This window comes from Amblyomma maculatum, chromosome 4, assembly GCF_055883805.1.
Source record: "Amblyomma maculatum isolate TAMU_Amacu chromosome 4, ASM5588380v1, whole genome shotgun sequence".
Classification (NCBI taxonomy): domain Eukaryota; kingdom Metazoa; phylum Arthropoda; class Arachnida; order Ixodida; family Ixodidae; genus Amblyomma; species Amblyomma maculatum.
Window position 1 is genome coordinate 124,243,212 of NC_139347.1, and position 72,089 is coordinate 124,315,300.

The 72,089-nt window shown below is 45.8% G+C and overlaps 1 long non-coding RNA gene across 1 annotated transcript; it reads right to left on the bottom strand.

The window, feature by feature from the left end:
• Window positions 1-20,842: 20,842 nt before the first annotated feature.
• LOC146192292 (uncharacterized) lies at window positions 20,843-59,707 on the bottom strand. Its single transcript, XR_014706391.1, has 3 exons — window positions 59,562-59,707; window positions 43,360-43,438; window positions 20,843-21,067 (listed from the first exon to the last, which is right to left on the bottom strand). It is a non-coding gene; the product is annotated as an uncharacterized LOC146192292 (long non-coding RNA).
• Window positions 59,708-72,089: the final 12,382 nt, after the last annotated feature.

The window sequence follows — 72,089 nt, forward strand, 5'->3', positions numbered from 1 at the left end:
CTAGATTATACCTCATCTGAATTATCACATTACCATTCGCCTGCAGATTTAAAGAATTCCTGAGGCGTCGCATTCATAAATGTTTTTATTTAGTAATTTTAGACGGTTTCGACAATTCACAAAAACGGCGTCGTCATGACCCAAACTAGGTATTCGCCAACACGAGTACAGAGAGCCTGTACACTGACGAACCACCCGATCGCGTCATAGCAAACATCTTTGATTATTCCTATCAGACTTAAACCTTCGCTAACTCCTTCTTTCAAGAACGGTCTGTGAGTGGAACCGGCTTCCAGTCAGCATTGTAGAATGCCCTTCTACGGAAGCATTCATGAAAGCTATGCAGCAGCGACTGTCGATTGCGAAGTGTTCTTACAATGGCTTTATATATTTTTGCGCGCACCCTTGCAGCATGTATTCTTGCTCATGAGTGCATCTCTTTGGTTGGCAGAGAAGTTTGTTATGCCTTGATTTGTTTTACGTATGTCACATTCATTTTTTCTTATCTCCCGCTCCTACTTACAGCTTCGCCTAGAGGCTAACAGTGCTGTGTAAATAAATAAAATAAATATCGGTTGCAGTCTCCAGTATCAATATTATCACTATGATTTGATAGTTCGCTGGAAGCAATGTTCTTACTTTCTTTATGATGCACTTCGGGAAAGTTATAACTTTAACGGTTAACGTTCGAAGTCTTGTTCTCCAGAAAATTATCTGTCGGCGTGGTGAACGAAATGCCACAACAAGACTCTGGCAGGTCATAGTTGCTGGATAGTTTAGCACGCTTACTAGTTTATATACTAGTTTTGCACATGCAGTAAATACTTTGTGCCAAAGATGTGCTTATAATGTATGCGATCTTCTTCAAAGTAAGTGCCTTATTACGATTATGATCAATGAAAAATTAATTTTTCAGATAAATATATATTCTTTACTTCCGTTTCGGTGATCGGATCCAAAACTATAGATTTTGGAATGCCAGGTCTTTTCATCCGCAGCACGTTATTTGATGCATGATAGATTGCAGAGGTCTTTTGTAATTTAGGAGCTCAGAATCATCATCCAGTAATCACTGAACAATAGATAATTTCGACATACACTAACGTTACTTTTCATTTTAATTTAAAAAGTGTTCCATTTAGCAAGTTCGATATGCAAAAAAAAGTTAGGAGGTTTCAGCTCCGCCTTAAACGTCTACCCCATATATACCGTCTATGAACTGCCATTTCATTCCGTGAATCACGGGAAGTTTTACCGGTTTATTTCATTAACAACAATATTGCTGAAACATCAGTACACATACCAACCACACGTAGAAGTCACATGCACAACGCGTTTTGTAGGTAACGCGCACTTTCAGCCAACATTCTTGGCCTGTGCGCTGCGTCCTTCCTATACATACGACCTGGTTTCGACTCTTAGATGGCAACAAATTTATCTTATATATTTACATCTATTTTCTGAAGTAACCTCAACAGAGGAACCACGCCAATTTCAGTTTCATCTCGACAGTACTCCAATTATTTATCTTTACTTAAATATTGGGTGCTTGAAATTCCTGCGCGATCATGTGGTTGTGATAAGACGACCCTGTCAAATATTCAGGATTTTCCCGACGGCTGCTTGCACTACTGCGGCGGTGTTTCGTCAGAACGAGCTTTATACGCTACAGCGTAAATCACTCTAGACCTCACCTTGTCTAGGCCGAGTACTTTATCTAATTTATCGTGGGAGAGGACGAAGGTCTCACAGCCAAGGGATTATAGATTTGCCTATATTCTGGCAGGAAAAAAACCGCACCCTGCATTGTACTAATTATAGTTAAGCCTCGATACGATCTGTCGGGCACAAAGCCAACGTTTAGGCACAAATAGTAGCTAAAAAATTATTGCTGACCTACAGTCCAACTTATCCCAATTGTAAGATCACATAAGGTTACAAATTTATGGCGAAAGCTAATTCTCACATACCTTTAAGGATTTCCTGCCACAGCTTGAGTGATTTGTTCCAAGCAGATATTTTGTCGCACGTGCTCATTACGTAAACTACCTTTAGGAATCACACCGTCTGATGCAACAAGAATGAGACATCATTTGCTAAAGTTCCTACGGGTCTGGCTTACCACAATTCTGTCAAGATACTTGTGTTGCGTTTACGGCCGAGACAGAAACAGAGATTAGAGTGTTCGCATGTCGTATACTGCTCTTTCAAGGGCAGAAGGTGGGTTCTAAGAGCTGTCGTGATGAGAGTGAATTGTATCGAAGATCATACAGGCAGCGCTGCAGCATGCATGCTTCTGCTCGCGGCATTCATAATCATCATCATCATCGTCATCATCATCATCAGCCTGACCATACCCACTGCAGGGCGAAGGCTTCTTCCATATTTCTCCAATTAACCCGGTTCTGTGCTAGCTGCATCCACTTTACCCCTGCGAACTTCTTAACGTCATCCGCCCACCTAACTTTCTGCGCCCCTTGCTACGCTTTCCTTCTACAGGAATCCAGTTTGTTTCTCTAAGCGACCATCGGTTATCCTCTCTTCGCACTGCATGTCCTGCTCATGTCCATTTCTTCTTACTTTCCGCTAGAATGTCGGTAACTTGAGTTATTTCTCTGACCCACTCTGCACGCTTCTTATCTCTTAATGTTGCCCCTACCATTTTTCGTTCCATACCCTTCTGAGTTGTCCTCAACTTAAGTAAAACCCTCTTGATTAGCCTCCACGTTTCAGCCCCATAGGTGAGTACAGGTAAGATGCAACGGCCGTATACTTTCCACTTCAGTGATCCCGGTAAGCTGCTAGTCATAATATGCGAGTGCTTGCCAAATGCGCTCCATCCTATCTTCTTCTTGTTATTTCATTTTCATGGTCTGGATCTGCGGTTACTACCTGTCCCAAGTAGACATATTTGCCTACTACTTCCTGTACTTCGCTACCCATTGTAAACTGCTGTTCCTTCCCGAGGGGGTTCAACGTTACCTTAGTCGTTAGCATATTGATTTTCAAGCTTACCTTCCTACTTTTCCTGTCTAGATCATCAATAATTATTTGCATTTCATCCTCCAAGTTGCTTAGCAAGGCAATGTCATCAGCAATTCGAAGATTACTCAAGTATTCTTCATCTACCCTTATTCCTAACTGCTCCCATTCCAAGTCTCTGAATACTTCCTCTAAGCAAGCTGTGAATAGTACTGGGGAGATTGTGTCTCCTTGACTAACTCCTTTCTTTATGGAAATTTTGTTACTTTCTTTGTGCAGAACTATGGTTGCTGTGCAGCCGCTATATTGCCGCGAAACCTTCCAAACTGTATTTGTTGTTTTTTAACAGCCGCCGGCATACAGGCTTATCACTCTGATTCTGGACCGCGTATCAGTTCCGTAATCTTTGTTTGTTAATGATCGATGTCGCGAGTCACACCTTTATCAGTTTCGTTGTAGCGCGAGATGCACGGAGATTTGTCTGGAAGGTTCCGGCCACTCGAGTGTCTTTCCACAATGTTCCAGCCCGTGCTGGTAGCTGTTTGCGACGTTATCTAGATTGTTCTGTGCAGCCTTTAAATGGAGCGTTGACGAGTGTGATCAGCATTCTTTGTTCGACGATCGACGAGCGCGTTTGTTTCTATCGCCGCCGCCGAGTTGCTTAGTTCTTTTGCGGGCGCAAGTCAGCCCAAATAAAGAGTTTCTTTAGTGCAATCATCGACCCCTTCATTTGTGTCGTCGACCTCGTCACCACTACGTGACAATATACCGGGTGCCCCAGCTAACTTGAACCAAGGGTTACAAAATAATATATTTGAGGTAGGTCAGTGAAATTAGTTGCTTACAACTACCGGCCTGCTTGCGCGCTACAGGCAATTTTTTGTTTTGCAATTACTTAAATAGCTAATTATGTTAATTTTTCTAATTTAATACATATCGACTTTAGACCAAACATGTGAATTGGAAAGTTGTAGAGCGCCTTCAGAAACCCCCATTCCATTAATTGCGATAAAGAAAGTGTCAAGTGTATCTTTTTTTCTGGGCTCAAAAGAAAGCCCGCGAAATACAAATAATACCACGTGACTAGCGCATTTGAGCGCCGCGATTGTGGTGCTCTCAGTCGTGGTTTGAGCGAACGAAATCAGCTGCGGCCGTGACCCGCTTGTCCCGTTGCAGCGGCAGGCAGAAAGGTTGGCGATGGTTGGAGCGAGCTCGAGCTCGCCCGTCGCCACCGCGATCTTGGCCAGGCCTACGCACCGCAGCAGCCTACATCACGACAGGCGCATGACAATAAAGAACCGGCAAATGAAGGTGCAGAGCTAATTTTAGTCGAGTCATGATGTCATCTCGCCCCTTTACCCAAGCCTGTATGCGCAGATTCAGTGGCTGATACCTTATCGCTCATCCGTTTGCGTGACCTTCGCTGATGGGAGAGAAGCAGGCCTTGTTAGAATCTCCGTAGTGTCGGCTCGTCGCTCTCGCCGCTACTTGCACCGTCACGTGGGCCGGCTGTCTGACGCGGGCGAAGAAGCCATTGCAGGCATATCGGCCTGCCACTTAACGGGGCCGAGACACGGCCGCCGCTTATTTCGTTCGCTCAAACCACGACTGAGAGCACCGCAATAGCGGCGCACAAATGCGCTAGTCACGTGGTATTATTTGTATTTCGCGGGCTTTCTTTTGAGCCCAGAAAAAGAGATACACGTGAGACTTTCTTTATCGCAATTAATGAAATGGAGGTTTCTGAAGGTGCTCTACAAGTTTCCAATTGACATGTTTGGTCTAAAGCCGATATTTAATAAATTAGAAAAATTAACATAATTAGCTAATTAAGTAATTGCAAAACAAAAAATTGCCTGTAGTGCGAAAACAGGCTGGCAATTGTATGCAATTGGTTTCACTGACCTATCTCAAATATAATATTTTGTATCCCTTGGTTCAAGTTAGCTGGGAAACGCGGTATATCTTCCAGCACTTTCACGTACGGCTCGTCTACACCGTGATTTCGCAATGCCTGCATCACCACCGAGGTTTCAACTCAGACAAATGCTTTTTCGTAATCAATGAATGCTACATATAAGGGCTGGTTATATTCCGAGCATTTTTCTATCACCAGGTTGATGGCATGGATATGATCGATAGTAGAGTACCGTTTCCGAAAACCTGCTTGATCCTTTGCTTGATTGCAGTTTAAGGGTGGCCTGATTCTATTAGCGATTACCTTAGTAAATACCTTATACGTAACAGGCAGTATGCTGATTGGTCTGTAATTTTTAAGGTTCTTAGAGTCCCCTTTCTTATGAATGAGAATAATGTTTGCATTCTTCCATGGTTCCGGTACCGTCGATGACACCAGGCACTGCGTATACAGGGTGGCAGTTTTTCTAGCCCGATATCCCCCCCCCCCCTCCCGTCCTTCAACAATTCTGTAGTTATCTGATTCTGTTCAGCTGAGTTCCCCCTTTTCATAGTTTCTAATGCTTCCTTGACCTCGTGCTTTGTCAGTGGTGGAACGTCTGACTGTTTTCCCTACCGCCAATCTCATTACGTTCCTGAATACTTTGGCTACTGTAGAGATCTGAATAGAACACCTCGGCTACTTTGACCATCTTGTCCATATTCGTGATTACGTGGCCCGCCTTGTACCTTATCGCATACATCTGGTTTTTGCCTATGCCCAATTCTGTACCGCTTTAAGGCTTTCAACGTTGTCTACAGCATGCTCAATTTTCTCCATGTTATACTTCCTAATATCGGCCACATTGCGCTTATTGAGTAGCTTTGATATCTCAACCTATTCTATCTGGTCTCTTGGATTGGAAGCTTTCATACTCTGGCGTTTGTTAATTAAATCTTTCGTCTTCTTAGACAGCTTACCGTTCTCCTCTCTAACTATTCAACCGCTTACTTCTTCAGCGCACTCGGTAATGATATCTCTGAAATTATTGTTTATTTCTTCTAGGGTAATGTCGTCATCCTCAGTAAGAGCTGAACATATATTCTGTAGCATGATCCTGAACTCTTCTGCCCTCCCTCTCAACGCTAATTCGTTGATGGGTTTCTTTTTTCCTAATCTGTTGCGTTCCGTATTCCGATTTAGGTTAATACGGGACCTCACCATCCTGTGGTCATTGCATCGCTCTTTCCCTATTACCTCTACATCTTGCATAATGGTGGGGATTGAACACATTATAAAGTCAATTTCATTTTTAGTCTCCACGTTAGGACTTTTCCATATCCATTTCTGGTTCTTCGTTTGCTGAAGAAGGTATTCATGATTCTGAAGTTATTGCGCTCTGCAAACTGAACTAGTAACGCCCCCTGCTATTCCAAGAACCGTTGCCATAGTTACCTACTGCCTGGTATCCTGCTTGCTTTTTCTCTACCTTGGCATTGAAGTCGCAAATTAGTACAGTATACTGCGTTTTTACTTTTCGCATTGCTGATTCTATACCTTCGTAGAAGCTTCCAACTGCCTGGTCATCATAACTACATGTAGGTGTACATGCCTGTACAACCTTCACTTTATACCGCTTATTGAGCCTAATTACGATGCCTGCCACCCCTTCATTAATATTATAGAATTCATCTAGATTACCCGCTATATATTTACTGACAAGGAAACCTACTCCTAGTTCTCGCCTCCTCGGTAAACCTCGATAACTCAGTACATGCCCATCCTTCAGTACAGTATAGCCTCATTCGGCCTCCTAACCTCACTAAGCCCTATGACATCCCATTTCATACCCTCTAGTTCCTCTAACAGCACTGCTAAACTAGCTTCTAGCTAGGTTTCTAGTGTTAAACGTTGCCAAGGTATGTTTCCAATAGCGGTCTGTCCAGCGGAGCCAGGAATATTTAGCAACCCCTGTTGCGTCACTGGTCTGATCGCCGCCTTGGTCAGTTGTTCCGCAGCCGCTGGTGACTGAGGGCCGGGAATTTATAGAACTAATCATGAGAGGTTGCGGCAAATTACTGCACCACGGTGGCTAACTCCTGTTCTGGTGAGGGAGTGCGTTGCCAAATGTATTCACCGGCATCAGGTCGCACCCCAACCTGTTTAAGCAATTCCATCGACACGCGGATGTTTTTTTTTTAATCCTGTGGAGAATTGCGTGGCACAGGATTAAAAAGGCATTAGGCATTAGAATTAGCCATTAATAATTATTGGAGCACGACAGCAGCTAGGTGACCTGCTACGCTTGTTGGAATAATTTTGCTCACGACATTTTATGGGCTTTCAAATGCTCCTGTGTATGTGAGCTCCACTACATATCACAGGAGAGTGGCAGCATGCATCTCCTAATCGACGAAGAGTGCACGGCGAAAGTGAGAAAATCTGCTGCACTTCTCCTCGTGACGGTGAGTAGCTGTAAAAGTTCCTGTGCGCGTCATGTCAAAAACAGAAAGTCCACCTGATACCACTCCTTGTTTTGGAGGGCTATGCTAGCATCTCGATAGTGCGCACAGCATGCAGTAAACTGTTCTTTCTACTAACGAACTGCTTTAAGTACAGACAAAACAAACTTCCAAAGCGTGCGTAATAGCGACGAGTGATTTTGTCAAGATTACGGAGATAAATGACGGCAAGATCAGACCGCTGAGCACAGCCTTGGCACCGAGGATAGTCAGCACCGTTAGTTTGCTTGAAATAAGTTTTCTGCTAGGTTTTCTTGGACAAACATTCGGCGGCGATATTTCCCGGAAAGGCACGGTAAGTATAGTAGAACCCTCCTTAAAATGCTATCACTGACATTTTATTCACTATTGTGCAGTAAATCAATAAAACTGCTTAAGATTAATAGTTGTCTTGATGGCCAAAGTGTTATTTACATTCAAACATTTAAAATGAGAGCTTGACCTATTGGACTTCGTAATTCGTGCCAGGATAACAAACTGTGACAATACTTATTGAGTCAGGTTGCAATGATTGAAGCATTTTTTGCAACGGTGACGCATGCATACATTTCTTAATTTCTTTATCTGAGAAATTTACCCACTTATCTGATTTGAAAGAGGATTCTTTTAAATTTGCTTTTGTTGCTTTCGCACAGTTTAATGTTGCAAAGCGATCAGGTTATGGAGAACGAGGTGATGGGCGTGTGCCGATAATTTTTGACCACATGAGATTGCTTATTTGTATGGTGCTTTAACTTCATATATCTCCCCAAATATATACATATTGGTGTTATTCATCGAATCTGTCCTTCTGTGTATGCCGAACTTACGTTGTTAATTTGTTCATGCTATCAAAACTAAACTCTGATTCAGGTATTCAATATATTTCAGAAAAAAAAATACATTGGTGAGATTGATGATAGAGGCATAGGGGTCGGCCATATGCAGAGCATTATTGTATCACCTGGTTGCTAGTATGGTTACGATCGACAATAGTGTATAATTTCCAAAAGCTGGCTTTATCCTTTGGTTGATTGAAGTCTAAGGTTACCCTGAGTCTACTAGAAACCTTAGTAATGACCTTGTACGTAACGAATAGTAAGCTGACTGGTCTATATATTTTTTCGAAATCCGGTTTGCGTCCGGTTTTTTATGATTTAAGATAATATTTGCGTTCTTCCATGATGCCAGTGCCGTCGATGTTACAATGTATGGCGTGTACAGGCTGGCAAGTTTTACAGATAAAGCCTTTAATGCCTCATACTGTCGTTAGTAGCCGTGTTGGCAAATGTGTCCGCGTTTCTGGTGCATGCCTTATATGGGCATGTACCAATCATTACTTAATTGATACCTAATCGATGACATTCGAATGATATCGAAACACGATTTAAGCAATTCCATAATATTTACGTGGAAATTAATGACTAATTGAGTAATAGTTAAGCAGTTGCCCATAGCGATACATGTATAAAGAATGGCAGTTCAAACTAGCACCAACGATTCCCTTACTAGTTAAGGCGACCTTAACTAATACTAACCAAACATTACATAGTACTCACAAAACATTATTCTCAATAATTATTAAGTACTACTAAATAATTATTTACCAGCAGAATGTGAAATAGCAGTCACCCTCTTTTTATTTGTTTATTTATTTATTTATTTTTTATTTATTTGTACCCTCAGGACTTACAAGAAGCGTTATAGAGGGGAGGGGCTTTTGCACATCGTTATATATATGAAATATAAACAAAGTGAAGAACATTATTGCATCGGCAAAATAGAGACAAATGAATAATATGGCAACTGAACAAAATAGATAAACAAAAACAGATAGGTTACACTACGCGAAAGAAAAGGAAGTAAGGAACAAAACCTAACAAAAAAAAACAGTTTTTCATATAGGAATAAACTCAGTTTCTGAAATATTTTTAGTGCTTTGCGAAAATTATCGGTGTCGGTGATAGCAATTAAAGACGAAGGCAGGTGGTTCCACTCGTGACAGGTCCTTGGCAGAAATGAATCTGAGTAGCTGACTGTGCGCTGCGAAGGTACATGATCTTTGAAACGATGATCCACACGTGGGGAGATATAAGACGCTGGTATAATGAACCGTGACTTATGATAGTAGCTCTTGTGAAAAAGGGAAAGATGAGATAGTTTTCTACGGGAACGAAGAAGGGGAAGGTTAAGTGCAATCTTCATAAAATAACGCTATCAGTACGATTATAATTGTTAATAATGAAACGGACAGAACGATTTTGCACGCTTTCAAGGATTTTTATTAGAATGGCATATCCTGGATTCCATATTGAACATGCATATTCGAGGATAGGCCTGACATTTGTAATATAGACTTGTTTTTTTAGAGGCGCTGGGGTAGGGAAAAGTTACGTTTGAGATAGCCAAGAACGCGGTTAGCATTCGATGTAATGTATTCAAAGTGTTGATTCCATGTGAGATGATTGGTAATATGTGAGCCGAGATATTTGTATGAAACAGCCTGGTCTAGTGGAGTATTATTAAGTACGTAAATGGAACAAGTTGTCTGATTTCGAGAGATTCTCATTGTTTTACATTTTGAAGTGTTTAGTTCCATTAGTCAAATTGCGCACCAGTTTACAAAGTTATTCAGATCATGCTGGAGTGTTATTGTATCGTTACTGCTTTCGATCTCGTGGTATATGACACAGTCGTCAGCAAATAAACACATGGAGCTTGAGATTTAATTAGGAAGGACATTGATGTAAATTTAAAAGATCAACGGTGCTAAAATGGATCCATGAGGTACCCCTGAACCGGCTGGTACCTCAGAAGGGTCACTGTCATTAGTGGTAACATACTGCGTGCGGTTGGAAAGAAACTCTCGAATCCAGTTTAAAACCAAAGGATTGATGTTTAGTCTGCCGAGTTTTAATAAGAGTAGATGGTAGTTAATTCTGTCAGATGCTTTCGAAAAATGAAGACATATACAGTCGGTAATAAAGCCAGTGTCCAGAAATGTATTAAGATCATTACAGAATGTTAATAATTGCGTTTCGCAAGAAAAGAACTTTCGGAACCCATGCTGACTGCAATAAAAAATATTATTTGATTCCACAAAGTTAGCGAGATGTGAGAAAGTGACGTCTTCAAAGATTTTACATGGAACTGATGTCAATGAAATAGGTCTATAGTTGTAGGGGTTATGTTTGTCACCGAACTTGTGAAGAAGACCCACCTTGCCTGTTTTCCAGTCCTTCAGTAAAGAGCTATTGTTAAGGGAGTTTGTGAAACCTATTTTTAGGATAATGGAACTATATTCTGCAGTGTCCTGCAAGAATTTGGACGTAATGCCATCGATGCCGCACGAAAATGTTTTTAGATTCTTAATAATCGAGTGAAGACCAGATGAATCAAATACGAACGGGTCCATTGGAAATAAATTAGGGGAATTGAATGGGGGAAAGCTGCTTGACGATGCGGAGCTAAATGAATGGGTGAAAGAAGGGCTAGTTACAGAACCACAATGACTGCTTGGTATTACATCACCTGATTCGTTAGTGAGAGTAATAGATTATAAGTATTGATTACTCGAAGCATCACTCACCGCCACGTTTACCACGAATTCGGAGCAGAATACGGCACCCAGGCTTCCACCTTTCACCACTTTAGTCGCCAAAGTGCTCATAATTTTTCCTAGCATGGCATCCTCTCGTCCTTAAACAAATTTGTAGTCACCTCACCCTACTCAGCTGATTATCCCTTTTTAAAGCTTCTAAAGCTTTTTCATCCTAGTTCTTCGCTAATGGTTGAATTTCTCTTTTTTTTTTTCACCATTGCCAATTTTATTGCTCTCCTGTGGTGTACAATTCCTCGACTATTACATATCTTGTCCCTATTATTGATGATATTGCGCACATTTTACCTTAGCGCATATATCTGATTTTTTATATGCCTAATTTCCCCCTCATCGCTTTAAGACTGCCACCATTCTTCAGAGAATGCTCGATTTTCTCCATTTAACACTTCCTTATGTCGGAAACTTTGCACCTACTGATCAGCTTTGACATATATGCCAGTTCGACACTGTCAGTTTGGTTGCGCGACCTTTTGATCTTACTTTTATTAATCAAATATTTCGTATGCTTAAATTACCGTTGCCCGCTCTAGTATCCTATAGCCTATTTTTGCTGCGAACTAAGTGATTATACCTCTGGTGTCGTTGATTGCATCTACACTAAAGTTGACTTCACTTGAAGCCTGACCATCTGTTCTGTACCAATACCGAATTCGTCTACCTTCCCTTTCATCGCTAATTGTTTGATGGATTTCTCCCTACTGACCTATTTTGTTCCCTCTTTAGACTAATTCGAGACATTATCATACGTTGCTCACTGCATCGCATCTTTCCGATTAGGTCTACACCCTGCATAATTTGAGGGATAGAACGCAGTGAGAAGTAAATTGCATTTTTCGCCTCCGTTAGGTCTCTACCATGTCCACTTCCGGTTCTTTTATTTACCGACGAAGGTATTTTTAGTTCGTAACTTGGCTTGCAAAACTGAACAATTCCGTTCTGCTATTCCTTGAACCAATGCCATACTCTCCCACAGCCTGGACTACAGCAGACCTTTGGCCTACCTTGGCACTGAAGCTGCCCATCAGTGGTGCATACTGTGCTTTTACTTTCCCCATTACTGATTCTACACCTTCGCAGAAGCTTTCGGCTGCCTGGTCCTCATGGCTACAAGTAGGCGCACAGGCCTCCACAACTTTCAGTTTATATCATTTATTAGGCATGATTTGGGTGCCTACCACACAATCGTTATAGCTATAAAATTCATCTATGTGGCCAGCTATAGGCTTATTGGCTAGGAACCCTTCTCCCAGTTCTTGTTCCTGCGGTAAACCTCGATAACGCAATACGTACCCGCTCTTCAGCACACTATATGCCTCATTTGGTCATATAACCCCAATAGGTCCTATGGCATCCCATTTTATGATAATTCCTCAAACACGACCTGTAAACTAGATTTACAAGCTTATATAGTAGAACTAAGCTTTGCCGGGGTAAGTTTCCAATAGCGGCCCTTCCATTTATATCCCCCGCTGCATTACAGGCCTGATTGCTGCCATGGTCAATTGCTCCGCAGTCGATGAGGACACAGAACCGGTGGGTATAGTATTCGTAGGAGGTTGCGGAGAATTACTATACCAGCGTGATCAAACCAAATTCTGGCAGAGAGCGCGTTTCCGGCGGTGCTAATTGTCATGAGGCCGCCCCCCAAACCTGTTTGCCTAATTCCAACGACACACGCGTGTTTTTATAATTTGGGGCAGGATTCCGAGGCACCGGCATTCGAACCATGGTCATCTTTCAAGCGGGACGGATCTTCTACCAATGCGCCATAGCGAAGAAAACGCACTTATTGCTTCAGATACTTTGCTGCAAAATTGAGTAACAAAGCTGCGCACTCGCTTTCATGAGTTACTCGTGCTCGCCATTTCAGGTGAGATGCATTTTTTCTTCAACAAGAAGCGTTACATGTCCACATAATGGTTCTGCATGGGGTAATTAAGCAAGTCTTTAAGATCTACAGCTTTCTTTTTACGTTTCTCTTTTGATGTCCGCGCACACAGCGAGTTGATCGGGGTGAAAATCTCTATGTCTGAGGTGTTCAAGATGCAGGCCCAAATCGAGTACCGATGACGATGTCATAGCACAATGTGGCGGTTGGAAGTCGAACCATGTGTCTATAACGTCATTGTCAGAAATAATGGCATAGTTTCTGAATCCCAAATCTAAGATGGCGGCTCTCGACATGACATAATTTCCCAGATGATGGCTTCTAAAAACAGCTGTCCCCGTACACCTCTCAAGGCCACATTACATATTCCAAAATGGGGTGATAAACCTGTCTCATTATGATATAGATATATTAGATATAGATATATATAGATATAGATATTAGGATATAGATGTATTTATTGATAAGAAAGGAAGAGAGATTGATCAGAATGATTAAAATCTGGCCTGATACTCTACACTGGTAAAGGGCAAGAGTACAAGAATGAGAATTTTGATGGTAATGATATCGGAGCAGACATGTGAATATATATAAACAGTCACGGCAACTTCCGTTTCAAGCGCGAGTCAAGTCCCATGTCGCACAAACAATGGCACAGATCCCGCCCTCGCTGCACACCATTTTACTTGGCCTGCCAAGCTGCCAGCAGCAACTCCTCTGAAAAAGGCCTCTTGTTCAAACGCTTCAAGGTAGAGACCTGCACTTTTCGTTCAGGCGCGTACACTGGCCTCACCAATAATGCACGGTCCACACTCTTTGTGAAGCTAGAAATTCAATATTCCGGGGAGTCTGCCTGTCGAAATAAATGCAAGGATCTGCACATGAAAGCCATGTTTAAACGGCGTTTATATAGCAAGCATGCATAATGGCGCGGAATTTTATGTGGAGCACAAAGTGACTGCACTGCGTTCATTCGCGTCTTAGAGGGATGTTTCGGGCATCTGGCTGGGCCTAGTAATCTGCCGTAGCATTCCTTATACAGCTCACAAGAAGACACGTGGTATCTGCTCTTGAAAAACGCACAGATTTTTGGAGGACTCTTCTTGCTTCAACATCAGCCTGTTTATTTCCAAGGGCCCCAAAGTGCTCAGGGATCCATTTAAACACTCCTGTGGTCTTGCAGTAGGGCAGATGTAAGGAACTCCAAAAAGACTAGTAGGCAGTGTGGAGTAAGAAATGTTTCAGAATTAACGATGAAACCTTTGAGTGCCTGAATATGTATTCAAGGACCATTTTTGAAGTGGTACCCCACATATGTACCGAATATATTTCCGAAGAGCTACAAGTTCCGCAGCGGCTAACGTAGAATTATGCCCCAAAAGGAAATGAAGAGTCATTTTCTCATCGGGAGTCACTACAGCTGCTGCGGATGCCTGTGCTGACACAGATCCGTCGGTGGATACTTTAATATAATTAGGATATTCTGACCAGATGTGCGCCAGGGTAATTTCATTCAGCCCATTAACTGGCACGATTGATTTTTTATTATCCCGGCAACATGGAGGCGCACAGAGGGTTTATCCATCACCCTAAGTGATTGGGCGGCGTAATATTGGAGGGCATAGATTGTTGGTACTGCCAGAGAGGGGCACTTGTAAAGCTGCTGTGCGGCCGCTCATCCAGATCTTCATCAATGGGTAACAGCGGTGTCGTGTAGCCGCTAGTAAACGCACACGAAGTGATTCATGTGACAAGTATATTGATATCCAGGGAGCCTCTTGAATTGTGCCTTTTTTAGAGGTGCGCATCTGGGCAATCCAAGGCTATCTGCAGTGAATTCGCGTGCACGCTCTCTAAAGTCTTCAAGCAGGAAATGCTAATTTTACAGACTACTGGGAGTCTATATCGGATGTAGCCTACGAACAGACTCGTAAAGCTGTAGTAAGGAGTGCTGAGTTGGAGCCCATTTAATGCCTTCTATAAAGCTATGAACGTGGCAGGAATTTATACGGCTTCTCCTCACCTGATTGATATGTTTCGACCAAGATAGTCTCTGAGCAATAATTACTCCCAGAAATCTGTGATGGGAGATATCCGGTATCATAAGTACACGAAGAGTAGTCGGGTAGCGGCTGGCACAATTTCCCGTAAATGACATCTGTGCACACTTTGCGGCTAAGAGCAAACTGGCACAGGTGCATCGTTGTTGATGACTGTTCATTGCAATCTCGCACCTATATGTGGACAGTTCGAACCAGAAGCCCAGATGCCGATGTCGTCAGCATATGCTCTGATATAGATCTTAGCTGACAGTTCACGCACCAGACCAATTAGCACAACGTTAAATAAAGTTGGCCCTAAAGTTGGGGTAATTAGTATGGTCTCCCGTTATGAGACCACTACATATAATATATTCGTTCGGCTATATATGCTCTCACCTCAGTGCAAACTTTCCCGGGACAGTTGTAGACCAAATTTAGTTTGAAAATATAACCCTCTCAATGGTTGGATATAAATAAAACTGCATTTAAATAAAAAGCATACTTTGAATACTTGCAATTACTGGTTCAAAAGTTAACATATCGAAATAATGACCGAATCATGTGCCCTCGAAGCTCCCCAAACAAACTCGATTTCGATTTGGGACGTTTCTTAGGAGGGCGTACTTCAGTAGCGGGTAGTTTTAGTCAAATGGAACGGCACCATACGATTTGTAATGATGAGCTCTAGCGGAAATAATGCATCGTGTACGTCAATCATGTGATCACAATTTCTGCACTAGGCGGCTCTAGGCGTATTCGTAGGTATATAAGACCATTTCCTCGGGAGCTCTGCAAAATAAACTTTTCACTTCGTACTCTGCATTTGTGGAACTCATTTTATTTCCATTCGTATAAATCCCTAATAAATCAATGAGCTAGCCCTGATTGCTTCAGCATCCTCGAGACGGTGGCAGCAATGTTTTTCATTTGTCGGAAAGATGTGTGAAGACGCCCAGAGCAGCCCACGCCAGGAGAGCATCGCGGACTTGAAGAGAAGAAATATTTTCTCTACTATAAAAAAAAAAACTTGCGGCACGCGAAAGCACCACTGTTAAGGGTATGACGTTATAGCATTTCACACGTGGACGATGGTTTCCTATTTTTATTTTTATAAACTGATGATTATCATTAAAACATTGGCTTTCCATTCTGAGTAGTTTGACACCTTTGAATGCATTCATCATTGTGAGGACTCTTAGGAGCAGTATTTTATTTGTTTCCGGTTACCATGAGGGTCTTCTCTATGGCACGCGAACCGGTCTGCGTGGCGAAGAAGCGGGAAAGAATAAACGTAAACGCTCTACCGGCGTACAGCGAGGAGGCCAATTCTGCCTGCAGCTAGCAGTGTGCGCGTTCTGCTCTATGGTTGCCTCTACCCGCGCCCTTCTTCGTCTACCCGCGTACGTGAGACTCGAACCTTATAAATACCAATAACTCTGGCTAAGACGAAACACTGCATTACTTTTTCTGCGACCATGCCGACCTACGGATTTTTTGAACTTTGGAGCTGTTCCACGGGAATGGAACCGCCTGCACCGAGTATGTGGAGTGAGTGAGTGAAAACTTTATTGGATATTTCAAGGGTTTCGCTGTTGTGAAGTCTCCGTCGTCTTCTCTGGCGCTGGCGACTTGAGGCTTCTCGTCAGCAAGGGTGGGCCCCTATTCTAAGGCTCCACTGAGTCGTGCTGCATCAGTCGCGTGCTGCACTAAGGCCCTTTGGGTCGCGAGCTCGCCGCTGGTGAGCCGACTCTCCCATTGCTCCGCACTCGGGTCTTCGTGTTGGTGGAATGCTTTGTTGCGTTCGCATTCCCACGTGATATGATAAAGTGTAGGTGTGGCATCGCACCAAGGGCAGGTGGCTCTGGGTGAAGTTGCTTTTCAATGCCAACAGCGCTTCAGAGGAAACACAAAGCTCTGCATTCAAGACGAGCTGCACGCCCAAGCCCTACTTCTTGCTGCGAAACCTGGTTACGCCCAAGACGCCCGATCAAGTATTAATTCTTGAGGTATACAGTATTCTTTCCAACCACTACATTCCGAAGATTTCAGCGGCGAACATTTCGACATCGCAAACCAGATGAATCCGTCAACCACGATGCAGTAATTCACTCTAAAAACTGTTGGCGAACTGTAAATATGGCACCTTTCTTACAACGACGATGCGGCATCACTGTAAAAGCTGTTGGTAAACTGTAAGTATGGCACCTTTCCTACTGACGCGCTGCGAGGCAGGCTCGTTCGCGGCATTAATGAAGCGTCAATGCAGCGGCGCTTACTTAAAGACCCGAACGTGACGTTCGAGTCATGAGTCAAAATTTTTGTTGCGATAGAGACATCAAGAACAGCCTCAAGCATGTCCATGCAAACGCAGGACATGGCCGAAGTTCAGCAAGGACACGCTGCGATGAGAACGCCGTTGAGACAGACGAACAGTTTTTATCTGTGTGGAGAGCCGCACTACGCAACATCATGCCAGTATGCCAAATCACAAATTATCTATAAAGTTTGACATCATAAGTTCTAATCAGTTCGGTTTCCTGTCTGGTTCTTCAACTAATTAGCCTTACTTTCCTTAACAGACAAAAGTAAAGAAGGTATTTAATATAGCAATTAGCTGGCGCATAATTCATTGACCTGTCGAAGGCATTTCATTTAATTAATCACAGCATATTTTTCGATAAATTAAATGCTTTGGGGTAACTGGTCCCGCACTGCCTTTTATTCGCCGCTACCTACTTAACCGAATCAAAGAGATTTGCATCTCTGATATTTACTCTACACCGAATACTACTAATGTTCGCATTTCGCATTGTTTCATCCTTGGACCTCTTATTTTCCTAACATAAATTAATTATCTGCCATCGTACCTTAAATCTTGTGAAAGTATATTATAGGGTGAGGATACTACGATACTACCATCTGACACGTACGTGCCTAGATTTTTCACACATAAACTGGATACTGATGCAGCAAACTTAGCGAACTGGTGTCGAAACAACATGCTTACTATTATTGCCTCTAAATCTAGCTTTGTCATCTTCTGGTCTCCTCACAAGACTATTCCTGCATCTCTACATATTCCCCTCAAATCACACATACTCTTTGTGAATAACATGCGATGTTTCTTTGCATAATTCCTGACTGCCACTCAAAATTTAACATTACATATAAGCTGCCTTACCGAAAATCAGCATATGGCATAAGGGTGTTTATTAAGGTGCGAAATTACTTTAATTTTCACGCGTTCATTTCGCTCTGCTATGCTTTTATCCATAGTCTCATTAACTATTGTATTTCGTATTGGGGAAAAACATACAGAACACACATAGCATTGCTAAAAAACATACAAAATCAAATTATACGCATTAATACGTGTAATAGCCATTTGTGCAGTGCTGCACCCCTACTTCAGGCTCATAACATTCTAGGGGCCTTATCCATGCACCGTTATTCTCTTGACGTTTTGATATTTAGGTTCATGAATCATCACTTTCCATTTCATTAATTAACAATACCCAGTTCCCGCAACAAAAATTCACTCGCTTTTCATGCCAAAAGAATGTTTACTACCAAAAACCGAGAACTAATTACGGCAAATTCATAGTTAATTAATCTGCCTAATTTATGTGCAGTTCATTACCGTTCAGTACAAAGCAATCATCTAACATTCATACATTCAAGCGTAGTTTTCGTACTTTCTTTATTGTCATAAATATTTTTTTTCTTTTCATTTATAAGAACATGCATTTCACAGACTGAATTTTTTTTTCTTTGCCTTTGCATTTATGTAACATGTTCTTAAATTATGTTGCGTTTATATTTGTGTCATCCTGTATTTCTCCATATTATATATTCACATTAGAACGGCTCCAGTTTTCACCTGCAGTTGCTTCTATGCAATCATATGTGCATGCTTTCAAAAGGATGTCCCCTGTACAGACTCTGGCGTTAGGTCCTCCTCCTGTATTTATCAAATGTATGTATCCAATCACTGCTCTTTTAATAAATTTTGATTATGATGCTAATTCTGAAGGCAGGCAGCAAGATAGGGTATTTAGCAAAAGTATACCGCCCGACGAAAAGTACAGATATGAAGCAGAAGACGTTCATGGTAGCAGGAAGCACATGAGACACTGCTTTAAGAAACTGTCACGGTCATCTTTTATTATTTAAAATAAATATTAGATCAATTACACACAATTCATGTTCTTAATTAGCATCATAAATATTGGCTTTTCATTGTGAGCATTGTGACTAACCACCTTTTTTGTATTTTATCTCTCTGCTTATTTCACCTATTTGATCAATTACTAAGTTTTCTGTTAGTTTCAACAAGCACTGAATTTCGAACCTGAGCATTTTGACTTTTTGAAGCTCATTTTTCTGAATTATCTTTCTTTTAGTTATTTGACTTAACAGAGCAATTACACATAGGCAGTGTCCAAGCTAACTTTAGCCAAGGGCTAAAAAATAAAGCATTCGAGATAATCCAGATAAACCACTTTTATGCGTCTACCAGCCGTCTAGAGGACCAATCAAATTTCGAAGAGTGTCCGGAAGTACCTGCTGCAATCCACAGTCACACAAGACTGCAAGAGGAGAACTGTATTGTCGTATGATGTGTCTCGTGGCAATATTTGTGGTGGAACTTGGTTTCTGTCATTAGAGTCCGAGCCGGTTTCCCTTTTAAAGGTACTTCTAATGGATTTTAATTACGTTGATGCAATCGGGGCGCCCGGTTATATTCCACTACGCCATGAGCTGTTGTTTGTTTGTAACACAGCTCTCGAGCATTGTTGTAGCGGCTGGTAATTGACAGGTCCCATCACCTCAATTCCTGCAATCCAAGTTATCGGCCAAGCATCAAACGCCAGATGCACGCTCGTCCTTTTATTTCCTGCACAACGCACACGACAGTTGTCGGCAATGTTGTATCACATACCACATAATGATTTCACATTTTACGTGTGCCGTCATAGGCGGGTAATGAAAATTGAAACACTAATGTTAGCTTCGAAGACATTAGACGGAAGTAAATGCACTACACCTCTTTATCATTCATATGCATTATTACTGCTATTTGCATGGTGGATGGGGGTTTGTTGTCGGAAATTGCTTCGCAAGAAGTTGAAAGTTTCCCTTTAAACTTTTTGGGCAAGCTCTTCGCGAATCGAGTGACCAAAACCCGCAAATAATTTCTTAGTCGTTTTTCCCCGAGAAACCTGAGACTTTAACCAAAGAAGAACGATGCGAGCAAGACGAGATACATACAAAAAACGGCAGACACAAGCGCTGTGCAACTGTGAAAATTTAAGATATACAGTGTGCAGTGCATACTCACAGAATCATCAGTAGAGTTCCCATAAGCCTTATTAGGATTATTAATCATTCTCTAAATTCATTTCTATCACTCCACGGCACTATTTAGTGCCTTGGGACTTGAATACTTCCTCTTTTGAGGAGGCTTTTAGACTTCAGAAAAGACCCACGCTAAACATGTTGCGCAATTAAAAAAAAAAATATTTATTGCAGTGCAGGAGTTGCTTTTGGAATATCGCGAACACAATGACCAAAATCCTACTCATATGGTAAAATCTCTGACCTCAGGCAATCAATTTATGTTGACGAACACGAGTGAAAGGATGCACATCTAGTTTCTTTCATATTGTAACGGGTATTGCAACCACTTCATTGTCTACGTCAACTAGCCACTGATTGTCTTCGCTTCGTCGTCGACTATAGTTTGTATCAAAATGGCACTTTTAGCGAAGTTATAAGCGCAATATGCCACAATGAGCCCCCCTTGCTTAAAATCTTAGTAAGAGTGCGACGTCGTGTTAGGAGGCATTTTTTGAGGATCACTTCACCGAAAATACAGAACAAAACTGCCAGCAATAATATATTCTAATAAGAAATTCAGACAACACAGCTGTGGAAGTGTGCTGCTTTTATTAAGCTATACAAGCTGTTTTGAGGTTGCTAATACAGGCTCTGAACAGGTTGCCTCGGACGATTATGTCCTTGAAGTCTTGCTCCACTGGTAGGTCGGCATATTCCCAATCCTGGTGCCCCAACAGTTGAAGGGACGCACCTACATCCTACGCCGCATTTGTGTCTCCTTTTGTTAAGATCGCACTGCGTGAAGAGAAAGGTTATATTGCATCGTATAAGTAAAACAGTGACGAAAAATCTACAATTGATTCTGCAGTTGTGTCAATGCTGGAAAACTCGATACTGTGTTGGAATCAACAGTGACTTGACGCGTTGAAGGCTCCCCAGGACACGGAAGGAAATCTATTGTTTACAATATGTACTCGTTATTTTATGCGGCTCTCTGTTAGATATTTCTTATCTTTTGACTTTATAATCTTGACGATTCTCACCCTTCACACCGAACATTTTCCTAAATTTGTATGCAGATAATATCGGCACCATATCCTTACAATGAGAGATAGACGGAATGAAGGCATATTGAAATGATCATTTTAATTGTCTCTTGTATTGCATATCGATAAACGCGTGATCTGGGTTCGTCACTTTGAGGGAAAGATCCACATCGCCCATGCAAAGATCAAGGTGTTATTTCGCGTAAAGAAAGTGTAAAAAGGCGTGACACCTGCTGGACAGGTGCGCCTAACCGCGCGACTCACCGTTTACCGGATATAAGCACGGGTGCTGCTCTGGTCATTGCAGAACTATCTAAGAACCAGTTCAGTGCAGGTTTTGATCATTCAGCTGTAAATCGCTGACGCCAGACCAAATATAGCCACCCCTCAGATGTTGTGCACCATATATATTTTGTCATATTAAAAACAATGGAATACGGTGTTTTTAACGTGTGTGAATCTAATGTAGGTCTCCAACCGAAATTGAAACAGATACGGCGCTTTAATTTTCCAAAAACTAGCCAAAAATTATGAAAGTAATCACTAAGTGGGAATGTGATGTTACACGGGCTATCGCGTCTAATTTCAAGGCAGAGCTTCGGTTTATTTACATCTAGCCGGCAAACCGTGTGCAACATTGTAGAAATGCGCACAATCATGCTTAACGCAGCTTTCGATCGTATTGCTAAGTTCAAGCCAATTTTCTTCTTGTCCCACACGTAACTCATAGGTTACCATAATGGGGGAACATTTGATTGCACTGATTGAACATGCGGATGAAGAACGCGCGGCTTATAACCTATCTTCAACATGTATTGTAATTATAACTGCTAGATCTTTATCCCCGTGTAGCCCTTTACGATTATGCGCTGCAATAGTTACATCCTCTGAACGTATATATTGCTTAGTCTTCTTAAAGCGAAGTCGGAGGGTCCAAAAGGCTCACGATCTGTCAGTATAGCCAATACTTACATAGTCGTAGGTTACATTAATCGTTGTTGATTTCATGAGAACCGGTGCGCCATGCAACATTCCCAGATGTTCGCTGAACGCGGGATCTGCCCGAGCTGTGGCGACGCCTTCAGGTTATAAACAAATGTTATCAAGAGAAATGCCTCTTATAATCATTAGTTAACAGAGATTCACCATGGTGTTTTGAGAGCATTTGCGTAGTTTCATTCGCCTCGTGGACATTCGACAAAGGGTGACTCGCATGATCACACTTTTGGCGCATTCTTTCATTTTTTACCATTCCAACAAGTGCATTACCTGGGCAAGCATGTTGTCAACGAAAAATTTAGGAATTTGTATTATGTGTTTCCCATGACCCTTTTATGCTATACACGGGGCATACTGAGTGATCTTTAACGCAACTTATTATGTTAATCTATTCTGTTAATTTAACCCAGCTTAATTTATTATGTTTGCTTACACTAAATTGGTGGAAAGCTACTGCTGCGTTAAAGTGCTCGCTTGTTTGACCAAACAGAGTCCACCACTGTTTCTGCACAACGTAATGGCTAATGGCGTCAGAGACTTCATTAGACAGTAGACCGCCAAAGAGCTGACGGAGTGCAGTACAAATGTATGTGTAAACGCTTTCGGTAGTCTACCTGGCGAAAGCAACCCGAGAACGCAAGGCATTCCTCTTCAACTCAGCGCTTGAGGCCCGCCACGCAGTCCTCAGATATTGGTGTTTTTCTAGCTCGTCGCAGTGGCAGTGCAAATGCATTACGACTGGAGTCTCACTGGAGCTCTACGTCAGCCACGCTGAAGCTGCCTCCGCCATGATAGCCCCGAGTTGAAATCGGGAGCTTTCAAAAGTCAGATCTTTCCCCCCTGTTTGCCAGTCAATCAAAACCATAACTAACGTCCAGAAAATGGCGTTTCCATATTATGCGAGTACGTCCTGCATTCCTTCCTGGATTCAGCAAAGCCATGGTATTGTGCGTCAGTAATCTTGACCGTTGAACATTACCAGGCGCCAAGGGCATCACCGCAAATGCATCTGAGCACCATTCTCTGAATACACCGCACCTCCAACAAATTCTTACGGTAATGAATTTATTATTGCGATAGCAATACTGCGCCAGGTTTCGGCCCATCGCGTCGTCGCGGGAAAGGCCACGTTTACCCGTGAACAGCCGAGAAAAAGAAGAAAAAGAAGCAGAACGCTTGGTCACCGCCAGCTAATGCTTTCACTCCACATTCGTTTCAGCAGCATTGAACCCTTCTCATTCATATGTGGGCTGGTAGCTTACGCTCCAGCTTTATACTCTTGTAGGAAGAGCTATTTCACACGCTAGCTCCAATTTTCGCGAAAACAAACTCTTATAAGAACTGTTTTTTCCCTAAAACTGTGAACGATTGGAATGAACTGCCACCAAATGTTTATGCATCAAACGACTTCCTAAAAGAACTGGAATGTCTTTTTGAAACAAATGCTCCTTGAGTTGAACTGTGTTCTTTAATTTTGCCCATTTCATTACAGTGACCAGAGTTAAACTTTTGTCCTAATTTTTTTTTCCTTTTTGCTCTGTATTGGTTTATATTCCAATATTTTTGTTGTATTGCCCCTCCTGCTTGGGCCAACATATTGGCCTGCAGTATGATTAAATAAAATAAATATCCCCAATAATATAGCACCTTACACTGATAGGGCGTGATAGAGGACTAATGTAGCAGGCAAAATAAGCTTCCGCCGTTGCTATCGCAATTCAACTATGGTTAACTAGAGTTAAACCACAGCTCATATTTTTGCAAAATAGGCAGTGAATGCGTGAAAGCCAGGAACAGTCAGGACTGTCCGAGTCCTAGTCGCTACCATCTCCTCCTCTCCGTAATGTCCAACTCTTCGCGACGTAATCTAATTGACGTAACAATATATATTATCAGATATCGTATTTTAAAGTAGAGACAAGGTTGGAGCGAAAATGTGCTTTTTAATGTGCACTGTTTGCGTTCGAAAGTGGATAGATAGATGATCAGCCAAGGAGGGGACATGCTTTGAGTCGTACGGAACAGGCGTTACAAAAGGCTTCCAGCGAGTCCGCTGTCAGATTAGTCGTAATACAGGATATTATGGTTTATTATTGTGTGCTTATAGAAGTGAGTGATGCTGGAGCTTTGTATTTTTAATGTGCTTTGTTTGAAACGAGGAAGAATCCTACGCAGTCTGCACTCGAGTGCTTTTTATGAATTACAATATTTACTCTAGGTAACGAAGCATTATGCACTGAAGAATGAAGAAATCATTGAAATAATGGAAAGAGGTTCGCTCATTTTATGAAGTCCAGGAGTGAGTTATGATACGATCCCTGCGTTAAGGGGATATATTAAATGGAGTCTTCATTGAAAGACCCGCAACCATCAGGTACCTAATTTGGCTCGGTCTCAGTTCTCGGCAGGCCCAGAGAATGTGCACAGTGTTGACTTTAATAATTGCGCATTTGCATATCGGAGATCCTGGGCTCATATATAAATCATCACCAGCAGCAGCTTGACTATACCCACTGAAGGGCGAAGGCCTCTCCCATATTTATACACTTAACCGGTTCTGTGCTAGCTGCATCCACTGGACCCCTGCGAACCTGTTAACCTCATCCGCCCACCTAACTTTCTGCGGCCCCCTGCTGCGCTTTCCTTTCCTTGGAATCCAGTTTGTTAATCTAAGCGACCATCGATTATCTTCTCTTCGCACTACATCTCTTGCCCATGCCCATTTCGTCTTGGTGATTTCCACTATACAAATGCCGGATACTAAACCTCATCCTAGTGATGGGAGCATCGAGGGTAACTCCGATCCGTATCCTGTGACGCCCAACTTCATCTGCATGGGTGCGACCGCGGAGAGGTTTACCGCCCACTGAAGAAAAAGAACGCATGTGAGGTGATAGGAGTCTTACTGCCTTGGTGAAAGGAGAGTAGTGTTGTCCCCATCAAGGAGCTGAGGCAATGATAAGCCTGGTCTCACGATGCAGTTCGCTATATATGCATAATGTTTGAGAATGCATTAGGGCCCGTTGAACGCACTCGATACGTATATAATGCGGGATACTAGCCGCCAGCTGGTGGGTGTCCTGACTCATTCCTGGGCAGCGGTGACACGTCACAGAAACCGAACTGCTTGCAGGGCGACAGTGGATGCAGGAGGCATTGTTGTGGCGGCATTGGAGTGAAGTGCCGCTCGTACTGCAACGAGCTTAGCAACAAATAATGCAGGTGGTTTCGTTTGTTTAAACGTGCAAGTCTGGTAAAAGTGCCCACTAAAAGCCATTTACTAGAATTATAGAATGCCCACTAGCAATACGTATCTTTTAATGTTTTCTGCAGCTCAAAAATATTTAAGACAGCGTCCTTAGCACTGAAGGTAAGGCAACAGAAATTGAGGCTTCTCCTCTGCCCTTCCACACAATCTACGCCGACGCGCAAAAAAAGAAGCAAACAAGTCGCAATGGCTCCTAATCACCTCTCGTCCCGCTGGCCTAACATGGGAGTGGCCAATAAGAGTGCGCGCCAAGTAGGGGGGGAGGGGGGATACTTCCGCATGGCGGTGTGTCGCACACCACCAGTACAACGTTTTAAAATTGCAAATTATCGGTTCCAAGCAAAGCTCCAAATCTGACTCGAATACTCAGGATGATCCCCTTTATGATCGGCTTGCATTCGACTTTTTCTCCAAGCCGCATTTCGGGCGCCGTTTAAGGCCATGGCTGCACTAAAATAGACTGCTGTTCTTGCTTCACCCCATTCGACACTTGCGGCCACGTATTCAACAATGGAACCTTCATGCAGGATACTCTATGGCTGTCACAATCTGCCGAATCGGCCATACTTAGTTGATCGACGTTAGTCGGCGATAATCTATTAGCATGTCCTCACACAGCTGCGCAAACTTCCAGGGAAGAATATCTGGCGCTGTCAGCGAAAAGATAAAGAGTCTAGTTGCAAAAGCCATCCGTGCTCGCGTCGAGTGCGACAGACTGGCCTTAAGTTGTGGTGTTGAGCTGCGCATTCTCTTAGAAAGTCCTCATAGCCTCTTGGTTCACTGCCTGAAGGCTCTGACATTCTGCTTTTGGAAAGTGTGGAAGCTGGGATTGATAACAAAAAACGTCCTAACTGCCCTCACCAACTGGCGTCCATAAGGCATTCGCTTATTTTAGGAGGAATGCTAGTAATTAACACCAAAATCTGAATAGCTTGCTTTTTATCTTAGAGAGCCACACAGTCGCTGACACTGAATTGTGAATTGGCAAACTCGGAAGTTTACACTCAGGCTTTCTGTAGAGTGGTGCATGAAAGGCAGACAAATTGGGCTTACTGCAAGAATTTTGTCTCCAGCGGTTGCCAACCTAGATAAATATGTGTTTGCTAATGGGCTTAAGTGAGGGCCCATGCTATACCAATAGAGCAGCCCATGTGAATCCTCTTCTGGATTTGCAACTAGGGCCCAGAGGGTCCCCGGGAGTGCTGCCAAATTTTGTCATAATCGGTCCTCATTCGTACCCCTGTGGGCCAAATAGGGCTGCCCACATTTGGCCCAGAAAACCAAGTGTGGGCAGCATACATAAATTACTGTGCCGTTTTTGTAAAAGCGATTGCCGCCTTATACAAAAGTGACCATGCAGGGCCACCTTTTTCCAAGCGCCTGGGTTGAGACGGTGTATGGGGTAGTAAATCTCATGCTGAAGTGGAGACTCATGCTCTTTGACTTCGACGTTGTAAAAGACGCAATGCTGCAAGTTGAAAACTTCAACAAAATGCACGTGGAGAGGCATTGAGATCTCACTTATTAGTGAAATGCTCTTGAGAGCTCGCAGTCGTTCGACAGCAGTGAGGGTCGGGAGCTGCACAGCAATTGTATTCGATTTCCTCATGGCCGTGAAGACCCGAAAATGTCTGGTTCCAAGCAGGCATCGAATTTAGCTAGAGAATCCTGTTTGCTATATTCGTGAGGTTGTTGCTGTTCAAAGCTTTACAGTTACTTTATAAGATGTCGATCATAGGGCAAGGGCATGCAGGTTCTCGGTTACAGGACAGGATCGCTTGCCGTAAGAGCTATGACTTGAAGGAATCGGTTGACTGTCATCCGTAAGGCGCTTGTGGGAGGCAAGGAGCTTTCTATCACGGTTAATGGTCATGATAAGTACATTGGAGAGGTTGACTCCTCATGATGCTGATGATGGCGTTTAGACTGGGGGGCCAGTGGCGTGGTCATTCCGGTGAGCAGATGGCTGACTGACCTGTTGGGCATTTCGGGAATGTGGGATGGGGGCCGCTGACGATTGACCGTGAACCCAAAAGTGTTCCTGGGCCTGAGGTCCAGGTGTCTTTCAGATCTGGTGTTGCCGCAACAAACACCAGCAAAGCTATCTCTGCCAGTTTGATACTGGATGCGCTAGGCCTAGCCACAGTGCCAAGCTCAGCTGCAATCATCCGTGGATTCCTAGCTCTAGAGAGGTCGCAACCAAACGGCGAGATAATGTTTGGCGCTTGCTTACAAGGCACCCCGCCTTGTAAGGAAGCGCCAAACATTATCTCGCCGTTTCTCCTCGTTTGAGACAAGGGACGTATTTATGTGCATTGCGTGGTTTTTCAGACGAGCGATATGAAGCCAACATAGCAGGTGACACCTGTTTTTCTCCAACGTGTGCTTTCATCTAGGAATTTTACTGTCTGCTGCGTTCGCACTTTCCACACAATCTTCATTAACGGCCTTCGTGGAAACACGGGCACCTCTTCGTTAAAAACGGAACTCAGAATATGCTGCAGCGTGGCAGATTGCAATACCACAGACCTGGAAGTGGTTGAATACAAGCGCAGAACCGGAATAGATCAGACCTGCAAAGCTAGTTTCCGCTTCTTGACACCCAGATTAGTTTAATGAGCTCCAGACCGGGCTTTAGAAGCAAAATATCACAGATACTTATACAAACGCTTACAAGAACGATATACAATTACTGCAATCAGCAGTCATTACCAAACAACCCTAAATGAGATGACGCTTCATAAACTAGGTGTGAGCGATGTGGAACCCCACTAATCTTTATTTCCCGGGATTACGACAATATTACTATACTTTTAAAATTTTGTTATCCTTGAAGTGGTGAGAAATTGCGTGGAACATTGCATACAAGAGACATGGTTACAAGAGACACTCTGTTACTAAAGGCAACTTTTGCAGGTCCCTAGTGTAAATTCTTCACTATTTAGAAGAGACACAACCCAGATACGCTCATGCAACACAGCTGACTTTACGAACTCGTATGTGTCGCAGTTTAGATTCCCTTAGTTAAATTATGTACCATATAAGTGTCCTTTTTTGTTCCAATATGTCACTAATCAAGAAAGAGTGCCTTCGTTTGGGCACCTTATCAGTTGTTATACCACCGCACTGAACTCATATGAAGTTACCTACGCCTTACTATTTGCTACGTAATGAAGGGTTTCTAACTTCCTCTTTCGTGGCTAGAACGATATGCAAAAAGTCTCCAGTTAGCTCTCTCAATATTGTTCTCATTCGGCTGCTGTATAAATGTATGCAGGCCTTCTCGTGGGAACATCGAGTTGCTTCTCGATAAATGATACTAACTATTGATGATAACGCGGGATAATAGAAGGGACGCTATTAACTTGAGCTCTATATGGATCGGTGCGAAACTAGCTATTATTGGATATCTTGTTGATGTATTGTGGCTCTTGAACTTCGCGCGTACACATTATTATTTCCTGTAGCTAGATCCCCCTTCAGTCTGCTTTTTTTAAAGCATGCGAGGTTTTATTCACATTGAACTTGTATTTCTAGGTAATCATGAAGGTAAGGACTCTGTTAGCCTTTCCATGAGTATTTTCTCGGAGGTGCTCGAAGCATTCATATCTTCGTGTTCTCAATATGAGTTTTGTTTTCATAAACCAATTAGATACATCTTGGCTGACTATCCTGCAGTCTAACAGTAAAGCGGCCTGCGTAATAATGTCTCAAAGATAAGGCTCTTTACTAAAGCAATAAAGTGGTCGCCCTCGCGTAAGCTAGATATGTGTTCTCCTGTGAGACTCGAAGTTTTGGTTATTCGCTTTATAGTTTCTGCTCCCCGAGACCCTTCCTTCATTCCATCTAACCTACAAAGCCCTGACAGCCTATTCAGTACCCATTTGTTTTTGCATAACGGCTAAACAATGGCCATCGTCTCAGTCGCTCTGGGATTACAAAACCCATTAAGAAGCCAAGATCCCCATGTTGTCGAAATTAGGGTGCCTTGGTGTAACGTACCTACACAAGGCACATTAGTCGAAATTACGCCATTACCCTCACTATTTCATTTCCTTGCCTCTATAAGCTTTCTCTCCCACCTTCCTTCGTTACCTTATGGGGCGGTTCGCGTGTCCACGTAGCAAGTGTGACAGATACTGCATCTTCTCTTTCCTGCGGACCGATTAATAATTATCTGAACCTGAATATTGCTGTACAATGGGGATCTGCTCACTCAGGCATAAAGGCACTGCGTGGCCAAGAGCGAGGAGCATAAGAATAAAGAGGGCGACACATCCCAGTGCATCTACCACCACGTGTGAATAATCGAAGCCTCTGGATGTCCAAGCTTTCAAGAGCGAGAACCATAAACTTACATGAGGGCGACACAGCCCTGTGCATCTATCACCACAACGTGTGCACATACAGCTCACTGGATGTTCAAGTCTCTAAGGAAGCTGCGGAAATATGAGCCCACATGATACGTCAGAGAATTGCGGTCCCCAGGAGGAATGCACACAGGACAAAGTGCCGCTGATTTGATCCATGACGGAGCCGCTACTCGGTTGCACGTAGACTTAAGTATGCCCCCTTAAAACCAATAAGGCGCGAGCACTGTCATCAGGGTTCATTTCTGCTTAGTACTGACGTCGACAAATAGTTGTGCCATTACTGCCGAAACGCCGCAATCGTTACACTAAACGAATTTATGGCTGGCTCAAGCATCTTGTGAACAGCGCAATTGCAAACACACACACACTACACAAAAATCAACAGGGGGAAGTTTAGGGCCAATTGGGTCGACATGGTAGTGCAAGAAAAGTAACCACATGTAAGTGAGCCAGTTCAAGTAAGGCGTCGCATAGTTCACACACTCGTATAAAGGCCTGAACAAATTTATTCAAGCTTTTAACTCTAAGACCCCCTTTTTTACTTGAGATTGTCCTCAAGAGACCCAAAGTCTGCATGGCATAGCCTTCCAGCTTTTTGGTGGTAACTGTATTCTTGCCATTCGCCTGTAGATGTAAGCCCAGGATCCTAATAGTCTCCACAACTGAAACCTGCTGCCCGCTTGCCAGGATATTTTGAAGGCAATTTATTTCTAAGCGTCTTCTCCTCCAGTGTGTTGTTTGTGTTTGCACTGTTCTTCACAAGATGTTTCACCACCAAGCCCACAAATACGTTCTGGATGCAAGCGCCAACGAGGCTGTAACATTGACGCAAGGATACTTCTGGAAAGAAATTTGTAGCGAACGCTACACTAGGCTAGTAGTACTGAGTTTAGTCATGCCTGTCCGGGGCCATAACTACTCATGCACCGTAACTATGGCAACCAGCTACACCGTTTCACATGCGTTCCGTCGCTGCGCCGCGCCGTTCACCATCGCGGTGCCGACTCGTGACTTAGCGTGTCTCGTTATGCAGCCTCACTACGCCTACGCAAACGTTTTGTGGGTGACCCGGTGATTAATCCCGCACGTGGTGGTGGTGGTGAAAACGTTTATTTCATAATGGGAGGTTTGACGCGGAGCCTTAAGGGCTTCGGCTTTATAATACTGGGTGGAGACCCTAGTCAGGGACCTCATTGGCGGTTGCCGCCGCCCGCGCACGCCGCGTTAAGGCCCTTTGGGCCTGTAGGTCGCAGCAGCCGAGCAGGGTCGCCTCCCAGTCCTCCCGGGAAGGGTTAGGGATGGGGGAAGGGATGGGTTTTGGTGGCAGGCCCATACCATGTGGTAGGTGTCAACCACTTCCCCACAGTACTGGCACTGTCCAGTGAATTGTGAGTCAAAATGTTTAAGTACTGCCGGGCACAGCACTGTGTTAGTGAAGAGGCGCAGGAGCAGCCTCTCGTTCGCTTTTCCGAACCCTTTGCAGGGGTTAGGGTATTTGCGATGCGCTTTTGATAAAAAATTACAATATCTTTGAATGTGTAGGCCGGATTGGAATCGATGTACTCAGCCGATTCGACGCGGGCGGCTGCTTCAGCTGCCTCGTTCCCTGCAAGACCCTGGTGGCTAGGAGCCCAGACGAGATATCGGCACGCGGGGTCCGTGTCCCGACAGCAATTTTGAAATATTCTATAGGCTAAGGGGGTGGTCCACCCTTGGGCGACGTTCCGGCAAGCCCCTCGTGAGTCGGTGATGATATATTTAGAAGTGTGGTCTGAGGCGGCGAGTGCAATGGCTACCTCTTCAGCGTGTGTTATAGATTTGGCCTTGAATGTAAGGCCATCGACTGTGTTCCCGTTGTGAACGACAGCGGCCGTGTACCAGTCCCCCGAATGGGGGCCCGAGACATCCACGTAGAACACACCTGATTTGTTGCCATAATGGCGGGCCAAGGCTTCCGCCCACGCGAGGCGCCGCCCATTATGGTCTTCTCGTCACATGTTGGCAGGGAGAGGTCGCACTCTGAGGGCGCGTCTCCAGAGTTCTGGGATGCGGAGCCTCTCCTCTGTGAATGGTTTATGTTGAATGTACAGCCGGGCAAGAAGGCGCCGACCCGACACTGTCTGTGTGAGGCGGGTATATTGGTTCATCAAATGTGCTTCCCGAAGCTCCCTGAAAGTGTTCACCACCCCTAGGGCCATGAGCCGGCCGTTGGAGGTGGAGATTGGGAGGTCGAGGGCACGTTTCATGATTTTTCGGAGGATCACCTAAAGGTATCCTCCTCGTGCTTCCGCAAGTGGAGGTAATGAGTCGAATACAGGATTCGACTGGTTACGAAGGGGTTTGCCAGCCGCAAGACATCCTTACATCGCAACCCCCCGCGTTTGTTAGACACCCGGCGGACCATACGGCCCACCTGGTCCCCCACCAGGCGGAGCTTGGCTAGTGTTGTGTCGGGGCGTCTTTGGTGATGGATGAAGAGACCGAGTACTCTGATCTCTTTTGTCATGAATTGGACCGCTCGCAAGCGACAGCGAGATTTGTGTACTGCATCTCCGAGAGGGGCGGAGGTGCACAAACTGCGATTTCTGGGGGGAACATGGAAGACCACAGCGCAGGGCATAGCGGTCCACTATGCTCGCCGCTGTTTGCAGGCAGGTTTCAATGTCGCCCACACTGCCCTGCGTTGCCCATAGGGTGATGTCGTCGGCGTAGAGCGCGTGCTGCACGCCTCCGACCTCAGCCAGCAGGGCCGGCAGATGCATCATGGCAATGTTAAAAAGCAGCGGGGAGAGAACTGCGCCCTGAGGTGTGCCCCGCGTGCCGAGCATAAATGGTCCGTGCTCCTTGTCTTGTATTTGGATGTATGATTGTCGGTCTGTAAGGAATTGTCTTATATAATTGAATGTATTGCTGCCACAGTGTGTTTCACTTAGATGGGTCAGTATGACTTCGTGTGTGACGTTATCAAAAGCGCCTTTTAAGTCGAGGGCGAGTACAACCCGGTCATTGTGGGGGCGATCGAATGGGTTGAGAATTTCTCTGTTAAGTTGGAGAAGGACATCCTGTGCGGATCTGTGTGGGCGAAATCCGAACATGGTGTCCGCGAAAGTGTGCCTGTGTTCAAGATACTCGGATAGCCGATCGCGCACCATAATCTCCATTAGTTTGCCCCCACAGGAGGTAAGAGAGATGGGGCGGAGGTTATCCGTGTCTATTGGTTTGCCAGCTTTCGGGATGAAAGTCACAAGTGCCGTTTTCCAATCGATGGGTAAAGGGGTTTCCCCTGTCCAGATTGCGTTAATGTATTCGAGTAGGCACTGGTACGTCGAGTCAGGCAGGTTCGCCAAAAGCTTGACGGTGACCTTGTCCCGACCCGGCGCGGTGCCTCTCTTCATTTTGACTAGACTGGCCCGAAGATCGTGAAGCTGGAAAGGTTTGTCCAGCCCCGAGTTCTCCTTGCCTGCGTAGGAGTAGATCAATCCTCGGGGGTCTTGAGCTGTGCACAAGTAGCGGTCCCGGAGCGATTGTGCCAGCTGCATAGTGTTGCCTTTAAAGGAGTGGATTGCTCGGTGTAAATGTTTTTGGGTTTCGGTGCGAGTCTGCGTAGGATTGATGAGAGCTCGAAATAGCCTCCATGTATTACGGCTAGACATTTGTCGGGCCGCTGTATTGCAACGATCCACCCAGTTCGAGTCAGCGAGCTGGGCCGCGTACTCGGCGGCTCGGTGGGTGATATCGGCAATACGTTCTTTAAGTTTGCGGTTGTGTTTCTGGCGACGCCAGCGGCGTGTAAGGCTGCGGCGAGCTTCCCAGAGGTGAATGAGGTGACTATCTACGTCCGTTATTGCCTATGTGAGCTGGATCTGCGTTTCATGTGTGCGAAGGTGTGACATCAGTGACCAGGACCAGTTGGTGTACCCTAGCTCTGCTATGGCAATGTTGGTAGTGGCGGGAAAGTTTTGTCGGAAGGTAGTCCAATTAGGGATGTGGGCTTGTGTTGTATGACGCTTGAGGGGGCGTGTGTAGATCATGGTATTAAGAAGGCAGTGGTCGCTGCCGAGGGTTTCCTCGGTGTTAACCCGGTCTGCGTGTCGTATGTTGCGAGTGAAGGTAAGATCCGGACAAGTGTCCCGCGTCACGGAGATACCTACGCGTGTTGGGTAAACAGGGTCGGTGTGGAGGGTGAGGCCCAGTGTGGACACAAGTTGCGCCAGTTTGCGTCCTCGCACCTCCTCTTTACGGTACCCCCCCAGCTGACTGGGGGCATTTAAGTCACCCAATATCAGGAGGGGTCTCGACCCGCTGTCTTCAGCGCACGGCTAAAGATGTCTGCGAACGTCACTTGCTTTAGTTTGGGGGAGCAGTATATGTTCAGTATGTGCATGGGAGGATCTCAGCGGCGGAAGGGTAAGATCGTTACCATGACATACGAATAAGGAAGTGTTAGATGTAGATCCACTTCTGTGGCTGCCTCCACCATGTTGTGTACGAACAGACAGGACGAGGGGTCTCGCTGGAACGTCGTGTAGTTAATTTGGCCGCCGCTCCTGGCTCCTGGAGGGCGACCACACCGGGCAAAGTTTCGAGTGTTTCGAAGTAGAGGCGTAGACTCGCGCGTTTTTGGCGGTTCCTGAAGCCCCTACAGTTCCGTTGCGTTACCAATAATGATTGACATGATTTTGGGGGGAGGGGCTGCTGGTTAGGCTGTCCCGCCATGAATGATATTTAGTGAGACTGGTACAGACGCCACCCCGGAGGCGGCACCTGAAGTAGGTGCGGGGCTGGAGTCCTCGTTATCCGAATCCGCAATAATTCGGGAGTATTTTGAGAGACGGGACATATGTTTAAGGTTCCCTGCTCGACGGCTTGTTTTTGTAAGACGGGACGTGTTTTTAAGGTTCCCGGCCCGACGGCTCGTTCTGGGATGATCCTGCATATATTTGAAAACAGTTTCAGAAACCATTGACGAGCATTTGGCTGCGACACGGTCCATGGCTGCCTCCACCATGTTTTGCAGTTGGGAGGCGAGACGCACCTCCATAGCGGCCATAGCTGACGCGAACGCGGCCGGCAGCTCCGGCTCACTCTCCATGGCGTCTGAACTCTGGGGACTCGACGCGGCTGTGAGTTTAGCTTCCAAATTTTGAATTTTAGCGAGCAATTGCTGGTTCTGTACCCTGAGCAGCTCGATTTGTTTGCGACTCTCGACGTCTACGCCGGTGACCGTGGGAGGGAAGGAAGGTGAGGAAGGGATAGGAGAGGAGGCAACCCCTGCCCAGCTGCTCACCTGCTTATGTTGCGGCGCGGAAGCATGGGCGCCGGCAGCGCCGTTTGTCTGAAGCAAGGAGGTTGTCTGAAGGGCCGGGAAGTGTCTGTCATTCTTGCCGCTTGGAGGTGGTGGGGGCGCCTTCTTCTTGTCTTTCGATGACGTCAGGTTACGGGAGGAAGAATCGTTGACGTCACTGTCACGTAAGCCGGCGGCGCGGTTGCCGCGTTCCGCGCTGTCATTGGCTCCGCGAGTGGCGTGACCTTGCTTTTTGCTAGGTGTGTCCGTTTTCAAGACGCCACGTTGCCGAGGCTTGTTTCTGGGCGTCCGAAGTCTTCGGAATTTTGCCGTGCAATCCTGTGAGCCCGTGGGGTGGGCCAAGCCGCAGATTACACACGACGGTTTACATTCATGTGGAGCTGGACCTTCTGGAGTAAGCTGCACACATTGAACACACAGGCCGCACTTTAAGGGGTTCGGGGCAGGACACGTGTCTGCCCGATGCCCGATAGTAGCGCACCTCACACACGCCGGAACAGTACGCTTGTATTCACGCACGACAGCCAGTTCCGAATTGTAATGCACAAAACGCGGCACCACCTTCCCCACAAAAGTGAGAACCGCGACGTTCGTCTTTCCCAGCTTGCGTACTTCTGCGAGCTCGCCAGCTCGCCACTGCACTTTCTTTTTCAGGGTGTTGCTTGTCTCCTGGTTGGCCACAGAGATCACACCTCGGCAGATTTCGCCGGTCTGTTTCAAATGTCCACGCATAGGGAGGGGTCCCTTGTCGGTATCCAAGTTGAAGTCGTCAATTAGGCAGTCCGCTGTGGGTGGGTCCTGGGTTCCCACTACTACAAGATTTTGGTCCCATGCCGGGATGATATTGAGAGTGGCTCCCGCCTGCCTGCCAAGGTAGGCGGTGAGCGCCGCTCCTAGTTCGCCATGTTGGAACACACTCCGCAAGTTCGCCGTGACGCGGGGCTTGAGGATTACAACAATGTCTTGGGGGTGCGGGTGTGGCATGGGTCGTGGACGCCATTGCATGCCTGCTGCAATTTTCGGTTGGTCAGCAGTTTGGACCGGACGGGCGTGGGGCTGCGTGCCAGCGTCCTTGTTGGCTTGAGGTTGGGAGGCCGTGGACGTGTCGGCCGCCATCTTGCGTCCGCTTCTGGACTGGAAGCGGCATTGTACAAGTTTGAAAAGGTTCTCGTTCTCAAGGGGCTGTGAGACTGAAGAACCAGTATCTTGGACCGTCGAAATGGTGGACCATGACATTTCGGACGGATCATAGCCGCGTTGCAAGGTAGAAGTCATATTGGAGAAAAGGGGTGAGCAACTCAGCGGCGGGGAGCGACGCAGCCGTTAGGCTTAGCGCCGCTGCCGCGATGCACGGGTGAAACTCAGCCCCTAATCGGTGAAATTGGGGCCCACCTGGATAAAACTGGTGGCTCCAGATGTCGGGTCACTTTCGTGATGCAGTCGCTCTGATTTCTTCAAGGGTCGAGTTGCTGTGCCACGAACACAAGCGAAAAATCACGGAGCCGATGCACCATGCATCCGCTTGCGTGAAGCCACAGAAGAGAGCAGGGGGAGGGAGCGGCGTCGCACAAGAATTGCGCGCAAGTGCGAAAGTGTGAAGGGTATTTTTTCCAATGCGCATGAGGATTGCGCCACGGAGAACGGTTGGAGGGGAGCAGGAAAGCGTCCGCTGGTATATAGCATGCGCCGGGTATGAAAGTGGGTGCTCCATAGAGAGCTGGCACACTTTCCTGCATTTACCAGACTGCTGGCTATGTTGCTTGCAATGCTCGGTCGCCCGCAGCCGAAGCTTTCGCTCCAAATTCCGTTCAGCAGCAATGAATCACTTTTTGCACTCTGTGAGCCAACACAGGAAACGAAGACAAGTCAATACCAAGGAAACAAACAGGGGAACTGCGAGTAAGTTCTTGCATAGATAAGAACATACTTCATGGATTCTAGGATTACCCGCTGGAACGGAGCAGATTACCCATCTTAATGACGCTCTATGCGTTCTAATTCAACCAATGAAAACGGTTCCAAGGGTTCTTTTTATAGTGATATCGCGAAAATTAGTAGGAATGGAATGTTTGAAATTCTTTCGTGTTGTGTTTCTTATATAATTGCGTGCTGTTCACTTGAATATGATTGTACAACCGGTTTCCATTGCACAGTGCATTCGATAGGCCCTCTTTATTCAGTTTAAAAAGCTGAGCCTCGTCGGTATAAGCATAGCGTGCCACTCTTGTAGCCGAAAAGTTTGTGGTTCCCATCCCTACAATTCCAAAATTAACACAAAGTTACTTGGAGCTCAAAAAGACATTTTTCTTCCAGTACCCTCCGTGAAAATCTGGAATGATTTTCAATATTACTCACCAAGTCCAGAGGTTGGATGGACTAGATCAGGTATATTACCAAAATAATGAGTGTTTGCGTGCCCTTCACTGCCAAATTGTCAATTTACCATGCAAAAAGTTTCCACAAAGTGAGAAGACGCTGTTCAACTACACACTTTGACATCTACTGTTAGAAGGAAAGGTTCATTAAAGACGATGCCTTGCAAAGTAACTAAGGCGATAAACTGCAAGGAAGGAGGGATCACTATAACTTTCATTCATAGATAATGAACTGGATGGAACAATAAGCACATTGCAGAAGTGAGAGTAAAATTGCAATGTTTTTACACTGTCGACTCTACCAGAAGTCCATGAAGTGACGCCCAAGTCATTTTAACCCGATGAGTACAAGAGACAAAGCAATCTAACTAAAAGTAGCGCTGAGGGACAAATTACATGTGTTGATGCAATTGTGCCGCTGGCCTCTCTGAGCCGAAGAAAAAGAGGACGAAGTTGAGTGTAGTGGCGGAACTGGTCCGTTCAGTGTTCGCTGCCTTGTACTCGTTACATTTTCTGGTGAAGCAGCCGGGCACGATTTTCATTTTTACTGAGTTCCACCCCTCAAGGGCAACCGAGAGTCACCACGGATTTGACACAGGTCTACCGCAGTTCCAGCAGCCGCTTCCGAGGTCAGTGACCAGAGCTCGGGCCTTTGTCCTCGACGCCTGTGACCTACATGCATAGATCCAACACGAACATTGTGGCTAACGGAGAGAGTTCATTCCAGTTCATCGTCCTCCAGTCTCGAATACTACCGTCCTTCCATTGCGAGTTTTATGGAGACGCTGAAGACTAGCTGGACCAATTAGAACGGGCAAATGAAGCTGCATAATGTGTAATTTGCTCTCGAAGGTTCAGCGTGGACGTGGTTCGTGAACCACAAAACGATGCTACCTTCATGGGACCTCCTTCGTCGCCAGCCAACGACCGAAGAGAGCGTGCTGATTAGGCACTGCCTTCTCGCTGCCAAGCCCTTAGCGAAAGTCTTGCAATGTACCACGAGGACATAATCCGCCTTTTTATGATCACGCGCGGATGAGCATGCCCATACAAATATGTCAGAGAAGTGCGCCACCTAATGCGCCGAGTGAAACAAGAACTATTTGCTGGGTTTGTGCGCAATCCACCTGGCACGCCATCAGGTTTTCTAGCAGAGGCTACCACGATAGAACAAACATTTCGACACAGGGCTCAGTACTATAACCGTGACGTGTCCGCCATGTCACCGGCCGTCTATGCTTCCAGCTTCAACATTTCTGATGATGCCTTAAGGGAGCTTGTTCGATCTGTTGTGAGAGAGGAGCTGAGACACATTCAGCTACAGGGTCTAGCGGGATCGTCGAGGCTTCCGTCACTCGCAGAGGTCATTTGTGAGGAAGTTAGACAAGGCTTCCCGGAAACGTCTTTGCCTGGTGTGCAGTCACCACCACCGAGTGGGGACTGCTTCAGCAGCATACCCTGTGCGATTCTCCAAAAGCGGACACCAATATGCCTCATCCGAACCAGCATCATAGTAGATACGACTCTCCCAGGGCCAGAGTGAATGCCCCTACGCTTGATCCAAACCTGCACTATCCTCTTCTTGTAGCCGCGGCATGGTTTCGAAGGACCGATGTCTGGCGTGCTCCTGACCATCGGCCCCTTTGTTACCATTATGGTGAGGCTGGTTACATGTTGAGGTTCTGTCCGTACCGCCGCGCCGGGCTTCGTGTCTTTCATCCGCGTGCACGATGTCCTGGAAGTGGTGAACGACCGCGCGAAATCGAGGAGTACCTTTCGGCGCATATGCGTTCCCCAGACGTCCCACGGTCCCGCGTCATTATCTCTTCCCGTTATCGTTCCCCAAGTCCAAGTCCCTCTACATATCGCACTGGCCGCACGCCGAGTCCCCGCTCCTCCAGCCGTCAGGAAAACTAGGAAATGCTACCTGCGGAGGTGAGGCCCCTGACGAGCTAACTGCCGAATCGCGCTTACTACAGGTCATGTAACGATGAACCTGAGTGCGCAGCTTCGGACATACCGGTTTCTATCGACGATTTTCTCACTACCGCGTTTTTTTATACGGGGGCGGACTATTCAGTCATGAGCAGTTGGTCAGCCAGAAAATTGAATAAAATTTTAACCGAGTGGACTGGGCTTCAGATTCGCACACCTGGGGGACATCTTATTAGCCCGGCTAAGGAAGATGCGTTGCGAGAGTTGCAATTGACGAATTTTTGTTTGTTGGCGACTGTTGTTCTTACCCACTGTTGTTCGTGAGACGTCATACAGGCTAACGGTGCGATAATTAATTTGCAAGAATCGCGTGTGACGTTTTCGCCGAGCCAAGCCATGGGAGATCTAGCATCGACGGTTCATCAACGCACGCCTTGCGTATTACAGCTGCTGCCGTTACGGGTCTGCCACAGTATAGCATTATGGTCTTGGTAGAAAGCGACTCACCATGCAACCGTGACGTATACTGGCAGAGAGGAACGTGGTCTTGCTTCTTGAGAAAGGGTTCTGCGCTACAAGAGGACTTGTTCGCTTGTGCGAAACTCTAGATTACGAGTTTCGAGACTGAGTTTCAGCACATTGCGATAGGAACGGCCATCGCGTATATGGCCAACTTTATTGAGCCAGCGAACATCTCTAGTCTGGCGCCGCCGTCGCCAACCGGATGTGATGCGCTCGAAATTCTATCAACTGTAGACATTAATTGTAATTTATCGGTGGGTGAGCGGAGGCGACTCCTAGAGCTTCTTCGGGATTTTGCAGGATGCTTTGCAACGTCTTCAAAAGTTGGGCGCACCCTAGTAGCCAAACACCGCATTATGGCTGACGCGGAGACCAAGCTGATTTCCGAACACTCAAACCACGTTTCGTCAACAGAACGAGAAGCTATTGGAAGCCAGGTGCAAGAAATGCTACCGACGATGTGGTGAAGCGGTCTACCAGCCCCTGGGCTTCGCCTGTAGTGTTTGTGAAAAAAAAAGAAAACCTTGCGCTTCTGCTTCGATTATCGAAAGTTAAATCAGGTGGAAAAACGGGACGTATACCCCCTGCCACGTATCAACGGCGCATTGAATCGGTTACGCAATGCCAAGTATTTCTCGTCGCTTGACCTCAAGAATGGCTACTGGCAGATAGAAGTGGACGAAAGGGACAGAGAAAACAGCGTTTGTCACCCCCGATGGCCTTTATGAATTCAAAGTGCTTTCTTTCGGTATCTGTTCTGTGCAAACAATCTTCGAACGGATGAGAGACACCGTTCTCTCTGGACTGAAGTGGCAAGCGTGCCTAGTATATCTTGACAATGTCATTTTCGCGGCTAGTTTTGAGGAGCACCTCGAGTGGCTGCGAATGGTACTACAGGCGCTGCGTTCTTACTAAACACAATGTTCCTTTTGCGTGGAACGATGATCAAGAGGATGCCTTTAACAAGCTACGCAGGCGACTGCAGGCCACCCTTATACTTGCATATTTTGATGAAAACGCTGCTGCAGATATTCATACCGATGCCAGTAACTTTGGACTCGGTGCCGTACTGATTCAGTGACGAAATTACACTGAGACAATCATCGATTACGCGCGTCGCTCCCTTTAAAACGCATAGGAACACTACTCAACCACGAAAAAGGAATGTCTCGCGGTAGTTTCGGCGATACCTAATTTCCGACCCTATCTTTACGGCCACCCATTCAGAGCTGTGAGTGACCACCATTCGTTATGCTGGCTAGCCAACCTCAAAGACCCCTCTGGGTGGCTTGAAAGGTGGAGCCTCCGTCTCCAAGAGTACGATATTACGATTGTATAACGTTTGGCCGTGAGCACAACGACACCGATCGCTTATTAGGTGCACCAGTTAATCCTGCTATAGTCAGCGAAGGCGACGACTTCCCGTTTCTTGCTATAGTCACAACCACTGACATGGCCCAGCATCAACTGGGTGACCCCGGTTTACGCCCGCTTATTGTGCATCTTGACGGCCTTGATGTAGTCTTCCTACTGTATTTGCAATCGCCTCCTATACAAGAGAAACTTTCACACAACAAGGCAACCTTTCATCTCGTTGGGCAGTCCGACCTCCGGCCAGAAATCTTGCATGCATGCCACGATGAGCCTTCGCCTTGTCATTTAGGAGTCACGCAAACATTAGCACAGATTCGACAAACGTACTATCGGCCTATTTTGCTGCCTTCAGTCTAGCACTACTTGAGAACAGGCCGAGATGGCCAGCGGCGAGACACCTCCGCTGAAGCCTGCAGGGCTTCTTCAGCCGATACCTGCACAGACAGCGCATGGATCTTCTGGGCCCTTTCCCGACATCCGCGTCAGGGAACAAATGGATCGCAGTGGCAACGAATTGTTTAACGCGATGTGCCGAGACACAGTCATTTTTGCGTGCAACTGCTGCTGAAGTAGCCCAGTTTTTGTCTAGACTATCATACTGCGCCACGCGGCCCTATCGGGTATTATTACAGACCGCGGTATAGCCTTTATGGCCGAACTAGTGCAGGCGATCTTCAGTCTTACCCCCACAAGTCATCGTAGGACTACTGCTTATCATCCGCAAACGAACGGACCGACTGAACGCCTCAATAGAACACTTGCAGACATTTCCATGTACGCCGACGTTGAACATCGCACATGGGATGAAGGCCTTCCGTATGCAACTTTTGCATACAATACGGCTGAAAAGGAGACGACGCGTCTTGCGCCATTCCAGCTAGTCTACGGTCGTCCCATCACCACAGTGCTGGACGCTATGCTACCCATAAGTCACGGCGACGACGCCACCAACGCCTATGCGAACGTGGACATATTTCTGCAGCGGGCCTAAGAAGCGCACCAGCTCGCACGGCGCCGTATTAAACATCAACAACACCGCGATGCCAGTCGGTACAACCTCCGAAATCGAGCGTTCACTATCAGCCTGGCGATCTTTTATGTATGTGGACACCAGTACGCCGTCAAGGACTCTCAGAAAAGCTACTTTTCCGTTACTTTGGCCCATACGAGGTCATTCGGCGTCTTAGTAACGTGCCCTACGAAGTGGTTCCTTGGGATCAACGACCCTCTCTATACGGTGGTGCTGAAGTGCTGAAACTGTTCACGTAGTGCGGATGAAACCGTATTATGAGAGGCAGTGATCTATTGCGCGTGTGCAGCTTTGTGTTCCCTGCTTCTCCTGTGTGCATATAGTTTGAGGACATTCCCAGCGTTCAGTCGCCGCTTTCGTAGAGGGGGGTAATTCCGTGTGCCTTTCTGAACCGAGGAAAAAGAGGACGAAGCTGAGTTCAGTTTGTGGAACTGATCCGTTCAGTGTTCGCTGCCTTGTATTCGTTACAACTAGGGAGGTCAGGTCCCGAGATGGCCTGAATTTGGTGCATACTCCACAGTGCCATACCAAGCTCCTTTTTGTGTCTGTGCCGCTAGTGAAACGCCCGTATTGTTGAAAATAGGCAAGTAACACAGTTTCGCAACCATCTTATTTTATATTTAATGTAAATTTATATGGTTTTATATGGCTCAGGATTATCTGAGCTCAGGTTGGATGCGGTTAAGCTTTTTACCTCTGCACAGGAGGGTGTAAGAGCATATGGTTCAGAAGGCCTAGAAAGGCATATCAGGGCAGCGTTTTTGAAAGGCTGAAATTATCAACTGCGAACATTAGTGTTTTGCTTGAAACATACATCATTCGTCCACGTGAACACAAGAGGGAAATAAATGATAACTTACCACATGGCTGCAAACAGTATTTCTTACGAAGGGGCTGGGCTGTGCAGAGTGAGGACGTGACTGACCGATGTGGAAGGCACTGTAATATGAGCATGCCGCCTGTTTTAGTTGCGCTATTAGATTAAAATAAGTACATGTGCCTTCTGAGTGACGCGAAGCAGATGGAACGTCCCGATAATTTCTGATAATATTATCAAAACAGATTTATACTTAAACACTACACTAATGATTTCTGAGAACCGTCATGCTGGGCCGCAATACGCGGATATTTCTGCGAGAAGCGAGGATGCCTCTAGGTAATGTGTTTCTTAGGTGCAATATCGACAAAAATATTTACGTTAAAGCTCTGACATCGACTATTTGAATGATGCAGAAGTTGCCGATATGTTAGACGATGCTTCAGCTATGTTTTCTATATTGAGCAAAACAGCGCCAACAAAGCACTATACAGTGCATTTATACATAAACGTGTTTGTCCTTCTGTGCAGAATGAGTTATTATGCATCGTATAAACGCCTACATCGCCGCACACGGCGCACATAACTTTTTGATTTTCTAGATTTCTTTAACATTCCTAATCCAACGAATGTAAGCTATGAATGCATTAACCAGATATTATTCTACGGAAATTCCACAAAATAAACTATATTTATTTGTACCAAATTTATTATCGGCTTTATGAACTCTACAAATAAAAGCGCCGCTAATCTTCTGATTGTGTTTTTCCTTCACGTATTTCCGGCCAATTTTAATGGTGCAGTTCTCCCGGTGAGCATGGGCGAGAATACTTGCTTCGTACATTATTTCCTTCGCAGCACAGCCGAAGAGTACAAATGCCGTTCTATACAACCGAGAAAAATAAAGGAAGTTGCTTTAAAATTTACGTGTATTTTACTGCACCTCTCTCGTGACGGTGCTTACTTGTAACCAAATGATCTTTCAATTCGCTCCTCGGGGATCCAGATATTAAAGTGACCAGAGCTTTATGCAAGCCATCAAAGCATGGCTCTAGCACAAGAAAACATATTTGGTAGGAAGAAGCCGTGCAAGCCTTTCTTCACTATTGGCGCAAATCAATAAAGCTGTGGCTGAATACATTGAGAAGTGGTATTGGTCTGGGAAATGTGCGAAAGTATTCTTTGTGCATTTCAGAAAGTTTGAAGAATTACCTTTGAAGAGAAAATTGACAGGCAGTGCTTCTCGGAGACCCGTGGTTACGAGCTTCCTTAATTCATATTTAAATGAATAGAACTAATAAAATTTAGACTTCACACTTCCCTATTGAGTCGGGAAAACCCTACAGTGGCGGCTGCATTTCTCGGGGTGCGGGGGCACTATGCTATATCAGGCACGTTAAAGATGCCCCGAGGGAGTGCAAAGTACCGTGCGCGCTCTTCTACGGTGTTTGCCGCAGTCTGCGTGGTTTAGGGATTGTAAACCTTCTACATCAAAACCATTGTATTCTTTATTCATCTTCATATGAGATGTAAAGCAGCTTTAGTAGTCGGTACCTTCAACAGGAAGCTTTACGTTATGCCTATATCGAGCTCACAATTTGAAACTGCACTTATGAACGACGCGTATTTGAACCTCGTCTCCCCCTCTGATCTACGCAAGCGAAACGACGTAGTGGAACGCACTTCTGGCAATAAAAATGGCAGCAGAAATAAAGAGAGGTTTAGAAAAAGTTGGTGATCTGTAAGTTAAAAATTTTATAAAAACCGTGGCGCACAATTAACAAAAAACAATTTACGTACATTTATTAGCAAAATGAATGGAGGAAACAGAACAGTGAAGGCAGAACAATATAAGTGTCTTGCCTATCCAGAATTTCAAGAATAAACAAGATCGCTATACAAAAGGGTTGCCCTTGGTCTTGTTCTATGTTTGTACGTGGCAACTGCTTATATAAAGAAGCAATCTTTTTATAAGCACTGTTCGAGCAAGTAAAATAAAATTGCAAGTGCCTTTTAAAAAGTAGATTTGTTGCTGTCAGAGCTTCTGCAGTTGAGGTTATACAGTATGGGAGCAAAGTGTGCTCTAGGGAAAACATTGACGCAGATTGCGCACTCTGGCAAGACCATTTATGTGACGCCGTTCGACTAGGGTGGTTTCACTTTCGCAAGACTCTCCCCAAAAGTGCACTTATCCCCCAAATCATACGTTTATCACAGTCGCCTTTTTTATTTTACCACAAGTTAAAAGTAGATAATAGAACGCCCTGGAAATACTGGAAATGTCGCATTCGCAGCACTATGCAGAAACTGTGTCGGACAGCAAACATGCTCCATCACGGGGATTTGTAATGATATGGTGTAGCGCACAATATTCTGTAGAAAGATAAATTTGAAAAGAAACGTTATCAGGAAGATCGCTATTATAAATCAGAAACAAGTGATCGCATAACACAAAACCTTGAGGTACTCCAGAAGTTAAGCACAAATATTCCGGGACCACTGCAGAATCACCACTCTATAAATGCGGAAGCCTGAGCGCTGCTGTGTTGTACGCGAGATGTGTAAACAGGATTCCACGAGTGTCAGATAGTGCGCCTTTAATTTCCTGTAAACCAATTATTGAACGCCGGTCAACTTTGATGAATTCAACCTAGCGATAGTTGTGTTCGACAAGAGGCGCGTAAAGTGCGGTGTGCAGAAGCAATACTCAGGATTTGCCATTTCTGCATTGCAAACCCTTAGCACTCTCTAAATGTTTCGCACTGAAGTTGGTTGATTACATTTCCTTATACACTTTATAACGGTTACCGCCCATTTCTGTACGCAAAATAATCCTTTTTCCCTCGTTCACGTTCAAATCATTTCAAGTTTCCCGCCAACAGAAGTTAGGCATACGTCGCCGAAAGTCGTGCACCAGGTGAGCCCAGTTGGACGCCTCCATTACTCTGCGCGGCTATTTCGACGTTGGATTGAATAATTAGCTCTATTTAATTACGTAAATAGTCTACATACACCAAATTTTCACGCAAGCTAGCGCTCCATTTTGAGGCTCTTTCATATGCTAGCATTGGTTTCGCTCACTGTCAAAGAAGGAACGCTAGCAGACGAAGGACCAGGAAGAGGAGGACACACACATATGCGCTCACTAACAACTTTATTTTGGAAAACGACCGATCTGTGCTCTATATACGCACAAAGACTAAAAGTGCGCATGAGCACAGTTATCAGAGCACAAGCGTCCAAGGAACGGCATCCGATATTGAACACATACTAACGCTGTGACACGGAAGATGTGGGGCGGGGCAGATGCAAAGAACAGAACTGGGGCTCACGTGATGCCCAGATAAAACGATAATTGAAGGGAGCTAAGAAAAAACATGGCTAAAAGCGAGAATGAAAGCATAAGACCAATAAGAGAAACAACAAAACAGCGCGGGCATAAGCTCAGTCTAAAAGGCAAGGCTGTATAAGTCAGCGAAAATAAAGGCGCTAAAATAGGAAAAAGGATGGAAAACATGAACAACTACTAAAAAACGCTAAATCAAAACTCAGAAATCTAATCAGACAAACCGAAAAAGGCAAGTAAAAGGACACTGAAAAAACTTCATACGCCTAGATCACTGAAAAACAGGACGGGCTAAAGAAAAATACCACAGACGCACGAAAACTTAAGGTAATAAAACGATGGTTCAAAGACAGAATTGCTCGAATAAGAAATTGCGTCAGGCGAACGCGGAACTAACCAACAAAGGCGAAGACTAAAAGAACGCACAAAAACAGATCTAGGTGGAAAGGAATGAAAATTATTTTTCTAGCAAGGAAAGTGAAGGAGTACACTCATGTTTTTGCTCGTTGATAGCGGCGGCTTCAATGATTTCGCGGGTAAGTTGACTGTTGTTCTTAGGCAAAGTTTCTGTTTTGTTGAACATTGGGGAGAGGCGCCGGCAGGGACTGCAGTCCCGACAGTGGATAGCCAAATTGCCAGACTTTTTTCCTTCGGCATTACTTTGATGCTCTAATAGCCTTTTATTTAAGCAACGGTCCATCTGACCGATATACTTCCTTCCGCAGGGCAACGGGATTGAATACACCACGCCTGATGAGCAAGTGAGAAAAGGATCTCGATGCCTGGTTGTGCATTTTGGGAGTTTTTTACCCGATTTTCTTGAACATCCCCGATGTTCAAGAAAACAGAAACTGAACACAAAAAGAACCACCTTCCCCACCTTCAACTCACTATACATGGAGCAAATCTTCGTTGACAGCATAAGTATTTAACGAATGAACAATATGTGCATGTAGGAGTTCTTTTGAAGAACTTTGTTATTCCGTGCACACCCGAAGAAGTTGAAAACGTGAATTAAACGTGATACACAAGTAGCATCAATGATTATCGGATCCACAGGAAGAATGTCAGATGAACAAAGACCAGAGTAACATTTGGACATGGAGACGAACAAAGTGATGCCAAAGATTCGTTCAATACTTTGCAGCATTCACTCTTAGGTATCGATGCGATGCTACCATCGGAAAGTATAGTAGGACTCATTCCCGCTGACCCCATTCCAGAATTTCTTAGGTTTTTTTTTTTTTTTTTTTTTTTTTTCAAAAATGCCGGGAGCGTGTGCCGATAAAACTTTTTTTTTTGTTTACATGCAACAGTTTTGTATTCAGTATTAGCAGCAGCGGTAGCGTGCCAGCGTTCGGCAATTTGTGTGGCCTTTGTCCGCCGGAATAGACTTGCTTTCTTGTTCAGCACGCGTCACAGGAAGCGTTCATTAAACCATCTTGCATGGGCGTTGGGTGTAATACGTATCTGTGGGATGGATGTACAGCTCCAAATTTTAATTTTTGTACAAATCCCAGGTAGAGGGTTGAGAACTTGAAATGTAGTCCGTAAAAAATTTATTAGTTCAAGATTTGTACAGTGAAAGTCTCCTATTTTGTAGTTACAAAGAACGTTTGCTGTTATTGTAGTGGCAGCATAAATTCGCAGTTCCAAATAAATGAGGCAATGACCACATAAGGCAGGTATGTATCTTGAGCCGGAGACAAGCTGAGGTGTGGTAGTAAGGACGAGGTCAATATTGTTAAAAGAGTGCTGTGTAAATCGCGGAGGCCGTAAAACCAACTACACAAAGTTAAAATCCAGGTAAAGGTTTATGAATGGAGGAGGAGGAGGAGGAAGATGAGGAGGAAAGGCAGGATGGTTACCCGGTAAAAGCAACCGGTTTGCTACCCTGCACTGGGGGAAGGGGATGAGTGGACATAAAAGTTGTGACAGAGGGATAGTTGTAGTTAGTGCAGTCACATAATCGGCATGCCACATCACATCACGTCACAGTCATATCATAGCAAACACATAGTCTTCCGATTAAGCCTATGCTTTTCATAAAACGGAGCAGTACCTGAGAGGCCTTCACCGCAGACGATCGCCGTGGCCAGGGACCTAAAATCTTAATTTCAGTCAATGGGCGTCCATCTAGATGTTCCAGCGTATGGCACAGACACTGCCTTTACTTACTGTATATCGGGCACTCACAAAGAATGTGGCCTATAGACTCGTCGCATCCAGAGTTTGTACATGCAGGGCTGTTTGCCATGCCTATGATAAAGGAATACGAGTTTGTGAATGCTACGCCAACCCACAGGCGGCAAAGCAATGTTTCTTCGCGTCAGGGTAGGTCAGGTGGAAGGCGGAGCTTCAGGTGAGGGTCCAGGGATTTTAAGCGGCAGTTCGCAAACTGGCCAGAATTCCACAAGCAGAGTGTGTGTTCCCGCGCATGTGCGCAAAGCCTGCCCTCTACGTCTGCCCTGGAAACGGGAATCAACGCACAATCGTCGTCTTGGTGGGCTGTTCGTGCGACCTCGTCCGCCCGAAGATTGCCCGTTATACCGTTGTGTCCTGGCAGCCATTGGAAGGTGATGTCATGTCCTCCATTAATTGCACAGTGATGAAGTTGTCGTATTTCCGCTACGAGTTGGCCATGGGCTCCACGGCGAAGAGGCGCTTTTAAGGCTTGCAGAGCTGCTTTTGAATCTGTGAAAACAGACCACCGCTGGGGGCTCTACTGACTGATATGCCGAATTGCGACACGAAGAGCGGTTAGCTCTGCAGCTGTTCAAGATGTCTGGTTAATTGTCCTAGTTTTTATTTCTGTATTAATTGAGGGTATGACCATGGAGCCGGAAGAACTCACAGCATTCACTGAACCATCGGTGTAGATGTGCAAACAATTTGCATGGTGCTCGTGGAAGTATTCAAGAGTGATTTGTTTTAGTTCTGTCGGCGATAGCTCGACCTTCTTCCTGATGCCGGGTATTGAAAGAAACATGTGTGGTTTATGCAGGATCCATAGTGGAGAGGACGGTCTAGATGCGGGAGAGCATTCAGATGAACTATCAGATGTAGGAGTTATGCGGGGTAATTGATCGCAATTTAAAATTACCAATAAGAAAGAGGAGATTTGAAGTAAACTGTGCATTTAGCTCGTTTAATCCTTCATGTAGATCAGAGCTTATTGTCAGGGACGAAGTCGATGGGAGATAAAATACGAAAATTATGAAATCGCCATTTCCGTCAGGGACAACTGCGAACAAAATTTCTAACAGTAAAGCAATATATAAAACAAAAAAAATTCAGACTATCACGAATGGTGATCAATGTCCCGTCACCAGTACGCAAGATACTGTCACTGCAGCAAAAACGTAGCTGTGGTTTAGCTTTAGTTAAAGCTAAATGGCAGCGGAACCATCTTTCGCCTGGCGATGTCTGTGGCCCAACTTGGGATTAACCACACGGTTGAGCAGTGGTTTAATTTGTGGTTTCGTCTTATATACTGCTCCTGATGTCAATAATCATTTCAGGGCGTTTAACCAAAGTTATTCGGGGGTAGAAGTCTCCTAGTGATATGACATCGTCTCTACGTCGAACTCAAGGGCACACCGCCGTAGAAACGATCGAATAAGCCTTCTGTCCTTCGTATGCCTCTACCAAGGTGGCAACTACCGAGTTATCACCAGCGGTTTGTCTTGTTTTTCTTGTCGTTGGTCGTCTGCAATAGCGGCGAACCCCGTTACTAGGCAATGGGACGCTTTATCAGGCACCGGTGAAATACTCAAGGACAGCGTAGTGTACCTTGCGCTACAAATGTATGGTTCACATTTAAGCTTTAAGAGTATAACCCGGTAGCGTAGACCACCAGCCCATATATAAAGCCCCATTTTAAATAAGCCGTATGAACATGCCTGCATGGCATATCCGGCTAATTTGCACTCAAATGTTATGATAGGCTGATCTAGGAAAAAAGCAGCGAGCCTACACAAAGAGGACAGAGAAACAAACGAGACACAGCGTGATAGGTTGATTCTAATGTCACATTTTCACATGAAAGGAGAGGCCCGAGTTCAAGCGCCTTCAGGCACCCAGCGACATTGAAGGTTCGCTGGCTGGCGCAGTGAAGATTTCACTTCAAAATTTGAAAACGCTTGCCCACTCGAATATTTCATAATCTATAGTATCACTCGAGAGTCAAGCTTCGGTTAACATAGCAGTGTCGGATGAACACCTGAAGGCAAAGCATAACGTTTCTTGTGGACATTGCGCACATTCGAAGAATGGAAACTGACCTTGCGACAGCGGATCGTCCTCTGTTAGGGCTAGAACGACTGTCGGCAAAATCTACATAAACACGATTGATTGTTGAACAATAGACGAGGCATTTCTTCTCTATGAACACTTGGTTCTCTCGCAATAAATACTTCTGTCCTGAAGGCTTCCGAAACTCAGCCGACTTTGCGGGAATGACGTGTGGGGCGGGAAAGCATTCACTAATCGTTATCGTAGAATTTGTTTTTAATTTCGTGCGCTGCGATAAAATCTTGTCTTAAAATTTCACAACGATAAACCAGCATTCCTTCCATACGTATGAGCCCAGTCTGTGAACCCGACGTATGCTCTTATCAGGAAACAATAGGAATAATAGTTGAAAAAGAATTTTCTGAAGATGTTCTTGAGTCTCAGTCCAGGTTTCTGAGCCCCTACCCGGGACACCGTGAAAGATAGTTGTCTTGACGGGATCGATTCTTGAGATCATCTAACTGTGCATTCATTGCAGCAGACTCAGCGTGGATATAATTAGATATAACATCATTCACAGTGTGGGCACGTTCGCCTTCCAACGTAGATACGTGGGACTCAACAGGCATGAGCCTGGAAATGAGATCGCACCTTTTCTGTTTCAGATCAAGTTTGTTTGTCTTAAGCCGGATTAAGGTATACATCAGCTCAGTACGATGTGCTTCTGTTCTTTTGGATATGTTCTCAGTTGCAGATAATTGCGTGCCAACAAGGTAGGGAATCTCTAAAGCACGGAACCAGAAAGGACTTTTAGTCATTTTTATTCCAGCTGCTCTTCTCTGCCCACTGTAGAATTCGTTGAGGGAGCGGGGTTCTATATCCTGGGTGGGTGGTGACGACATTCCGTGGAAGAATTGTGGCGTTGAAGGTAGGAAAGTGTTGGCAGAATTGATGACATCAGTCGTTCGGTTCCCTGTCACAAACCACGGTGTCCTAGCGTTGATGTGGATATATTCTCGGGCGGATGGAGATTATTGCGTGCCAACAAGTGGGGAATCTGTACAGCAATGAATTATAAAGACTTTCAGCAATCTTCTTTGCAGCTAATCTCTGGTGTGTGGGAGCTTGTATAACGCACCCTGTCGACTCAGAGCATCATTCATCATGAATATGGGTGACGATGCACCAAGCCCCATTAGCTGGCGGTGAATGCCGAAATAATCTACGGCAGAAGAAGCGGCAACTGGAAATTCTACATTTGTGAACGTGATTCTTTGTGAGCATGCACGCTGTCTTAATGCGGCGAAGGTTACGTGGGTATCCTGGCGGAATTGCTTCCTCGTACCGGAAGTGCCATTTGTTTTGATAAGGAGTAATTCAATTTTACCGCTCTAGTGAAACGCCTACGGCCTGCAGATTTTCCCCTGCACTTCTTCAGGCTGTAGCTGAGACTCTTGAAAACGCGAGGCTCCTGTTCAGTATCATGCGAGACAGACAACCACGAGAGGCGCAAATTTGAAGTATTACTTTATGTGCGTAACACCTCTCATGGCCTTAAAAAGATGGGGAGGAAAATTGGTGTAGAGGTGCTCCTTTCTGAGCCCTGCAATTACCCCCTCTGCAACAATTGACTGAGAAAGATATACACAGGAAAAAAGACTGTGGTATCAAACATAAAACAAAATGACTGCCCTGTATAACTTTACAAATCTACAATCTTTCGTTGAGCTGTGGTTCAATATACATGGAAAAGAAGGCACGTTGCATTAATAAGTGTCTTCTAGAGTAGAACGTCTTGGATATGCATTTCCAAAAGAGCCTTTCGTGTAAATGTCGCAGGCCACTTTTGAGGGTACAAAGATAATCAGTCACCAAGATTTAAAAAGCACGTGAGACTTTGGAACCCTAGAAGATAGGTAGATATGGGCCAGAAAAGTGTGTCAGCATGGCTTCTGTCCTTCTTCATAAGAGAGCATGGAAGTTTTTAAACTCGATTAAGTAGCACTGCCTAACGCGTATGCGGAGTGTTCTCGATGAAGTATTTATGCTACGATTCAATAAACGCGTGCAGGTCAGCGCCAATCCTATCCACTTCGTCCCTGTGTTTTGCAAGTTGAGCGCCTATCGTTCTAAGTTAACCCCGGGTTAGTCGCGTAATTTTCAAAGTGCAACACTGCCAACGGAAAAAGCTATGGTGGCCTACACAGCTGCAGCGTTTCAAAATGAAATCTTTAGTTATGCGTCTCATGCAGCAAGTCAAATATTAATATCGGAGCTAAATAAACAGTTCTACGTATTTAAGCAGTATCTACGGCAAAATATTGACACGTGTGTTAGGGGCAGAAGGAAGACGACATTCGCTATAGGGAGTAGACGTAGAAATGCAGCCTCGCCCTTGGTGCGGTTGTTCAGTTGCTGCAGTAGTTCTCTGCACTTCAGCACATCTGCATCATGTGTAACAACTGTTAAACATGTGGTGGAGGTGCGGGGTGCGTTTCTCGACCTGCATATGTCTACGAGAAAAACCACAAATTTCACACCGGTCAGTCGGCCTACAAGCCACCGCTTCCGTGGTGCATCGCCTGAATTCGGACCTCTTGGCACCCCGACAAGTAAGCCGTAACCTCGACAGTTGGTCTCACCAAAAATGGCTAAATATATTGGGTACGCTGCTTCCAGCCTCTACCACACGCCGCGAACACCACCGCCTTCCCGGCGACGCGTATGAAGATGCGGAAGACTGGCTGGACACCTTCGAGTTGGTCGCCGACTACAACGGGTGGATCGAAGAGCGTAAGCTTCATATTCACTAATGCATGCTCGAGGAGTGTACTTCGACATAGAACCATGAGACTACCCAGTCCACTTGAAAAACTTTACACCGCAATCTCCTAACTACGTTGCCAAACAGGCACCATCGGGAAAAAGCTGAAGCTAAGCGGCCCTCACGCAACCAGCGGACGAACGAAATCGTCCACGTATATGTGGAGGACAGGATGTGCCACATCAAACGTGCCAATGTCTTCTTTGCGGACGAGACGAAGCTTCATCCCCTCGTGTGTGCGGTATAGCAACAGCTGTCTGCCCGTCTTCGTGCGCAAGCTGCGTTGTTTACTGTTGCGGAATTTCTCAACGAGGCGACAAGCATGGAGACGGCGCCCCTATACCATCCAGTCAGTCAATGCAATCGGAATGTACGCACGCTTATTCCTGCAGTTTCTTTGATGCCGGCAGGGAGCGATATGGCTGTTTTACTTGACCTGATTTGGTCGGTTGTCAGGAAGGAATTACAAGTCCTCCCGTTACCTTCCAGCGCGACTTCCTTAGCATCAATGTCGGACGTTACCCGAGACAAGGTGCTCCTAGAAGCGCCGCATCGGCAAATCTGTGAGATTGCCCACCAGCTTGACGTCAGACCTAAATACTCATCTGTCCTCTGTCACGCACCAACACCAGGCTACCAAGTGCATGTCACGGCTCAAGCAGTGCGGTGGCCTAGCCTTGCCCGTGGGCCTCCTAGGTCAGTATATTGGCGACTACTGAAGTGTTAGGTGTTGCGTGCACTGGACCATTGAGCCCTCTGCTACGATGAGGCGCGTCATCTTTACAGGGTGTGCCCGCACCGCTGAGTAGGTCTGCGTGGTTTAGGGCCTGACGACCCTTGCTCACGGAAAGGTGAGCAGCCACGCATAGAAGCGCATATGTCGGCCCGTCAGAATCTTGTAACCTCCGGCCGCAATTACTTTCGACTATCTTTTCCTAGGCGTTACTATCCGCCAAACCCTCGCCGAGACGCTATCTATCCTGAGTGGCGTTCTCCCAGTACATGTCGGGAAAACTATCTCCAGCGGTCCCCGGAGGTAAGGCCGCTGAAGTCGGAAAACCTGAAGCTCCTCCGCCGCCAACAGACCTGTACGGTTATTTCTATCAAGGACAGGGAAGTGACAGCATTATTTTTGTGTGGTCACACACAAAACATCTGATTTGTGTTTGACGATTGATGACACTGACGAGATTGCTTAACTTGATACCGGTGAGGACTATTCAGCAATGAACCACGCTCTCGCCCAGGATCTGAGAAACGTTTTGAAGCCATGGTCGGTCCATAGCATTAGTATAACTGCAGGTCATCTCATTCCCGGCCAGAAGGGGCACAGTTCAAATCAGTGTCCAAGGGTTCTTCAACATCCCTGAATTCGTCATCTTGTGTGAGTGTTCCTGGAATTTGACCCTGGTCCTCGACGTTTTGCAGGCGAACCATGCTGTATTGACCTAGAGCGATAAACGTTCTCGACGAAACAGGCCATGGCGCTCGTAACATAGCAAATACAGGAATAAACGCTCCGCGTATTGTCGAAGATGACCTAATGCTGCCACCACAGTCCCGTGTCCTGGCCTTAGTAAGGAATAACTAGTTTTGCGGCTATGAAGGTATTGCGGACAGCCACCAGTCAAAGTTGCTAGAGAATGGAGTAGCTATCCCACGTGGCCTTGCTCAAATGATTGACGGCTGTACGAGTGTTTTCCTAACGAACTTCCCCGATGAGGTTCAGCACCTCACCATGAGAACAGCCGTGACCTTCATCAGCGATGTGGATAGGCTGCCGAGTCTGAGCTCCGTCGTCACTTCACGATGATGGAACGCCCTTCAAAGGCTAAAATAAATCCGGGCTTGTCACCTCACCCAAAGAATCTTCTGTCGCCCTGCTAGCTGATTTTGAGGATTGCTTCGCAACGAGCTAAGAGATCTGGCGTACGCCTGTAGCCAACTATCACATCATCACCTATGCGGTCACGCCAACAGTTTGCCAGCGTCCATGCCGTGTTTTGTCTAAAGAACGTGAGGCTATTGGAACGAAATTCGACTTAATGCTAGCGGACAATTTCATGAAGCCATGGGCATCCACCTTGATCCCGGTGAAAAAGAAAGTCAAGATATTGCAATTTTTTATTGATTACAGAAAATTTAACAACGTTATAGAAGGGCGTATGCCCCGCCGGGGCGGCGCAGTGATTAGGGCGCTCGATTACTGTGCCCAAGGACGCGGGATCGAATCGAGGAGAAAAGCTAGGCGCCCGTGTGCTGTACGATGTCAGTGCACGTTGAAGAAGCCAGGTGGTCAAACTTTCCGGAGTCCTCCACTACGGCGTCTCTCATGACCTCCGTCGCTTTGGGACGTTAAACAAAAGGACGTATGCCCACTTCTCAAGATTGGTGATGCACTTGTCCAAATCCGCGGCGACAGGTTCTTCTCTTCTCAGATCTCCAGAACTGATATTTGCAGATAGAGGTGGACGAGCGAGAACGCAAAAAACAATATTCTTGACGCCCGATAGTCTTTCCGAATTTAAACTGCTCCAGACTGCGCTTTTCTCCGCTCTTGCCGCGTTTCAATGCATGATGGACACCATTTTATCTGCTTTCAAATAGCAGTCGTCTCGTGCAAACCTGGACGACGTGGTCATTTTCTCGTCTAGTTCGGCCAACACTGGGAGCGATCCTTCACTCTTTCCAATCTGCGAACCTAACAATCAGGCCACAGAATTGTAATTTCACCTTCCAGGAGCTATGTTTCTCGCGACATGTCCTCAGCGCACAACGTGTTGTTCGAGACCTCGACAAGACCACAACCATCTTCTGTTTCGTATGGCAAAGTGACAAGAAGGCCCTCTAACGATTTTCCGGCTTCTGCACCTGTTACCGACTCTGATCAAGCCATTGACAGCCGCTTGACTTGAGAGGACACACGCTTTATATGGTGAAGTTCCCCAAGACGAAGCCACCACCACCAATACTACCTCATTTGGACCAGAATATAAAAACTGATGTCCACACTGGCGTCAGCAGCGTCGGCCTCGGGGCGATCCTCATACAGTGGCGGGGCGGTGTCGAACGAGTCATCGCCCATGAAAGCCACACACTTTCTCGATATGAAAGGAACTATTCGACGACAGATAAGTGCCTTGCCGTCATAAGGGCTCTTAATAAGTTCCGACCATACATCTATGACTTACATTTCTGTGTTGTCAGCAATCATCATTAAAGACCCCCTTACCGTTTGCCGATGTGAAGCCTTCGCATGCACAAGCACGACGTGACGGTCGTCTACAAGTAGGGGCAGATGCACCATCATGCATAGTAATTACTAGTGCCATTAAACCCGCCTCTGCAAGACATATTCGATGGTTGCCCTTTTCTTATTGTCATTAGCGCATTCCATATGCGCAGCTTCAACTGATCGACTCTGAGTTGCTGCACTCACTGAGTACATGGAGGGTTTTAATGTTACTGTACCACGTGTGTTTCGCCGTGGGCTGGAGTCTATCTATCTGTGAAGTGGAGTCCTCTACAAAAACAACTTTGATGGCAACAAGGAGACGTTTCTGGTTGTTGTGCCATAGGTTACGCTAAGAGTAGTTGAGCCTTGTAATGATGAACCATCCGCCTGCCACGCAGGGGCCAGTAGTACGTCGACAAAGTTTCGGCTGAAGTAATATCGCCCCAGATTATTACAATAAGTACGTAATTGCGTAATGCATGTAACGATTGCCGACGGTAAAGAGTTCTGTGAATACAGTCCGTTTTCTGCAGCCTATAGCGCCATCAAAAACCCTTATTCAGTAAACTGGCATAGACCTCCTCACCCCTTTTGCGAAGTCGTCCACTGGAAAAGGGTGGATTGTGTCTTAACGGATTACATAACACGATGCACTGAGCCCACGTCATTTGCAAGCTCTACAGCTGCTGAAGTCGCCGAATTCTTTGCGCACATCTTCCTGTGTCGTGGCGCCCATGCAGCTATTGTTACCAACCGTGGAGCTGTGCTTACGACCCGCTTCAATCAGGCTTGTTTGAAGCTTACACACACCAGCCGTAGATGTACAGCGGCCTGCCACCCGCATACAAATTGCTTGATAGACCGCCTAAACCAGACCTTGTCCGACATACTTTCTAGGTATGTTTATATCGTACACAAAACATGGGGTCAAATTCTTCCCTACACAGCATTCGTGTCTAATTCGGCGAGACAATATACGACGCGACTCACTCCGTTCGAAGTAGTCTTCGGTCGCCCTATTAGCACTCCCCTGGATGGTATACTATCCATTGGCCCTAACAGTGAGGGTGAGCTTGACCTTCACATCGCCACTGGATCCGCCATCAGCGGACAGCGGCGCTGACCGATACAACCTAGGACTCCGCTTCGTTACCTACATCCCGAGTGACTATATTTGAGTCTGGACACCCGTTCATCGCCGTGGACTGTTCGACAAATTACTGCGCCGCTATTGCGGAACTTACCAATTGTCCGCCGGTTCAGCGACGTAATGTAACAAAATTCACCAGTCTCCCCAGCCGTCTGATCGCACAGCAGCAACTTCAGCGACGTTGTGCGAATAAACTGCAGTACTAGCGACCTCCCAATTGACCGTCAGGCTGTATGTAGTCATTATGAGATGTCACATTCGTAGTGGAACTCACGTGCGCTTTTTCTCTACGTACTTTCTATCTGCCGGTAACACTGCATCGAGGTTATGCTCTACAGTAGAGGACAGTATTACATGTGTTAAGGCCTAATCGCATAGCAGAGCTTCTTCGGCGTGGCGTCAGAGTCTCGTCAACGGGCTTCGCCGCTCGCTCGGAGTGCGGAGAAGATGACCTAACAAATGATGGCTTACAAACTGGCGTCTGTAAGCCAAGGCAGGGAAAGATCCTGGGAAGTCGAACAATTATCCTCGTCGTATTCAATGGTGACGGGAACCTACTGGGGCGAGATAGAGGGGATGCAATAGAAAAAAAAGAGGAGGGCAAGAGCAGGCGGGAGCGGGGACAAACGAGAAGCTCTTCGTGGAAACGAGTTACGCCTCTGCGGCGGGTACAACAGCGTTGCTAGATCTGAAACGCTGGTTATGCGGGGCTTGTTATGGGTTCCTGTCTGCAAAGCATGTCCAGTGGCGACGTTTAGATCTGGGGTCGACAGATGCCTGCATGCTACAGCATCGCCTATCCGCAAGCGCGTGAATTTTTCCTACGGTGACACGCCGGTAGCCGAGATGCTAACGCGGAGCCGAAAAAACGCTGCCATTTGGTTCGACCTTTAGGTGTAGAAAACCGCATTTGGTAGAGGTAGAAGATGTAGACGTCTAGCCCAGCATTTGGTACAGTCGCTCAGCCACTGCAAATGTTCTCTGCCGTTCTGCATTCTGTGTAACAGCGTTTACACAGATTACACTGCGCCAGTTTTACTTTGATCCCTTCCCTTCTGAAAGCCTGCTTCTTTTACGGCTAGAGGCAGAAAAACGAAAATAGTGCCCAACTTATGGAAGCACCTTAATGGAAATAAATATTACGGACTTGAAATATAATTCAAGAAAATAAGTAACATAATCATTATTATACTATGGCCTTTGCGATACAGTTTATCTTCCAATGCTGTTTTCCATGTGGGGCGAAGAGCAATGAGTGTGACACCGCTGACATGAACGACGAGTGCAAAGCATACACCCACCTGTCATAAAAACCCGAAGGCTATATTTCTAATCTTTTATTATATAAATCAAAGATGCCATTCCCTCCCTAATTTGAACGTGCGTGTTATCTCTCCCACTGCTTTAGCATTACCTAAACACCACCCAAAAGCAACAGTTGATAGGATAATACTCACTCCACAAGAACGCCAAAGAGCACCAAAGAAATCATAAGGAGCACAACGGGCTTCATTACATGTAACAAATGTTGGCAAGAACTAGAAAATGTTGAGTAAGCTGGTACTCACACAGCTTCCGGAGCTGCCGCATTTATATAATTTGAGCATATAAAACATGTCTCGTCGATTATTCATAATCTCGACATTCCGCCTATAGCTACGTAAGCAAGACAAGCTAGCACCTAGATATACGCTAATGATTTGTCATCGTGCCTATGTTGATAAGAAAGCGATATAAAACGTATGCAATATGCTCGTCTAGGCCGCATGTTATTTGCATTTTGCATAGTAGAGGACAAAATACTAAGAATATATTCCAACATAATTGCAATCATGCACATGTGGTGGAGAAGACAATGTAAAACATATAAAAAAAGTCAGCTAGGCGACATTTTATGCGCATTTTGATACATTCCTAATTGGAATGACGGGTGAAATTCAATACATTATTCATCCTTTTCCTGTCCATGAGCGATGTTTCATAAATATTACTAAAACTGAACCCCGCCGAAATTTGATGTCAAAACCGCATCAATTTCCTGTTTTGTTAGTCATATACCTACATTGCATTCATTTCTAAATACGTACTTGTTTTATTTTTAAATTAAAATGTACCATTCGATATGTTTGCCGAAAGCACGATGAAAGTGCCTGGTGAAGAAAACTACACGTGTCGATTACCACTAAAAAAAGAATTCCGTAACCTGTTGAGATCTACAGCACGAATCGACAAAGAATACGAGAGTTAAAATCAGGCGCATGCGGAAATGAATAAGCATAGCCCAAACTGACAATGAAGCCTTGCTGAATATATAGCACTTGTCCTCAGTGTTTCCGTCCGTCTTTGCCCTATCTGCAATTTTTTCTTCAGGAACACGTGTCATATTGGCAGCTATCGCTATTAGGCATGCGGGCACTAAATGCAATGTAGGCGAGGTCATCTGCAACGATTCAATTCAGTTATCGCCTTATGTGCAAAAGCAGCTCTTTTGCATACTTCACACAATTGCACAAGAAAGGGCAAAGAGAGAAAGTTAGGACATATACGAACAAAATAAATACAGACCACCAAAGTTAATGAGGAGAAACCACTCTGCAAAGTATTTAAGAACTGTAAGCACTGTCGTGTCCTCGTGCCTTGAGACATTGCTAACCTTGAGTACAAATTATTATTACGCAATTTTGTACACAAGGCTTTCAATAAAGTGCAAGGGATGGCTCCTTTCTGTCTTCATTTTGTGTAGAGCCAACTGGTGCGTGCATACTGTCTTACTATACCAGGTCTGTCAAAATGTCTATTGTTACCTAGTGAATAGAGATAACGCTCAATTACTCTAAATGAAGAGCTTGTATATGCAGACAGAACATCGATACATATCAACCTGTTATGACCTCTCGAAGCCATACAAACACTCCGACCCCGATTCATCCTAGACAAATTTCAAAGGACCTTCAGTATTACTACTCTGAGGTCCTTCCTGCACCTATCCACGTTACTGATTGACTGAACAATTTTTCACTTATGTTTTTATGTAAAACGCTTTATCGCAGCTCATACTTGCCTTACCTGTGCATTCAATAGCCACCAGATATCTCATCTCGCCTTAACTACCACCAAAAAACTGAATATTTGACGTAGTAAAACCATTACTCATTCTTATCCATTGCTTCGTCAAAGCAGCAAAGTTCAAAACAACGCATTTGAGTCACCTACTGGCATAACCTTTATTGATAATTTTAAAACAGCTTCAAAAGTTTTATTGTAGAGGGCGTTTTAAGCGCTGACATTCTGTTCGAAAACGGTGGAATTTTTGTGGGTCTAATTACCCTATCACTGGATTGTAAAACTCGGGACGGCTACTTCTACGCGCCATATTTGAGTTCGCCTTTTATTCTTGTTACAAAATATATTTTATTTTGCAGTTCAGTTTGTATTTTATTTTTATTGCGTGTAATTTTAAATGGTATTTCCTCCTCATGTGTCTATGTGCCATGTATACCTAAAGTTGTATTATATTGTATTAAAGAGGAGCGCTAGAAAAATCACTAACTCATTGGTCTTCTTATTGTGTGCAACCACAACTGCTAGAAAAGTATATTGCGTAATCAGCCTGACAAAGACGAAGAAAAAAGTTGCAGTACGCAATGCCTTTTATTCCTGGCGCTTAACATACATTTAGTTTGAAAAGAATACAGAGCTAAACTCCTGGGTTGTACCAAAGGCGGAAAGGATGGAAACGGGAAAGGAGATAGATATATATCTTAACAGTAGTAGAAGATGTCTGCTTGGGGCTGAGCCTAGCATGCTACTACTGAGGGTGACAAAGAGGGCAAAGGGAAGGGTGAAATGAATGAAAAAGAAAAAACGGTGACGCACACACATAAACATCCACAGATGAATTCCAAAGGGTCCTATGAACCCTGTCTGTTTAAGAAGAGTTATTAAAGCCTTTGTAGCTCGCGTAGTCGAAGACCCCCATCGCACCAAGGACCGAGGACGTGTTCAAGGGCACGGCTATGTTTTTAACTAAGCCTACGGTATTAGGCTTGATGTCTAATAAACCTTCAGCAGGAGGTTACCAAATGTTCGAAATCTCCAAGGATGTCACATGAGCAGCACAAAGGACTGCTGGCTATACCAATATTATGTAAGCAGTTTGTCTACGACACATTCAAGCTAATTCGTGCAGGCAGTTACGATGGCATCGGAAGTTGTGCCGAATTACAAAGGCGTAAGTAGGATCTATTCGGTGTAGAGCTCGGTATTGCTGGTTCGGGTCACGCCACAGAGAGCGCTGCAGTCGCCATGATTCAGTAGCAACAATTCTAGCGGCAAATCTTCCTAAGGATAGAACTGAATTGGTGAAAACACTTCGGAACCATGCACACCTCAAGAAGGAAGACGAGACCCAGGTGCTTTCCCGTGGCGTGCATGATTCGGCGAAATGTTTTCACAAATTCAAGTTGGCGCCAACTAGCCCAAGAAGCTCTGTTAATTGAATTGGAATTGTTATTCATCAATCTTCAGATACTAGCTTTGCAGCGGCGACGTAGTTACTGCCAGCGATGCCACAGTGAGGCAGGTAACCACTGTAATACAGGAACGCAGCCCGTAGGCCTTAGCATGCAGCTTATTTAAGTGAATCCCTATTGAAAAAACATATATATATATATATATATATATATATATATATATATATATATATATATATATATATATATATATATATATATATTGTAGGGGTGTGTTTATTCGGTGAACCCAGGTGATTCCAGCCGCTCAGGGGAGACTCGCAGCGAAGCGTCAGGTGTGGCGAAAGAGCAAGGCAGCGAACAACTTCTTCGTCCTTGAGAGCGGCAGCACGCGACGCATGTCAGTGGTTATATCGATGAAGATTACCACACTACAGTTTCCCCCCAGGCAGAGAAGGAGCCATCCTGGCGACTCATGGTGCCGAAAGGACAGACGGATCGTAGTAGGGCTTGATTCGGTCCACATGAACTATTTCGCGTCCACGGCGACGCAAGTCCGCAGATGGCGTAACCGGCTGAACTACGTAGTTCACAGGAGATGTTTTTTGAAGGACTCGGTATGGACCGTGATACCGAGCAAGAAGCTTCTTTGACAGGCCGGCGGTTGTGGCAGGAACCCATAGCCACACCAGGGAGTTGGGCGCATATGAAGGCGCCTCACCAGTGTCACGATGGTGTTTTTGTTGCCACTGATTTTCCTTTGTAAGCGAACGAGCGAGCTGACGGCATTCTCCTGCGTACTGGGCGGCGTCCGAGAGTGGCGTCGATTCAGAAACATCAGGGCGGTAGGGAAAAAGCGCGTCCATTGTGCAGGTTGGCTCGCGCCCGTAAAGAAGAAAAAAGGGAGAAAATCCGGTGGTGGTCTGTATCGCAGTGTTGTACGCGTAGGTTACGAAGGGAAGAACGTGGTCCCAGTTGGAATGAGCGTCGTTGACGTACATGGCCAGCATGTCACTCAGAGTACGGTTGAAGCGTTCTGTCAGGCCATTCGTCTGAGGGTGGTAAGAAGTAGCGGTGCGATGAATGATGCGACATTCTTTCAGTAGGGCCTCGAGAGCGTCGCACAAGAAAACGCGTCCGCGGTCACTGAGCAGTTCCTTTGGAGTCCCGTGGCGAAGAATCAAGTTGTTGAGAATGAACAAAGCAACGTCTCTTGCAGAGGCAGAGGGTAACGGTGATGTTTCAGTGTAGCGAGTCAGATGGTCTACTGCCACAATAATCCACCGGTTTCCAGCAGGAGTAGTCGGAAGAGGGCCATAGAGATCTATGCCAACGCGGTCAAACGGACGAGCAGGGCAGGGTAACGGCTGCAACGAAACAGAGGACTTCTGAGGAGTTTTTCGGCGTTGACAAGATTCGCAAGCGCGCACGAAATGTCTTACGAAGCGGTACATTCCACGCCAGTAAAATCGCGGACGTAGGCGCGTGTAGGTTATCAATACGCCACCGTGAGCACATTGTGGGTCACCATGGTACGCAGCACAAATGTCGGCACGGAGATGACGCGGGATGACTAGAAGCCACTTCCGTCCATCAAGCAAATAATTGCGGCGATAGAGAAGACCGTCACGAATGGAGAAGTGGTGGGCTTGGCGGACGAGCGCTTTGGATGAATGACCGGGAGTGGGACTTGAGAGAAAATCCAAAAGTGCATTGATCCAGGGGTCATTCCGCTGCTCGGTAGCCATGTCGATAGTTGTAAGAGTCGACAAATCGTAGGCACAGACGTGGTCAGACGAATTATCTCTAGGCAATGGCGAGCGGGAAAGAGCATCCGCGTCCGTATGCTTTAGGCCTGATCGATAAATGACATGAATGTCAAACTCCTGGAGACGAAGAGCCCAGCGAGCAAGGCGACCGGATGGGTCTTTCAGAGAGGCAAGCCAGCACAAAGCGTGGTGATCGGTCACAACGTAAAACGGTCGACCATACACATAAGGACGAAATTTTCCGATAGCCCAAATAATGGCCAAACATTCCCTTTCTGTGACTGAATAATTAGATTCTGCCTTCGTCAATGTTCGGCTGGCGTATGCCACAACATACTCGCTGTAACCAGGCTTACGTTGGGTAAGGACGGCACCAAGCCCAATACCGCTGGCATCAGTGTGGATCTCCGTAGGCGCAGCCGGATCAAAGTGGCGTAGAATGGGCGGCGAAACCAAAAGGCGGCGTAAAGTGTCGAAGGCTTTATCGCAGGCTGGAGTCCAGGCGGAAAGGTCGGAGCTGCCGGCAAGAAGCTGGGTCAGAGGAGCGATGATAGAGGCGAAGTTCAAGATGAAACGTCGAAAGTAGGAGCAGAGGCCGATAAAGCTCCGAAGCTGCTTCAGGGAGGTTGGCTTCGGGAACTCTGCAACTGCGCGAAGTTTGGTGGGGTCGGGAAGAATGCCGCCCTTAGAAACTACGTGGCCTAAAATTGTGAGTTTTCGGGCGGCAAAGTGGCACTTCTTCAAATTCAACTGAAGCCCAGCGCCGGCGAGACACGTGAGGACATCCTTTAGGCGGAGAAGGTGAGAAGAAAAGTCGGCAGAAAAAACTACGATGTCGTCCAGATAACAAAGACAGGTCTGCCACTTGAGTCCACGAAGAACAGTGTCCATCAGGCGCTCGAAAGTAGCCGGGGCATTGCAGAGGCCAAAGGGCATAACGTTGAACTCGTATAATCCATCCGGTGTTATAAAGGCAGTTTTCGAGCGGTCATTATCAGCCATCGGTACTTGCCAGTAGCCGGAGCGCAAATCCAAAGAGGAGAAATACTCGGCTCCCTGTAAACAGTCCAAGGCGTCGTCGATTCGCGGCAAAGGATAGACATCTTTGCGCGTGATTTTGTTAAGCCTACGGTAATCGACGCAAAACCGGATGGAACCATCTTTCTTGGTGACCAAAACAACCGGAGAAGCCCATGGACTGTTAGATGGCTGTATGACGCCCCGGCGAAGCATGTCGTCCACGTTGTCAGCAATGACTTGGCGCTCAGAGGCCGACACGCGATAAGGACGCTGTCGTAAAGGTGCGTTTGTACCAGTGTCGATTGCGTGCGTAACGACAGACGTGCGACCCAGAGCAGTGTGAGGAAGGTCGAAGGCAGAAGTGAAGTTCTGTAGAAGAGCAGCGAGTTGATCGCGTTGTGCGGGTGGGAGATCTGCGTCAATAGCTTGTTGAAGAACATCGGGTGGTGTCGAAGCGGTCGCTGTATCGCAAGAGCTGAGCACATTAACGTCTAATGAAGTAGGCGTTGCAGGAAGAGTATTTACAAGCTCGGGCTCAAGTTCTTCAATACGACCGAGACACTCGCCGCGTAGCAGGACGGACGGGCACGAAAATGGATTTGAGACGTACATTGCACTAAGGCCATCTTCGAACTTGAGGACAGCAAATGGAAGCAGGAGGCAGGGATGGCGTGAAGCGGCGTCGGAAGGTGTGAAGAAGACAGTCGAACTAATAACGCTTTCACAGGAGAGTGGAACGAGGGCAGCAGAAAATGGAGGAATGTCTGTGTCACTGGCGACGAGGAGTTTTGCAGGCCGGGTAGGGACGTCACACAAGACGGTATCACAAAGAGGTAAAAAGGAAACTTCCGTGCGGGCGCAGTCAATAACGGCATGATGAGCGGAAAGGAAATCGTAGCCCAGGATGATGTCGTGTGAGCAGTGAGCCAGTACAATAAACTCGATGGTGTATAAGACGTCTTCGATGAGAACACGGGCCGTGCACGCTGCTGAGGGATGAATGCGCTGGGATGAAGCGGTGCGAAGCGAAAAGTTGGGTAGTGCGGTGGTCACCTTGCGAAGACGACGGCAAAGAGATTCACTGATGACGGATACGGCAGCGCCCGTGTCAACAAGAGCGAGTATTGCGACACCGTCGACGAACACTTGTATTACGTTTGCGGGAGAAGACGGAGGACTTGAAGAGTTCGAACCAAGCGCAGTTCTTGCCCCGGGAACTGCGACTGTTAGTTTCCCTCAACAGCGCCGGTAGAACGTCGGGGAAGCGGTGATGGTGAACGGCGACGAGGGGAAGATGATCGGCGAGAGGTATACGTTTGATTGTCCCGAGGAACGAACTCGGAACCGGGTTGAGTTCTCGGCGAGGGCTGGTCGGCGTCGTACGTGTAGTTCCAGGGGTCAGGGCAAGAAGGTGGAAGGCGTTGGCGGCAAAGACGGGCTACATGGCCCGGCAGCCCACAAGAGTAGCAAATTGGCCGGTTGTCTGCGGTGCGCCAAGGGTTCGTAGGGCGTTGGCGTACCCTTGGAATACGGACATGGAACGCCGACCCAGGCGATGGTGAAGGATGGTTGGAAGGGGCGGCCTGGTAGGAAACAGGTGCGGTTGGCATTAGCGGCCTGGCCGCAACTTGGGCGTACGTTAGTGGTGCCGTTACTTGCGGTGGCACGGGGCTGGTCGGAAGCACTGGGCTGGGCGAGAGCACGGAACTGGGCGAAAGGACATCAGCGATATGGTCTTGCACGGCACGCCGTATGGTAGGGGCCAAAGACGGAGCCATGTCAGGAACAAGGCGACCAGTGTCTTGTAATTGAGGGACCAGGGATAGCTGGCGGGCGACCTCTTCGCGAACGAAGGCTTTTATCTGTTGAATCAAAGGGCTGTCCTCAGATGAAGTAGAACCACCCAGTGCTAGTGTAGAAATGGTGTCGTCTCTAAAACCGGACCGCCGGGTAGAAGCGCGCTGCTTTCGAAGCTCGTCGTAGCTCTGGCAAAGTTTAATCACTTCACTGACGGAGGCAGGATTTTTCAGCCAGAGCATCTGACACGCGTCCTCGGAGATACTTTTCAAGATGTGTCCGATCTTAGCCGCTTCGGACATTACTGGGTCGACACGTTTGCACAGGTCAACGATGTCCTCTATATAACTTGTGAATGACTCTTCGGCATGCTGTGTGCGCTCACGCAAGCGTTGTTCTGCTCGGAGTTTGCGAACTGCAGGACGGCCAAACACTTCCGAAAAATTCTTCTTAAATGCAGACAAAGATGGCAGGTCTGCCTCATGGTTGCGAAACCAGAGGTTCGCCACGTCGGTCAGGTAAAAGATTACGTTACCTAGCTTAATAGTGTCGTCCCATCTGTTATAACTGCTGACACGTTCATACGCCGACAACCAGTCGTCGACGTCTTGGTCAGCCGTGCCACTGAAGAGGCATGGATCACGCTGCCGTAGAACGCCAGAACACAGTACCGTGGTTGGTAGGGGCGCCGATGTCGAGGTGGTCTCGTCTGGCATGGTGGAAGCAGTGGTCAACGTGCGGCTTCTAAGTTCCAGGGTGGATGGGAACGTACCCAGCAGCACCTGCACCAATTGTAGGGGTGGGTTTATTCGGTGAACCCAGGTGATTCCAGCCGCTCAGGGGAGACTCGCAGCGAAGCGTCAGGTGTGGCGAAAGAGCAAGGCAGCGAACAACTTCTTCGTCCTTGAGAGCGGCAGCACGCGACGCATGTCAGTGGTTATATCGATGAAGATTACCACACTACAGTTTATATATATATATATATATATATATATATATATATATATATATATATATATATATATATAGGACCTATTCATATCGCGTTATTGGACATGGGAGTTGTGGGAGTCGCAGGTCGCAGGTTATGTGCGTTGTAGAATGTGGTTAGCGCCCGTCGTTGTGGGGAAAATGCGGATGCACTCTAAAAAGACGTTCAGGTAAATAAAAAAATGTACGTAAGTAAAAAATTGAAAAAAAAAAATCTTGCTGCGCCATGAGTCGAACTATGATCTCACGGATTACACCCCATACCAGCATGGCACGCTAACTACTACACCAAGGCGATCGATGGCTAGTGGGCTTATATTCATCGTTTTTCATTGCTACTTTGCTGTTTCGCACTTTGCATTTTCTTCTCAAGTGCAGTCGTCCTTCGACGATAGCACTGCAAACACGCTGAACCTTTTTTTTTTCTATCAACACAGATAGGCAATATCATCTATCATTCAAACGTATCATTTTTTTTTTTTTGCACGTACACATAAGAATATGCGAATATGTTACGTACTGGCTATTTTTTTTTTTTTTGCCGTGTTAGAGCGCATTTTTCTTTCTGCTACAGACATATCTCGTACGGAGCCGCTTGTCATATATCACTTTTTAACTTCACATGCTGCCAGCGGATCAGCAGCGGCAGTATTTCACTTCCCATCACTCCTTTTGCATATGCAAATTCTTAAATAAACATCGCTGTTGATATGCAGCTATCAATGAATGGTTCGGTGGGCGGCGACATGTGTTTTGAGTTATGCTCGAGCATACTTATGTTCATGTCGAAAGGCGAATTTATTCCCTGCACTTCCGTATTGCAGACTCGTCATCAGTTACAGATATGAACGTGCGCCATAAGGTCGGAAGAAGTGCAGCGATTGTCGATTGTAACTACCGCATGCGCTCACAGGAGCACATGCAGACATCGAAATGCAAAATAAACTTTCATGTTCATTTCATTCTAATTTGAAAAAGGCTTTCTTGTTTTTAATTCTTGATTCAATTTAGCTGGGACACCGCATGCGTATAGCAAACTTTGCCTTTTTAACCTTGCATAAACAAATCCTGATTAAGGAGTCCATCCAACTCCTGTATCATGGTACACAGGACCTATTCACAACTCCCATAACTCCTAATAGACATCCCACATGTGATGTACAGGAGTTAAAGGAGTCTGAAAAGGAGAAACAGGACATATATGCACATCCTGAGCGTCCTCCTACTAGCCCGGAATGCTTCATTATGGGTCTTTTATGCCCCATTTCGGCTCCTGCATACTCCCATATTATTTCATACAGGACCTATTAACACCGCAAATAGGTTTTTCAATAGAGAATGGCCAGCTGTTCCTGAATTCTTGATGACTTAAGCAATTGCAATGTAGCGCTACTATCACTGAAAATCACAAATGCTACAGGAAAATATTGTAGAATATACACAATAGCTTCTCGCATAGCTACTAACCCAGTAGCCCTAACAGAAGTGCGGTGACTGAGTGTTGTCAAGATAGATTGTGGTATGCATTGAGGGTATGCAGACAAAGATAGATAAAGAGACAGGTGTAGCAGAGCCATCGGTATAGATGTGGCAGAGTGGGCTTTACTCTGATGCTAGGTATAGTCGTCCAAATTTGCATGAAGCAAACCCCCATGGTGGGAAAGGTCATGAGACACACGCACGTTGATAATTTACAGGGACTGGATGGAAAAATGCTGTCATAATTCGCTCTGAAAATGGATCGGTGGGTTCACGTGAGAAGCGCAGCTGGGCACGAAGCAGCTCCTATAATATCAGCATTCTCTGTCAGAGTAACTACTGTAGAGGTGTTCTTTGGGAGACGGAGGCAGACTTTCAAAGCTTTGGCTTGTACGGCTTCAAGCAGTTTTGTGCTTGCTTGATATAGGTCTTCAGGAACAGGGAGACTATAGCGCTGAAGGCATTTACAAAGTTCTCCATAAAGTCGTATTAAAAAATCTGTTGAGCAGCATCTTCTGGTTGTTGAGAGCAACGAAGCACAGACACTTAATAGGAGAGTTTGATCTTAAGTTGTTAAACGTGTGGTGGCCATAAAACTGACTTATCAAAGGTTACACCTAGACATTTTTGCAGCTATATAAGTTATAGGGGTGCTAGCAACATTCAGCAAGTAATGGCAAAGATCACGTCAAGAAAATGAAATTGCTGAGCACTTTTCTGGAGATATTGTTACGAGTGGAAATCACGCTCCGATGGGCAACACCACTCTGAAATCGATGGGCACCGCTTAGCCGCACAACACAACACTGAGCGTCGTCTTCGTCCAAGCACCCAAACACTTCTTTCTTCACTTGCTGAATGCCAGCATATTTCACATAAAATATACATAATACATAATGCAATATTAAAAGACCTCGCTTATTTGTGAATAATGCAATGCAATTTAATGCTTTCTGTAGTCGAGCATGCACATTGTACGTGTTTCGTCCGGAGAACCACACACAGATGTCATCTGAGTAGAGGGCACTTTTGAATATTAGGTAGTAAAACCCCTGGATATTTTTAAAGTAGCGACAACCTTCGCAGAACGCCGCCTCCCGCTCTCCCGCGCCCGTCGCCGCTTACTCTCGAAATTTGACCAGTAGCAGTAGCTTCCCCTTTGCGCTTAATTAGTCGATCGGCGCCGCGCTGCCTTGTTGATTGCTGGCTCTGTTAGCACTACCGATTGCCGCAACTGCAAAAATCGCTTTCTCTAGCCGCCCGTACGCGGCCTATTACCACTACTAGCTAGGTCAGGCGTAAGTAAAAAGTAAGCTTGTAAAAAAAAAAAAAGTCACCTTGTGCACGTCTCAGCAATATGTTCGAGCAACTTATGCGCAACACAACACCAAAATGATTTTTTCATGTCCGCATGTTTGCTTTTCATTTTCTTTAGGAACACTTCACTAGCGACCAGTTTGAGCCCCTGGTCCTTCAGAAATTTGGTGTTAAGAAGTTGAAGCGCGATGCTGTACCGAGCATCTTTGCGCACCGAAAGCAGCCCCTGCCTAGGAAGCCTCCAGCAAAACGTAAGAACGAAGCGCAACTACGCTCTATAGAAAAAAAAAAACCGACCATTTTCAGTACGGATGTTCTTGCAAAAATAGAATGGTGCTATCTTTTTGGCCACTGACAAAATAAAAATTGCAACAGTACTTGGAACTTGTGATAGTAAGCTATGGTCACTGTGAATTGAAATCTTTGCAAGAACATTGACATAGAAAGCGATGCACTAACAACGGCCTATTTTTTTTTAAACTATGTTTAAATGGTTCAAAAGGTTAACTTCACGAACAACAAAGCTCGCTGTTAGTAGATTGGATGAGGAAAAGAACAGTGATGCTGTGGCATTTCTTGAAGATGTTATTCATCTCTTCGAACATCTCGGTATCGGCAGTACTACCAAGCAGTCTTGGAAGCCAGTTCAGACAGCCATTATTTTGGTTACGACTGTTGCTTTGAAATTACAAGACTATTACCTTAACACCAAGAGATTCACCTTCGTGCTGCTCAGCCGGTTTGGGCAAGATGCTCTGGAAAACTTGTTTTCCACATTGCGTGCCAAAAATCCAGTGCCAAGACCATTAGAGCTTCGCTGTGCAATTCGAGCAGCAACTATGGCCCAGTTTTTAAGGCCAAGCAAAGATGGAAGCTACAGTCATGACTCTGGACTTTTTTTTCACTGGTTTGAACAGCGCAACTGGAAAGGGAAACAGTAGTGTTGATGCTGACCCAGTTTCTTTTCCTGAAGCAATTCTAACACTCAGTGTTCCCGAGGAAGAATCGCTTGTTTACCTTGCTGGGTACGTTGTCAGCAATGTAAAACAAAAAACATGTCATGCTGCGATGATTGTATCAGTGCCGTGACTTGCAAGAAAGCTGGCACACTTACAAGCCTGAAATCATATACAGAGAATAC